The sequence below is a fragment of the Papaver somniferum genome, chromosome 1 (assembly GCF_003573695.1).
Source record: "Papaver somniferum cultivar HN1 chromosome 1, ASM357369v1, whole genome shotgun sequence".
Classification (NCBI taxonomy): domain Eukaryota; kingdom Viridiplantae; phylum Streptophyta; class Magnoliopsida; order Ranunculales; family Papaveraceae; genus Papaver; species Papaver somniferum.
Genome location: NC_039358.1, coordinates 12,774,084 through 12,846,172, shown reverse-complemented (window position 1 = coordinate 12,846,172; position 72,089 = coordinate 12,774,084). Strand labels below are relative to the sequence as shown.

The following is a 72,089-nucleotide window of genomic DNA, read 5'->3' as shown; positions in this document are numbered from 1 at the left end:
CCTCCTACTCTTTGAGACAAGAAGTCGTATGCTATATATATAGACTTGGATTATACACATTTGGTATTTCGAGCCGAGTATATCTCGCCTATATATATCTCGTAATATGTGTTGGTGAGATTTTCGCTTCAATCAAGTTTATCTTTACCTAGTGACGAAAGTCATGATATGTTTCAATCACTTTGAAAATTGTTTTGACGAGAAATGGTTTGTGAATAACAACTATATAACATCCTCTAAGAATGTTTCAATGATTGAAATGAGAGTTTAGATTACATAAACAATGGTGGACGTAAACATTATTGTGGAAACACATTTATGTATAAGTCATATTCCTTGAACCAAAGTTTGCGAACTTTGTTGATCAAGAGAAACCAGAAGAATGGATTTGCCAAGTCCGCGAACTGCCGAACTTCTCATCCCGAGAAATTCTGCTGGAGTTGACAAACTAGACTAGTCTTCGAACCCAGTCCACAAACCCAGTCCGCGAACCAGCGGAAGATCTTTGCCGAGATTTTCTGCTGGAGTTTGTAAACTCTACCGGTTGTTTAAGTCCGCGAACCTAGTCTGGGAACTTGATAAAGGTTATATATCTGAAGATGATATCTGAACTTAAACTTAAAAATACTAAGGAATGAAGTATGCAAACCGTGGCTATAATAGTTCATGAACCGATTCAAGTGAATCAAATCATCTTTGCTTCAATTGTGTCTTGTGTAGTACATGAGATTTCCTTGCAATTGAACAACTCTCTAACTAGTTCATTTGAAGTCATTCGAACTAGTTATAGTGAAGAAGAACATGGTTGATATGAAATGCTCATATGGCTAACCTTTTGGTTGACTATTATTGAACCAATAAGCGCATGCGTTTGGGTACGGTTAACAAACCTAGAAGTGTGCATTGTCAAGTGTGTGTAACAAGCTAAGTTTTCGATCTAACGGTTGAGAAATATTAGCTTGAATATAAATCAGGTTTTCATCTAACGGTGGATATTGTTTGCTTTATGAAGAAGGAAAAACCCTGATTTGAAAGACTATATAAAGGAGACATCTAGTATTATGCAAAACTAATCCCCACACCTTACGTGAGATACTAGTTTTCATACTAGAGTCGATTCTCCTTTAACCTCTGGTTTTCTTTTCTCAAACCGGGTTAACGACTTAAAGATTTCATTGGGATTGTGAAGCCAGACTGATACTACTTTTATCGTAGTTGTGTGATCTGATCTTGCATCTTCTATCGTACGAGTACAATCAGATTGATTGGCTTGAGATTGATATCTCCGATAGGCAAGATATAAAAAGTAATCACAAACGTCTTCGTCTCATCGTTTTTGATTTCGCAACATCTTGTTTCGCTACCATACGATTTAATATTGTTGTGAGGTGATTGATTAATCTAGGTTGTTCTTCGGGAATATAAGACCGGATTATCAATTGGTTCCTATTCACCTTGATTATTATCAAAAGACGGAATAAAACCTTTAGGGTTTATCTGTGGGAGACGTATTGATCCTTTGATAGCCTTGTCTGTGTGAGACAGATTTGTTTATTGTCAAAGCCTGCAATTTTGGGTCGTAGCAACTCTTAGTTGTGGGTGAGATCAGCTAAGGGAATCAAGTGCACAGTATCCTGCTGGGATCAGAGGTGTAGGAGCATAACTATACCTTGGATCAGTGGGAGATTGATTGGGGTTCAACTACAGTCCATTCCGAAGTTAGCTTGGAGTAGGCTAGTGTCTTTACCGGCTTAATACAGTGTGTGTTCAATCTGGACTAGGTCCCGGGGGTTTTCTGCATTTGCGGTTTCCTCGTTAACAAAATTTCTGGTCTCTGTGTTATTTCAATTTCTGCATTATATTGTTTTATCTTTATAATTGAAATGATACAGGTTGTGCGTTAGATCATCAATTAGAGTAATCCAACCTTTGGTTGTTGATTGTCATTGATTGATCCTTGGATATTGGTCTTTGGTACCATCCAAGTTATTCCTTGTATTTGATAAAGACTCGTTGATTGTTATTAGCTTGAGTAAAAATCAAATCAAGAGAGAGATATTAACTCCTCGATATACTTTAATCTAGATTGTGTCTGACTGTCTAGTTGATTCTCTAGCAAAGTATATTGGAGTTAGTTTATACAGATTGCTAAGCAAAATATTGGGTGGTGTTGTTAGACCCCCGCTTTTCCAGTTCTAACACTAAAGATTATAGAATGATCCACAACCCCAAAGTTATTTTGTGAATAAAGTTTACTTAAAAGTGTCTATGAGAGTTGTAGTAAAAGAGAATATAGTTATATAGAATAGTTCATGAACTTATAATAAACTGAAACTGCATAAGTTTTTCAAAGCTTTGGTAGTTCGCGAAGTCGGATAATATGAGTTTGCAAATCGGTTTAACAAACCTATGCCAGTTCGCGAAGTCATAGGGTAGGTTTGCAAAACGGGTTTGTAAACCTACCTTATTCTCGAACTCAAATGTATAGGGTTCGCAAACTGGGTTTGCGCACATATTTGAGCAGCCTTGACATCAGAAAACATAGTTTTCATGATGAATTTTGTGCAAACCTCATATTCCCAAATTAATATATTTAGGTTGCACACATTACTTCATCTAAATATATGGGGTGAGTTTGAGACTCACCACTAGTATCGCAAGTGGACACAACAAGGTCGTTTGTATTTTTATGATCATTAGGTACTTTCTTACATTTCCTGCTCTTTATTTTTCTTTTCTCATGATGTGCCTTAGAAGAACCTCTATTTGTAAAGTTCTTCAAGGATTGATTCATCCTATGCATGTCATTTGAGAGATTTACAATAACCTTCTTATTCCTTTTGAATCTCCCACACTTTTCTTGAACATGTCCATTGCTTGCATAATGAATAGTTCTTAGAGAGGTGATCTCCTTGAGGTTCGGCTCCTTTGTTATCACCATAATTTTTCTCATCAACCGTATTAGATCTTGCAAGAATGAAGGTATTAATTTTGGTGAGCGAGGTATTATTCTTAAACCCGGTACTAGTAGTGATTCCAAAGGACTTTTAACCACAACTGGAAATCTATTTAAAAGGTGAGATTGTTGCCGAGAAAATGTAAACTTGAGTTTTTATATCTCATACGTAATTGGCATGCCCAGTCTTACCTAGTAACAATGAGAAGATTTCCAACCCTATACTTGGGGAGTCAATATTGGAAGAGTGGAAAAATGATTTTAATAGATCACTTAAATCTTTGCCGATGAATAAAACTGATAAGCAGTAGGTGAGTGAAAACTCTTACTAAATAACCCTAGTGATGATAATACATGTTTGTTGCTTATATCATATACATCTTAAGCTATGTACGCCTGAATTAATATCTCCGTGCCTTGTTGCTGTTCTTGCGCACTTGCAAAGTGATGTAGTTTTGAAAGTGATAAGTGGAAGTTCATTCAAAGACTTGTGAAGGATTTTTTTAGACTTAAATTCAAAACTAAAATCAAAAACACAATAAAAATTATAGCAAACTCAAACAAAGATGATATCAATATTAAAAGAAACACTGAGGCTAAGATTCCACTATTTTCCAAGTTCAAAGTGATTAAACCAATACTTATATTTATGCAATTTTCTCATTTAATTTGATTCTAAAATATTGCAACAAGTAGATTTTCAAAAATAGTAATTGTAAATACCAAGTATGAAGCATCAAAAGTCTTAAAACTAAGCATACTCCATCAAAATAGATCACAATCACTCAAATAAAAATCATATTCAATAATAGTTCAAGGAAAATACTCATATAATTATTGCAAATAAAAAGATAAAATAGAATATACCACTTTTTGTTGGAAAAATAGCTTCCTCTATCGCCTCAGCAATGGGGTTTAGCTCCTCATATTAATCATGATCCCAAAATATTTGTTTATGGCTCAAAAGATGATTAAAAAGATGAAAAGTGATAATACATACGATTCGCAACAGTTTGTTGGTGTTGCAGAATCACTGTTACATGGCGAAATAGTAGCTAAAGACCTAATGCAACAGCTGTGATGAACGACACATAGGTTCTGTTGTGAAACAACGATAGTTTCTGCGACAGTTGCTTGTGCGTCAATGTTCTTCATGTTTTTCCTCTTCAGCAGCAGAAGAATAAGGTATTTTCCTGCAACTCGATCTCTTCTCTGAAAGGATTCGTAACCCTTATATGACTTATCCCCTCTCCTTTTATAGGCCACAGCTCGATTAAATCTCCCCAAAATCTTGGTTTATCTCCACAGCAAGTTTCGGAGTTTCTTTTCTGCCAAACTCTCTTCACGCGTATTTGACCTCTCCCAATACTTCCAAACTCTTTATTAGATAACTACGAATATTGGGGAAGCTTTTCTAGCCTTTAATCTCCCTGAATTGTCGAAAAAATATTCCAACAGCAACCCGTGACCACAACACCTCTGTTTCCTTCTCCCGGTCGATCTAACCCAATTCATTCGATCCAATCACATATACCAACCCTGTTATGCTCTAGGGAGTCCAGCCCAACAAAAATCAGCCATTGAATCTCGTTATTTCACGTCCAACAGCAGCAGCCAAATTCACACAGGTAATAACAGAGTTTCCTGCCAAAATTGTTTTTTGAACGATGAAGAAAAAGGGGTGCCCCCTATCCAGAGTAGCGGTGCCTTTATCAGCTGTCTTAAAGGGTGTCCTGGGAGTGCCCTTATCCAAATCGGGGGTCCGAATAGCAAGTGTCCTCCGGGTGCTTTCCGACAACTTTTTGAGCCAATTTTTTCCAAAAATGTTTATTGGCCAAAAATACCTACAAATAAATAAAACACCGTAATAAGTACAAAAATGAACCCTAACAATATATAGAATCGAGACAAATCGGACACAAAAATGTGTCTATCACAAAGTCATCATCATTATTTTACCTGCCAATGTATATAAATATCATTTTTTATTGTTGGATTTACAAACACGGCGCATCCTCCATTGTTGTGTGGGAGTGTGGGAATGATTTTTTTTGTTGGTTGAACTACAAAAATATGCCAGTGATATTTGATATGTTTTATTTTATTATTCATTGGTATGTGGTTTGCACTCTATTATGCGGTGGTTGTTAATTTGGAGATAATCTTTGAAGGGACCTAGTTTTGCCTCATCCATTCCTCTTTTTAGGATAACCTTGATCATTTTTCTTTGCTTTAGTACCCATAGATATGTTACACTTGTTGCTTTTAAATTCATCTTTTGTCGTGCTCCTTATGTCTCTTGAACCTCACAAGGCTTTATGCAATTTATTCCCTTAGCTGGCGTTCTTTACAACCTAATAACTGCTTTAACCCAAGTGCAGACTTTTGATACCAATTTACATGTAACAGATAAGCCTATTTGATTTCCCTTTAGATCATTTAAGTCAAGGCTTAGAAATATGTTCACACCAGACCAAGCTTGCAAACTTCATGAATCCGAAACACTTACACTTAGTTAGCCGAGAAAACTAGATTACTAACCACCTCCTAAGTAAAATCTAAGCCGATTAATAAAGAGTAGTTTTATATATCTATCTTAAGGAATCACAAACTTTAAGATGAAGATAACTTTGTGATTTCTATCTATTCTTGATCTAAGATTGAAGAAAACCTCAAAGATTAATAAGAACAAGATCATGATATACAAACTATCAGGTAAAAGATAGTCGGACCTGACTTCACAAATCCTTATACTTAATTATATTTCAGAGAGGAAACCTAGATTAGTAGAGGAAGACTCTATCTAACAACTAGGATACATAAGTGTTGTGAATTGAATTCCCAGTTGTTTGAGTCTCTTTATTTATAAATTTTCAAGGTTCTAGGTAGATTTGTATTCAATCTTAGATAATTTAACATTCAAGCAAATAATTTCCCAGGTTTGATGAAATTATTGTTAGGAATTCATGTAAACATGTGAGAAGTTCGCATTGAAACTACACAGAAGAATATACACTATGGTCAGGGGTTATGAAATCATATGCAATGATAGTTCTTGGCAAATAGGCCTTATGAACTTATAACCTTAATCGTGTTCAGTAACACTCAACACATAAATCATGATTTACAAATACAGAGTAATTTAGTGATCAAAATTGTCTTGGAAGTGCTTATTAGAGTTGTAGCAATGCTAAATATATTTTGAAAGTCGTTTATTAGCATCTTCTTAGTTTGACTGAGTAGGTATATATGTATAGAGGTAGGGATACCTATAGACTAGTCCGTGAACTCAGGATGCTAGGGTATGTGTATCCTTAGTTATTCACGAAATCGGGTCCTTAAGGTACGCGTACCTCTCCCCATTCACAAACTCAAAACCTCAGGGCATACGTGTTGAGTATGCATACCTCCCTAGTTCTAGAACTTAGATGTCTAGGGTACGTCAGTGGGTATGTACACCTATCCCGTGCCTAAAATCTCAGTAATTCTGAGACTCACTTTAAATAATTTGAAACATTCTCAATCGCCATAGATATGAAATATCTCTTGAAAGATAAATTGTTTTTAACTAAGATTGTAAAGTATCCATGAATATCCATTTATTGAATCATATTTCGAGAGATTTATCAAGATAAGCTTGACTCAAAATTTCTTCTTTACAATATGAAATCCACCAAATCATACGACGTGGTCTCATAAGATAGACTGGTAAATGACGTGCGTAAATAAGATGGTTCAGTCTTCACATACCTCTTTATTGATAAAGTTCTCCAAATTCTTCGTTTGATCTCCAGTCTTCAATCTTTGAGTATTATTAATGGTTCATCTGATACTCAATTACCATACTCTAGTCCGAGACTTGACTTTGATAGACTAGAATTCAATATATAATTCTATGCATATAACATTGATAACAAGCTTGAACAATAAAACTTACAGAATTTTTTTTGTTCCCGCAGTGCGGAAGCCTTTTTGAACTAGCAGTTTCATGGCCGCAGGATTTAAGAAGATATGACGTCACTTAACAACGAGATAACCCTAGCTATCTCACCCACTACTTAGTCAAACAGAGAGCTCTTCGTATTATGTGCACAGAATCAACGACCCTTAATCATAACAAAAATGTTTTTTTTTTCTCATCATCGACAAAGCAACCAACAAGAATCCTTTTATTTGCTTCCGTAGTTTTATTTGTGCAAAACATACTAATGTTTACATATCATAGTTGTTTTGCCGTTACCTACATCTTGATGATCTAGCTTATTTTATGAAATACAGGTTTATGTAGTTTTGTGAATTGAATATTCGGTTAATCAATAAATACTCATAAATCACGATCAACAACGGTAATTAACAACAATTAATGATTCATTATTTTTTAAAATTGTATGAAAATCCGAGTTTATTATCATCATGGACAGTGCTATTCAACTTGAATTTCTATGAAAACCTTTTTATCCACACAACAACATTCATCATCTCATACTTGGATAGTTCGATTTAACATGGGTGAGGTAGTCAAAGGTCTTCTATCATCTCATATACATCTTCATAGTCAATCTGATATTTACTTATAAACCTTACGATTATTATCGATCATCACCATTAACATCAACATCAATAAACATGCATCGTCTCCAGCTTTTCTATCTCTACTTCTGCTAGAGATTTTCACAGACAAATTTTCTAGTTTCCAAAAAAGTTAGTATATACAGTATGAAAAGACGAGGGTACCCAAATATACCTCAATCTAAAACTTTTCCATCTATAAGTCCTTTCTCCGAAAGCGATTGTCTATGGACCGAGTCGAGACTATACAACTAATCGGTTCACACTTCGTGTGATCGTCTATGGATACGAGATCGAGACAATACAACAACGAAGTATGTTTGCTTTATAAAAGGTTCGGACTTAACCAAGCATAATAGGATTGCTATCAAGTAAATAGTAATTAACGTTTGTGTAATTTACTTTAAATAATAATAACAAAAATTATAATTGCGGAAAATAAAAGTAAATGGCACAGCAAGATTTTGTTAACGAGGAAACCGCAAATGCAGAAAAACCCCGGGACCTTGTACAGAATTGAATACTCTCGGGATTAAGCCGCTATACAAAATCAAACCAACTTCGTATAGTTGAGACCAAGCAACTAAACCTATAGTTCACCTAGTTCCGTCTGTATCCCTGCGCCTCCAACTTGCAGTAAGTCACGCACTTGGAACAATTCCTTTGGTTCGTATTCCAAACAGTAAAGGAACAACAAATATGTTCGGTAACAACTCTTTTCAATCAAGTGATATGAGTTCGTCAAAAGGCTCTTCCGTTTATCCCAATAAACTCCTTTGTCAGGTCCTTAGATCTACCCAATAACAATTACCAAAGTAATTATCAAGATTTTTCAATCAATACTTTTAATCACAAAAAATTGTATTGATGCCGATCTACTCAACTAATCAATCCAATCTATCACAAAGATAAACCGATTATAGTTGGATCCTCTTTACCCGAAACAAGTATTGTGCACACCAAAGATTATAAACCCAAATCAGAAATCTTCTTCGTCTTCGAATCTTCTTAGATCTTCAATGAACACATACACACAATCAACTTGAATCTCTTGTGATCAATCACACAGAACGGAGTCTGTTAACAATGGATTATCACAATTTAGATCTACAAACATCCTAAAGATCCCCGTCGAAAATTCGATCTAGTTTGAGTGAATCTTATATCAGAAGAGAAGATTCTCAAGCATAAACAAACTAGGTGCAATCAAAGTTCAACAACTGTTAGTCAATCAAATCAATCGAAAACAAAAGATTAACTGCAATTATCTAGTTTTCCCACCAATGGTACTAATAGAGGTTCTCAATCCCAAATAAGTCTTTAAACTGAGCGGTCGTAAGAGATTTCGCCTAATTAGGTTACTTTCCTCTCCGAATAGGCGGCTTCACCAGTAACAACACAACTAGGTATTTTTGCTGGCTTTGAAGATTAGTTTGCTTGAAATGCAAACTTCAATATTTATAGACCAAGGAAGTTTTGACACCAAGGAATTTCCAAAATCGAAAATATTCTCAAGATATACAATAAATTACCAAATTTGGTTTCCATAATTCCTGGAAATGCACTGTCCAAATATTGACCGAAGTCTCTTAGAAAATATCCAATTAGTAAATGCACATTACTAATTTTTATTTTCTAAATATAAAATTAAAAACCTTAATTAAAAGATTATTAATTTATTTTCGATCTGGGATTCTCCTTTATCTATTAAGGAATATCTTTGAACAATAAAAGATAAGCGTTACTGCGCATGTTCAAAGTATGTCGACATCTTTACTTTGTAAGTCCTTTTTCATACTTACAATCTTGGAACCGATTTTCCACACTTCCAAACAAGTTTAGAATTGGTTTATCTGACTTCCAAGAACTACGTGATTGATTATCCTATCAAATTACCAAACATGGGTTTCACGGTTCTACCAAAACAAGTTTCGGTTCTACCTCCATATTGGTACTAGAATTCACACTAGTTACCAAAAATTGGTTGACTAGGTACTAGGATCGGTTCCCACATATATATGGTATCTAACTTGTATTTGGTGCACATGTCCATATGATCGGTTCCCAATGTCTAAATACGTGTTGCACATGTTCATAGGATCGTTCCCAATAACTAGAAACTTATTTCACCTCTTACAAGGATCGATTCACCTTTTGTGATTGGTTGCACCCTTACTAGGATCGGTTCCCCTTTGCCTAAAGTTGGTCATACCAACTACAACAAATCGATCATACCATCTCAGGTGATTACTTAAGATCGGTTTCACTAATAAAAGTCATACCAATACAAAATTCAGGCCTTGTAAATAGTTTTACCAAGAACATAAGCAAGTCATGAGCGGTTATACTAAACTAACATATTGGTAATTCAAAAGATTTGCAATGAATAACAATACCAATAAGCCTAGCGATTTCCCTTTCGATTCATAAAACAAGTTTATGAATTGTACTTCCTTTAAACGAATGTAAAAACATTGTTTCCTAGGACGAAATCTTCACCTCATACCCATACATAATCACAATAGAATTCATACAATTATGTCGATGTCTTATATATGAAGTTCAAAAGATAAGCGTTATACTTCATATAGTATTCCTTAATACTATGTCTAACTAGAGTGTAATCATTCACATCTTCGCAGTTATGTTTTCAATATGCACGACTTGAAAGATAGGTTAAGGAATGAAATAGTTCAAGTCAAATATTACTAACCTCGAGCGGAAGGATGATGTTGTCGTTGTAGCTCCGTACTTCTTCACAATCTTCAAGTCTTCACGTAATACTTGTAATGTCTCATATCCTAATACTTTCAAGCTAATCTATACAAAGTTGACTCTAGAACATAATCAAGTGACTCTTTAAATGAGTTTTGGTTCACTAAAATATGACAAATAAACTTGAAATACCAACGCTTGGTGGGTTCAACCGAGCTATGCTCTAACACAATTTATTGCAAAAGAAGGAAACGAAAGTTTCATTTAAAACACAACAGTTGGTCAAACATTCGTTGAAGAACAAAGGTTATCTCGTTGTTAGGTCACATCATATTTTCACAAATCCTACGACCATGAAAATGCTTGTTCAAAAAGGCGCGGAAGCAAAAAAATTTTGTATGTTTGACCGAGTAGTGCTCGAAGTCCAGTTCCTATGGGGGGTGGTTAACCCACACATATGCCATGCCAGCTGGCCTGGCAAACTGGTCGTGCCACTATGGGAGAAGAGTTAAGCGATCGAGTCTCTGCCGTTTGGTTTATTTTAAATCTCCAACGGCTCATTCTCGATCGTTATAAAAATGTGACATTCAAACACAAAATTTACACCAATTTTTTTACACATTTTTTTTTATCTTTTTATATTTTCTTACAAAATGGCAAAGTTTGGATCCCAACTTGACTTTGCTACCTAACCTGATTTTTTGGGAGTGGTGCTTGAAGCCGCTCTTAGTAAGATATGTGACAGTTATAAAGAAATACGTAAAAACCAAAGAAATCTATAAGTTTTGGATATTAACCAAATCAAACATCCAACTAAGAAAAGACAAGGAAAAGTTCAAGGCAAGGAAAATTTGAAAGCAAAGAAGAAGATAAACAAAGGAAACTCCGTTCGTGAGCGTATTGATTGGAAGTTTGGTGAAATGAAGAAGATAAACAAGATGAAGAACATTGTCCCAAATTTTTATTTTTAAAGTCTATATTGTAAGTTATGTCTAGTTTATATCTTATTATCTAGATTAATGAAAGAGGCATTAATGTAAATTAAAATTCAAAAATTAGATTATCAAACTTAATGAAAGATGCACTAGTTTATATTAATAATATCTTAAAAGTAAACTTTGGTAATAACTTTATCAAATGCATCATACATATGTTAATCTAAATGCATCATATTTGGGCAACACCTTCAAGATATAATAACAATTATCGAATTGAAAATCTTTTCCCACTATGTTGCGCCATTCAACCCAACACATTTGCTCCACATCAATTCATTTTGACCATTTACTCGGTTTCGACTGCATCCAATAAGCGAAACAACAAATAAGTTCACAACCTTGCTAAAATTACTCCGAAGCGATGACACAAAGAATTTGCATCTCGATTATTGAGGTTTAATGTTTCTTCTTAAAATATCTGAAATATGTTCCGTCGTATAGTAAGTTATTTTTGTGCACTGTAAACCATATCTTGTGTAACAAGAACATAATTCCTGCATATTGATTCATTTTCAGCTAAGCTAAATTTGCGACCTCAAACTGACATATTGGATTTGTGGAGTGAAAGAATGAAGATTGAATAAATGATGTGAGTTCAAATGAAATTGGATATTGTATTTATAGGATGATGAATTGATGACCTTAGGATGAAATGATGTAGGCGATCGGGTTTAAACCGCTGGCGGTCGACTTTTGACCTGTCGGTCCGAGCGATAGGAACTCGACACGGCCTGGTAAAGTGGCAAATTTACCACTTTTTCGGGCCTGTTTGCCACCTTGATATGCCCATATTGGTTGCAAAAGTGGAAAACTCATGACTTTTCCATGCCCATAGGAATCCTAACAATACCATTTCATTGATGTGGGCGTGCTTAGTATATTCTTTAGTTTTCTAACTTCTAACAAACAAAATTAGATTTGTGCCCTTGCTACGCATCATGCAACTTCTTTTTTTTAGTAACTTGGTGAGCGCGGGGCTTTTCCCTGCCCCGTGATGACACATTGTGATTTGGTGTGCGCGGAGCTTTACCCGACCCCATGGCGATGCATTTTTGATTTGGTGTGGCAATGTATTTTCTATTGAGATACATTAAATAGGTGGAGAAAAGATAAGAAATACGTGCGGATTTTATTAAATTTTTCCTTTTATTTTAGGAAATATTTAATTTTTTCCTTTTATTTTCGGGAAAAAAAAAAGTGAAATATGTGTTTTTTTTGTTTTTGTTTTTTGTATATATTTGAAATATTTGGAAAAAAAGGACCTAATATGAGAGTATAATAAACAAAGAAGACGTGAAAACAGAGAACATAAAGATGTTGCAGCAGTTCATGGTAAGCTATACACATCAGTTGTCCTACAAAAATATTCGAGCATATAACCTCCAGGGATTAGTACAATACCAAAGGAGGTGAAATGTCCAAACAATAGAAAGTTCGCTAGGAAATATTTATTACCATTGGAGTCAAGAAAGTGGGTAGTTTACACCCGTGTACGACATCCAATGCAAGAAATATTTTTACGACTGAATCCAACGAGTTGTATCCTTCATGACTTACGAACCATGTACGGCATTCTACCCAGCACATAAATTGATCATGTTAGATGAAAGATAAAAAAAAATCCTACGTAGAACTTAGACATGTTGCTGCAAGTCTTTGTAGCAATCCAGAATCATGCATGGTTCTCGATTGGGAATAACTGATATTTTTATTTCTTCGAAGTACTTTTTACATATAGACATTTTGGATGAAAAGATTGAAGATACATCGATTCGTATACAAAAATCTATCTAGGTGAAATTCTTTATACATATGGATCGGATTAAGGGAAGTGATAAATTGCATTTGTGATCAAAATATAGACAAAAAACACATCATTAATGGTGAACTAAACGTAAGGGCTTCGCGAAAGTATTTAACGAATGAGGAAGGTATCCACTACAATAGTTAAACTTGTACCACCCACCGCCCATGAGATCTATTTTTGTTCCTACATCTATCTTTGTTCTTCATGATTTAGCTGCAGTACTAAAAATATGGCTAAAGTTTATTGTTTCTGGTCTTACAAGAGGTTAAAAGAAAAAAAACTTACATGATATAAGATGCGTACCACGTCCTCCCTAATCTTTGAGCTCTAACCAAGTGAAATTATTTGAAAAGTCCTGTATTTGAAAAGCTCAGTAAAAAGGTGTACAATTTTATTGAATCTACGTAGTAAACAACACCATGATATCAATCAAAAGCGATTAAAATTATGTTCATAAGGATTAGTTGCCCTTATCTAAATTAGATTGTGAATTAAATCGTCTTTTATTTTACCTTAATGGAAGAAAACCAAATATTGTTCATATGTAAGACTACCTCTTGTGAGGCAAAGAAGGCTGAGAACACTTTGAATATGCATGCACCAGAAAACAATGGGAATCTAAATCAGTAGTCTCCACTAAGGAGAGGAAATAGACAGCTCGATTCGCTTCAGTGACCTAATTAATAAACATAGTAGTATTAAGAATATTATTATGATTAGTCTGTAATTAATAAACACAGTTAAATCAGGAGAGCATATTTTGAAAGTGACTAGATAACTTTAAGTAGGAACAATTACATACCACACATTGATTATGGAAAAGCACATTCAAACAAACTTAATGACAGACAAAAGTTTCTTATACAATTACACACGATTTCTTCGTAGTAGAAACCCAAAGAAATTTTTGTGTTGTAAACATGTCTGAGGCTTCTTATATACACGTGCACAAATTCATATTTTGCTCGTATTAGGAAATCTAGTTAACTTTGGTATATCTTTTAAATCGGGTACGTCCTGGCTATTCACGGAATAAACAAAAACAGACAAAACAGGAAACCGATGACAACCAATTATACGTTGCCAAGTGTCCTCACCAAAACGTTCGTTTCACAAAACTCAAAAAAAAAAATCTATTTCGGCCAATAAGAATTGAGGGTTTACTCAACGTTCAATATGAGAGATTTATTTGTCTAGGCCTTTAAGTTTAGTCATATTTCCTAATAATGTTCGAGTGTCGTTCCTCCTCTTCAATCCGGGTATGGGGTACCAGATAATTTTTCAATAACGTATTCGGTATAAAGAGCCTCTTGGATTTTTTTCGAAATACTTGTCCATATGGAATGATGAAGCAATAAGTTTTACTGCAAGTTTTTTCAGAAGCCACTAGATTTCTGCCCATGCTACACACCGGGCATTTTCTTTTCTTTTAGTAACTTGGTGTGCGTGTGCCTTTTCCTTGCCCCATGATGGCGCATTACTGATTTGGTGTGTGCGGGGCTTCGCCCTGCCCCGTGGCAATGTATTTTCTATTGAGATACATTAAATAGGTGGATAAAAGATAAGAAATATGTGCGTATTTTATTAATTTTTTCCTTTTATTTTAGGAAATATTTAATTTTTTCCTTTTATTTTTGGAAAAAAATATGTGTGAAACATGTGGTTTATCTTCTTCTTTTTTGTATATATTTAAAATATTTGGAAAAATAGTCCTAATATGAAAGTATAATAAACAAAGAAGACGTGAATGGAGAGAATATGAAGATGTTGCAGCAGTTCATGGTAAGCTAGACAGATCAGTCGTCCTACAAAAATATTCGAGCATATAACCTCTAAGCATTAGTAGAATAACAAAGAAGGTGAAATGTCCAAGCAATAGCAAGTGTGCGAGGTGTTAGAGCACTGCTCGGTCGAACTCGCATGCGTTGATATCTCAAGAATGTTTGTCAATGTTAGTGATTAAAACTATAAGTCTTGATTTCTAGTCTACTATAGCTAAGTCTCGGACTAGGATAAAAAGTGTAGTTGAGCTCAAGAACTCCATGGCGATCATCATACAAGACGAAGAACTACTCAAGGAACTGGTGGAACTTCATCGACTAAAAGGTATGTGGAGACTTGAACTTATCTATCACACAAAAGTCTATCTAATCTATCTCCTATCTTGAGACAAAAGTCGTTTTTCTATATAGACTTTGATTATACACATTTGCTATTTCGAGCCGAGTTTATCTCGCCTATATATTTCTCGAGATGTGTTGGTAAGCTTTTTTTTTGGCCAAGTTCATCTTTAGCTAGTGACAAAAGTCATGTTATGTTTCAATCACTTTGAAAATGGCTTTGACGAAAAATGGTTTGTGAATAACAATTATATAACGTCCTCTAAGAATTTTTCAATGATTGAAATGAGAGTTTAGAATATATAACCAATGTTGGATATATGACAACACATATATGTATAAGTCCTTATTCCTTGAACCAAAGTATGCGTATTTTGTTGATCAGGAAAACAGGAACAAGAGCCGTGAACTCATTCAGCGAACCCAGTCCGCAAACTCGCGGAAGTTCTCATCCCGAGAAAATCTATTCCGCATTATATTTTGTTATATAATTGAAATATCACTGGTTGTGCGTCAGTTGAATCAATTATAATATCTGACCTTTGGTTGTTTATTTACATTGATTGACACTTGTATATTGGTCTTTGGTACCATCCTAGTTATCTATCTAGTATTTAATTAGACTCGCAGATTTCTATTTGCTTGAGTAAGAATTAAATCGAGAGATCGAGATAATATAACTCTTTGATATACTCTATTAAGATTGAGTCTAGTTGATTCTCTTGAAAGTATATTGGAGTTAGTCCATACATATTGCTAATCGAAATATTGGGTGTGGTTGTTGTACCCCCGCCTTTTCAATTGGTATCAGAGCAGCCAAACACGTTCAAAGGCCTTACAAGTCTGTGTTTGTAGCGATCTGACTTTATGGACAAGAGTATTATCTCTGATAAACGCGTTATCGGAAATAAAAGTTCTGTCTCGTCTATTTCTATTAAAGAAAAAGATTATTCAATCTCAAATATAGACGAACCTTGTGTTCAATCTAGACAGACAGGCTCCGACATGTGTTATTCTGATTACCCTTCAAAAGAGTCTATCTCTCTAAATGAATGGGAAACAACTGAAGAGAGTGAATTGATTCTAAATCTTGTTAGAATCCAAGCTGATAGATTTAATCAGTTGAAACATCATGTTGATGTTCTCCTTGGTATAGTAAGGGACTGCAATTTCAAAGAAAATACTGAAGATCACTATTCACTTATGCTTCTCGAGGCAAGCCTTAAAAAGGATGCTTTGGAAATTGAACATCGCTTGAGTAAACTCTCAATTCAAGTATGCTCTAAGCAGTCTAATATACCAAGTACTTCTGCTACAACTGATAAGTAAAATCAGAATCCCTTCCTATCAGAAAAGATGTGTTAGTCACCTCCTCCAATCAAGGATGTTCCACATCACATGGAAGGAAGAAATCTCCAAGCAAGGCGATTAAGACTGCACTTTCTAATCACTCTTGTGATCAAAAAGTATGTCTCTTTTGTGAGGAAAAAGGTTCTGTTAAACAAAAGGGAAACTCTAGGTTGAATAAAAATTCCCTTGTTAGACTTCAACACACCTTAGACTTAATTCTCAAAGGTATAACTGACATTAGTATGTCTAAACCAATTGATTTTTGTACTTACACTGTGTATGCTACCAGGAAAGTCAGTTTTATGAGTTCCTCAAACGTTCAGAAGCAGAACATACGCCTTAACAAAAATCGCCTAAGAAAAGATCAAGTCTTTTCTTCCGTTAAAATAGGAGATAACAATACCTTTGATGTGAACAAAATTCCAGGAGAAATGGGAAAAAATGATGATGTGAGAGACAACCTGAAGGAGATAATCAAAGGTTATAAAGAAATTTTCAACAGACTGCCTCCTCAAGTAAAAATTCTTCTGGTAAGAACTCAAAATATGTCTCGTATTTTGATGACAATAAGTTTTATGATAATTTCTCACATCAAAAGGGATTCCTTCCTATATATGAAAGGAAAAAGAGACTTGATCGTAAACACAATTCTTTTAATGAGCTCAGAGCTCATACTTGTGCTGATTAATCACACGGGTTAAAGAACTTACTCAAAAAATCCTGTTGAGTAAAATGTGTTAATAATCAGGTATACTTTTGGAAAAATTGCTTTTGTTTAGTTGAGATATTTTCCTATCATCCATAGCTAAACTATTGTTCGCAGACAAGTTTTGCTTAAGTATTGTTTGTGTCTAAAGTTGTTCTCTTGTTTTTAAGAAGTTATCTTTGCAACTATGTTTCCTTCTACAGTTGTGCTCTAAATTTCTTCTCAGAAGTTATGAAATTTATTGAGCCATTTTGAATTATCATGTAGCAAAAGTTTTTAGTTTTAATTTTTTTTTGGGTCAAGTTGTACTCACACGGATACCCGTGTTCTGGTACGAGTCGACTGTTTGAAAACCCTAATAACTTCCTTCCCTAGAAAACCTTTTAAATACCAATCCCTTGAGTAGTGTACGCATCCACTGGTGTTATTTTCTTGTTGTCAAGAATGTCATCCTCTCCACCTTCACGTTCCTGTGGGTTTGCAAGAGGGTTTATTGATAAAGGTATAGGTTTCGATTCAAAGGGGAGGAAGAAAATAACCCTTGTAGAAGATGATCATACCAATGCCTCATGTTACTATGCCTATACTCATGAGGATGTTGAGAAGGAAGATATGGTTTCGGCTGAAGTGGTTCATGATTTTCTTAAATACTTTGAGGAATCAAAACTGCAGCTCGTTGATACTTTGAAAAATCGTGATGTGTTAAAAACTGAGTTGAAAAAGGTTACCTCTAACCTTGGTCTCATAAAATCTCACATCAATGATCTTCTCAAAGAGAATTTCTTCTCTGAAGATGCAAAGGATGCTGTCAATCACAAGCTCAAAGACCTCAAGACTCATGAGGATCCCGAACCGTCTTTTTGACCTAAGTTCATGTTCGACTTTGCCATAGAAGTCCGCTTTAGCTTTTCTCCTTTTTTTTTATTTGCCTAGTAAATCTTCTTTTCTTGTTTTTATTTAGAAGAATAACTAGAGCTTGGATTAGCCATTATTGTGGTTACACATAGCTATGTCCAACGTTTTCATCTTCATGTTTTTAGGTTTATTTGTTAAATTATAAAAAATTGTTTGGAAGATGATTTTTGCAGTATTAATCTTTACGGTTTTATATATTGCAATTTGTTGTGGGATATGCGTGTTTGCGTCTGTGAACTATGATTGTCCCATACCTTGTCAAAAGTCAAGTCTTTCGTAAGTCGATATGTATGTATTGATAAAAGAATGAATGGACTTTTGACATTACAAAAGTTAAGCATATTATGTCATTTATTGATGGAAGATAGGTTAAAGTCTTTTTTTTTTGAGGATTATGTCTATTGTATGTCATTGTGCAAATAGTGATGGAAAATAGAATGAATCCTTGTCTATTTCGCAGTATTGATCTTCCCTGATCCATATTTTTTTATGTATATACTGTGAGGCTCTGTAAGTTCTCTTATGTCGAGCATGACCAATTAAATTTATCACTTTTTGTGGTTAATTTGGTTATATATTTCCGATTAGATTAATTATGGGTTCTCATGTGGTTAATCTAATTGAGTTTTTTTGGATTCAAATTTGTATTCTTATATGATTTGTTATGTCCAAACAAATCCTTCTTTTCTTTTGAAATTAAGGTCGCTCTTGTTGTTCTTTCGGGAATTACATTTTATGGGGGAGAGTTATTAATTGAACTTGTGCTTAATTACCAAATATTTGTGGGGAGTGCGGCTGTGGAATATTATAGGGGTTATCTTGTATCTTTGTAAACTCCTTGATGAAAGCATTTAGCTTCAGCTATATGATTGCATTTAAATAAGTTGATATGTGCTTACTTTTGGTCATGAAATGTCTTTATGGAAATTTTCATTAGAATCCCGTTCTTGTACCTTTGCCAATTTTATTGACAAAAAGGGGAAGAATTAATATGTAGTTCACACTACAAATACATATGGTTTTCAGATCATTACATAAGGGGGAGTGGTTTCCATGTGAGATGGAGTATTGACTAAGGGGGAGTGATACATATCACCATAGTATTGTTGTCGAAGTTGTGATACAATTGAACTTTGATGTTGCATAATGATACTATGAAACTGTATAACAATGATCGAGAATTTTGTTTTCTCATTGTTATAGATACGGATTTTCAACAACGATGATGCTAAACTTACAACCTTTGGAATCATTGGAGTACTTGGAAGTGACGAAGATTTCGAGTAATGTTGAAGATTAGGCATGTGGAATAGGAGCTATAAAAGTTTATTTGTTTATTTTGTATTCCATATGTATTAATAGTTTTGCCACTAATATTGACAAAGGGGGAGATTGTTAGAGCACTGCTCGGTCGAACTCGCATGCATTGCTATCTCAATCATATTTGTCAATGTTAGTGATCAAAACTATAAGTCTTGATTTCTAGTCTACTATAGCTAAGTCTCGGACTAGGATAGAAAGTGTAGTTAAGCTCAAGAACTCCATGGCGATCATCATACAAGACGAAGAACTACTCAAGGAACTGGTGGAACTTCATTGACTAAAAGGTATTGATAGACTCATTTATGTGTCTATTTTCATCTCTATTGTGTATATTGTTAGTACCCATTTTTGTACTTATTTCGGTATTTTATCTCTTTGTAGGTGTTTTTGGAGAAATAAACTTTTGCGGCGAAATTGGCTCGAAAAGTTGTTAAAGGCACCTGGGAGGACATTTTTTATTCGGACTCTCGCTTTGGATAAGGGGTAACCCATTTCTAGGCATGTGCTAAAGGGACACCGGAACTGGATAGGGGGACACCCTTCTTCTTCACGTTTAAAACGGTTTTTGGCGGGAAAAATGCATGCAGACGCTGTGATTTTGGATTGAAGATTTGAACGAGTTTCAGGGTGATTCAACACTGGAAATCGATTGGGATGGACTTGATAGAGCAAAACAGGTTTAATAAATGCCTTTGGATCGATTGAATTGGGCTGGAATTGCAGGAAAAAGGAAACAGAGTAAAAAAGGAAACACGGCCCCTGTCGAGTTTGTTTTTGGACATTCAGAGAGATTAAAGGCAAGAAATTCGTTCCAAAAATACATATTCTATCTAAGGAGGAGTTTGATATAATTGGGAGAGCTCAGAAACGCGTGAAACGAATTAGGGAAGAGATTATTGCCGTGACTGCCAAGGAAGGAAAGAAGAGATTTCGAAGCGATTTGGGAGAGATTTAATCGTCCTTTGATGTATAAATAGGTTGCTTAGGGTACCAAGAAGGGGACGAAGAGTTTGGAGTAGTTTAGAGCACTACAGAGCTGAGAAGATCGAGTTGCAGGAAGTTACGTGTTTCTGCTGCTGCTGAAGAACAAGCGTTGCATAACGAAGAACAACGTCTCAAATTCGCAACACTGCTACAGTGTTCTCTCTGTAACAGCTGAACAACCACATTTATCTTCAGTTAACCACACCTCCTGTAACAGTGAACTCTGTAACGCCACTACATCGTTGCATATTCACTGAATCATATCATCTCTTTAATAAAAACAACTTTTGAGCCATGATTTATTCTTTTGAACCTGTTTTTGATATGAGAAGCTAAACCCTAACACTGGGATGACGGAGGAAGCCCTATTTCACGCATGTGGTAATTCTAATAATTCTTTTATGACTATTTGCATTGATTTTTAATCGATTTATGATTTTTATTGAATGGGTGTGATTTCGTTTGATGGTGTATGCTTGGTCTATGTATTTTTGATACATCATGCTTTTGATTTACAGTCATTTCTTTTCAAAAATCTACTTTTTTGGCAAAGAACAAGAGTCCATATTTTTAATATTTGATCTATAATTGATTGGAATTATTATTTGAGTCGCATGAATGGAATTTGGTGGAATCCTGAGTCTTAGTATCTCTCGAAATTGTGACAACTTTATTGTATATATTTTATTAAGTCTGAAATCGAATCTTACAAGTCCGAGTTTGAACGATACTTTACTTACCACTTTCAAAAACTACATCAGGTATGTGGAGACTTAAACCTATCTATCACTCAAAAGTCTATCTACTTTATCTCCTATCTTGAGACAAAATTCGTTTTGCTATGTAGACTTTGATTATACACATTTTCTATTTCGAGCCAAGTTTATCTCGCCTATCTATTTCTCGAAATATGTGTTGGTAAGATTTTGCTTTGGCCAAGTTCATCTTTACCTAGTGAATAAAGTCATGTTATGTTTCAATCACTTTGAAAGTGGCTTTGACGAAAAATGGTTTGTGAATAACAACTATATAACGTCCTCTAAGAATGTTTCAATGATTGAAATAAGAGTTTAGAATATATAACCAATGTTGGATACAAGCATTGTGTAGAAACACATATATGTATAAGTCCTTATTCCTTGAACCAAAGTATGCGTACTTTGTTGATCAGGAAAACCGGAAAAAGAGCCGTGAACTCATTCCGCGAACCCAGTCCGCGAACTGGCAGAAGTTCTCATCCCGAGAAAATCTGCTGGAGTTTGTGAACTCCTTCCGGGAACTTAAGTCCACGAACCTAGTTAGCGTACTTGAGTTTGTTATTTCTAAAGACGATTATTTATGAACTTATACTTATATAAACTAAGGAATGCAAGTTTGCAAATCGTGGCTATAAATTTCATGAATCGATTCAAGTGAATCAAATCGTTTTTGCTTCAATTATGTCTTGTATACTTCTATAAGATCTAAGCAATTGAAAAACTATCTAACTAGTTCATTTGAGTCATTTGAACTAGTTATGGTGAAGAAAAATATGGTTGATATGAAAGTGCCCATATGGCTAACCATCTGGTTAACTATTGTTGAACCAACAAATGTACATGTTTGGGTACGGTTACACAAACCTAAAATCGTGCATTTCATTTGTGTGTAACAAGCTAAGTTTTCGATCCAACGGTTTAAAAATATTAGCTTGAATCTGATCAGGTTTTCATCTAACGGTGAATATTGAATGCTTTGTTACTAAGCTAACATTGATTGCAAACCCTGATTTGAAAGACTATATAAGGGAGAACTCTAGCAACTGGGAAACCTAATCCCCACACCTCCCGTGTGACACTAGTTTTATTAGCTAGAGTCGATTCTACTTTAACATTAGGTTTCTTCTTGAAAACCAGGTTAACGACTTAAAGACTTCATTGGGATTGTGAAGCCATACCGATACTACTTTCTCGTAGTTGTATGATATGATCTTGCTGTTTCCATCGTACGAGTACAATCGCAAATATTTTCTTGAGATTGATATCTCCGATAGGCAAGATATAAAAGTAATCACAAACATCTTCGTCTCATCGTTTGTGATTCCAAAATATCTTCTTTCCTCGTGTCGATTAAGATTATTGTGAGGTGATTGATAATAATGAGTTGTTCTTCGGGAATATAAGTCTGGTTTATCAATTGGTTCATGTTCACCTTGATTTATCAAAAGACGAAACAAAACTCGTAGGTATTTCTGTGGGAGACAGATTTATTTATTATCGCAGAATTTTCTGTGTGATACAGATTTGTTTATTAAAGTCTTCGACTTTGGGTCGTAGCAACTCTTAGTTGTGGGTGAGACCAACTAAGGGAATCAAGTGTGTAGTATCCTGCTGTGATCAGAGACGTAAGGAGAATAACTATACCTTGGATCAGTGTGAGATTGATTGGGTTTCAACTACAGTCCAGACCGAAGTTAGTTTGTAGTAGTCTAGTGTCTGTAGCGGCTTAATACAGTGTGTGTTCAATCTGGACTAGGTCCCTGGGTTTTTCAGCATTTGCGGTTTCCTCGTTAACAAAATTCTAGTGTCTGTGTTATTTCTATTCCGCATTATATTTTGTTATATAATTGAAATATCACAGGTTGTGCGTTAGTTCAATCAATTAAAATATCCGACCTTTGGTTGTTTATTTACATTGACTGACACTTGGATATTGGTCTTTGGTACCATCCAAGTTATCTCTCTAGTATTTAATTAGACTCGCATATTTCTATTTTCTTGAGTAAGAATTCAATCGAGAGATCGAGTTAATATAACTCTTTGATATACTTTATTAAGATCGAGTCTAGTTGATTCTCTTGAAAGTATATTGGAGTTAGTCCATACAGATTGGTAATCAAAATATTGGGTGTGGTTGTTGTACCCCCGCTTTTTCTCTAGGAATTATTTGTTACCATTGGAGCCAGCAAAGTGGGTAGTTTACACCCATATATGACATCCTATGCAAGAAATATTTGTTACGACTGAATCCAACAAGCTGCATCCTGCATGGTTTACGACCCATGTACGACATTCTACGCAGCACATAAATTGATCATGTTAGATGAAAGATAAAAACAAAATCCGACGTAGAACTTAGGCATGATGCTGCAAATCTTTGTAGCAATCCAGAATCATGCATGGTTCTCCATTGGGGAATAACTGATATTTTTATTTCTTCTAAGTACTTACTATATATATACATTTTGGAATGAAAAGAGTGAAGATACATTGATTCGTACACAAAATGCTATGTAGGTTAAATCCTTTCTACATATGGATTAAGGGAAGTGGTAAATTTCATTTGTGAACAAAATATAGACAAAAAACACATTATTAATGGTGAACTGAACGTAAGGGATTGGCGAAAGTGTCTAACGAATGCGGAAGGTGTCCACTACAATATATAGTCAAACTTGTACCGCTCACTGCCCATGAGATCTATTTTTGTTCCTACATCTATTTTTGTTCTTCATGCTTCAGATGCAGTACTAAAAATATGGCTAAAGTTTAAATTGTTTCTGGTCTTACAAGAGGTTAAAAGAAAAAAAACTTACCTGATTTAAGATGCGTACCATGTGCTCCCTAATCTTTGATCTCTAACCAAGTGACATTATTGGAAAAGTCCTGTATTTTAGTAAAAAGGTGTAAAATTTCATTGAATATGTATAGTAAACAACAACATGATATCAATCAAAAGCGATTAAAATTAGATTCATAAGGATAAGTTGCCCTTATATAAATCAGATTGGGAATTAAATCGTTTTTTATTGTACCTTAATGGAAGAAAATCCAATATTGTTCATATGTAAGACTACCTCTTGTGAGGCAAAGAAGGATGAGAACACTTTGAATATGCATGCACCGGACAACAATGGGTATCTAAATCAGTAGTCTCCGCTAAGAGAGGAAAGAGACAACTCGATTCACTTCAATGACCTAATTAAGAAACATAGTAGTATTAAGAATATTGTTATGATTAGTCTGCAATTAGAAACACGGTTAAATCAGGAGAGCAGATTTTGAAAGTGACTAGATAAATTTAAATAGGAACAATCACGCACCACATATTGATTATGGAAAAACACATTCAAACAAACTTAAGGACAGACAAAGGTTTCTTATACAATTACATACGATTTCTTCGTAGTAGAAACCCAAAGCAATGTTTGTGTTGTAAACATGGCTGAGGCTTTTTATATAGACGTGTATAAATTCATGTTTTGCTCGTATTAGGAAATCTAGTTACTTTGGTATATCTTTTAAACCGGGTACGTCCTGGCTATTCATGGAATAAACAAAAACAGTCAAAATAGGAAACTGATGATAACTAATTATATGTTTCCAAGTATTCTCACCAAAACGATCGTTTCATAAAACTCAAAAAAAATAAACCTATTTCGGCCAATAAAAAGCGAGGATTTCCTCACCGTTCAATACGAGAGCTTTATTTGTGTAGGCCTTTTAAGTCTTTAGAGTAATTCCTATGGAATGAACAAACTTCAAGTTTGTTCATTTTGATCCCACTATGGCCTCAACAAACATGAAAAATGGATGTTCAAACCAACAAATTTGTTGGTTTGTTCATTGAGTTGGAGGATGTAGCGAGCGTTTGATGATAAGCCGGGAGATCTTCACTCCAGCGCTGGCGTTGGAGACAAAACCGTTGGCGCTTTCCTGGGCAACGCACGTTCTTTGCTTAATCGCCAGAGATTGTCCTTCCAGCGCGCGTTTGTCATAGAAGCGCCAACGGCTGAATCTGGACGGCTGGAAACTCTTGTGATCTAGCGGCTACAATTTTTAAGTTCTATAAATACTCCTCATTTCAACTCCAAATTCACACATTCTTCACTCTCAAATCATCTACAAAAATGCCTCCCAGAGTTCGTGGTGTTAGATTCACTAAACAAGAGGATTTAGCTATTTGTAGAGCCTTTGTTTTTCACACACAAGGTGAGTAATGTAGCCGATTAAACGTTGACTTTCTGGGAGAAAGTTTACAGAATGTTCACCGCTAAAACTGGGAACATCTATGAGCATGATTCTCACGGACTGCAACATCATTTTAGTGTAATTAGTATGAATGTACTGGAGTTCGTCGCCCAACTAATGGAGAATCACCAAAATAAGCTCAACGGTGAAGCCGAACATGAAGTGTTTCCTAGAACTCTAGCGATGTGGCAAACATCTCACTGCGGTCTTCCTTTCGACTTCCATGCTTGTTTCAACATTCTTAGGGTGCTCAACAGATACGATCCCTACATCTCCCTAGGAATTCCATCACCTTCCGAGAATTGACGCCTGTGTAGTAGTTGTTTTAATTTAATGTATTTCTTTTATTCTCATGTATGATGTGGTTGTTCAATGCAATATGTTTTTATTTATGAAATTGATGGTGCAATGTTTAATCGAGGATATTTTTTAATTACTTATGATATTTAAACAACAAATTAAATAACATAATACCATAGGGAATCGATTTGTCCTTCAACTTTAATTAGCCCGCTCCACTAAAAAACACTTAGGACATTCCCAGAAATGCCTTCCATATGCGTATTATTCATAAGAAGTTCGCAAATGCATAAAAGTCTTGCAATCGGGCTTTGAGCATCAACTGATTCTCTGTGGACAATGTTTTTATTCGTGATCTCCATATCCACAATGCTTGCATTTTAATAACTCCTTCTTCATTTTGGCTTTAAGTTTGAAGTTTTTGCAGAGTGTTGCAATCTTTTCTTCTTCTTCCTTTTTAATCTTCATAGCATCATCTAGCATATGTGGTTCCTCTGGACAGTTGGGATCTTGACATCGCAAATACCTCAGCTTTTTCGGTTGTGATTCAATCACCATTCTGATGCATGAACAACCTTCCCGCAGACACTTTGAATACATCCAAGGGCATTGCATAAGACTGGTTATCCATGAAACTTAATGGAAAAACCTCTTTTGCTTCGACACATAATATTTGCTTCGCCTTTGTTTTAGAAAACATGGTTGAGGTTGAGAAATAAATCTGTTGGTTTGGTTGAGAAGCCACCCCTAGTGTTGTATTTATATAAATAGGCGTTGGTAATTCAAACGGTCAGTTTTACTACAAATGCCAACTCATATGGTAATTCAAACGGGCGCTTAACAGAAAGTCGCGTGGTTTTACTGCCAACGACTACATTTCCAACGCCAACGGCTACATTTCCAATGGCTCGATTTTCTTTTTCGACATATAAATTCCATTCTTCCCATCTCCAAAATCACATCTTCTTCTTCTTTTATAAAACTCTTAATCACTCTCACTCTGCAGAAATGTCTGTTAGAAATCGTGGTCCCAAGTTTACTGAAGAAGAGGATATAACTATATGCAAAGCATATTTTTTTCATAGGGCAATCACTGGTGTTATTTTTCATGACGGTTCTTTTTGGGAGAACGTTTTTTCAATGTTCGTCTCACTGACGGGAAACCCAGGAAACCGAGATGCTCGTCGATTGCGTGCTCGTTTTCAATTTATTAGGCTTGTAGTCCATCCATTTCTTGCTCTGATAATGGAAATTGATCGAGAAAAGTTCAGGGGTGTAACTGAAGATGAAGTGATCCAAACAACTCTTGATAATTGGGAGGAAGCTCACGGTAAACCTTTTCGTTACGAAACGTGTTTCAGAATTCTAAAAGATGGTCCATCTCAAGCACATCGTTACTGCACTCGAATGCCACTCCCGGTCTTTACAATGGAAGAAGATGTTACTCTTGTTCGATGTTGGATACACCATTTGATGATACCAATGAACAATGACTATTTATGGGAAAGAGTATTGGGACATTTTTTACCATCCCGGACCGAAACCATAAGAATCAGTAAGAGCCTATAACTAAGAATTGCATTCATCACTAAGGAACTCAAACATTATACGGAAGTTTTGTGGATGGTTCAACGTAGCTATTCTGGATTATACAACGAAGAACTAGTGAGTATCTTACCTTTTTCCTCACTTATCAAGTGCATCATAAATTCTGAACTTCTTGTTTATCTGTTTTACAAAAAACCATCGCTCAGATCAAGTTTACTGAAGAAAGCGGAAGAGAGTTTAAGCATTTTGAATGTTATGAACTCTACAAAGAGAATGTCGTTGGATTTGATGTAATTTGATGTTTTTGTTGTGGTTTATTAAAATGTAGTTTGATGTTATTTACAAGTTTAAATTGTAATAAATTTCGCTTAATCTGAACTGGAAACCTCTATTTTAAAATCTAAATATTTTCATTCATTGACGCCATTTCTTTTACAAGATATAAACTTAGGCAATAATAAAACATACTAAACAACTTCAATAAAAATCGAGTACAAGTTTTGGTCTCCTGTTTATCTTCATTTGACGTATCTTCCATTCAACGCGCTCTTTGACAGTTTCACCTTTGTTGATTCCCATAGGAATTGCTGTTAGATTCTCCGTTTGCTCTCAAAGAACCGAATCTAATGATTCACACTAGAGTTGCCCACACCACACTCGCCTGGAATTCTGTTCCGCATCCATATCGGAAAACCATAAGAAACCGCAACCCCATAAGACTTCTTGTGCCAAAAGGTGTCGAGCATTCTAAGCTCTCTGTTGTTTAACTCTCACCGTATTTTCCCACCTCATTCAAAGACTCCTCCACAGTGATCTCTCTCACGCCCTTTTCCTTTCGAAACCTGAATCTGTTCTTACCCAAAACCCTAAATAGGGTTTTACAACATCTGAATTTTCTTATGTTCCATTAAAATCAACTTCTTATTTATCTTCAGAGAAACCTAATTAGGGTTTGTAACGCATAAATCAATAATGGATGATACCGAAGGAGGTTTAAGTTTTGATTTTGAAGGAGGTTTAGAGACAACCGCTACTGCAAATCCATCAGCTTCTATAAATTTGAATACGCATGATTCTATTAATGTTTCTGGTCTTAATCAAACAACTGGTCCTTCTGCAAATACTGCAGCTGAATCTCTTGGTGCTGGTGGTGGTGTTCATAATGGGAGAAGAAGTTTTAGACAGACTGTTTGTAGACATTGGCTTAGAAGTTTGTGTATGAAAGGTGATGCTTGTGGGTTTTTACATCAGTATGATAAATCTAGAATGCCGGTTTGTCGATTCTTTCGCTTGTATGGTGAATGTCGAGAACAGGATTGTGTTTATAAACACACTAATGAGGATATTAAAGAATGCAATATGTAAGGTTTCTAACTTTCAATTGTTTTTTTTTTCTAATTTATAAGTTGAATTTTAAGTGTTTCTAGCTAGGAATGGAATTTGATGGTTAAATTAGGGTTATATAGATAGGCAAATGGTTACTGGTGAATTCACATGACTTCAATTAGTACTTGGTTAACTCTTATCGATTATCCTATGCTAATGCAGAAGATTAAAAATGGGTCAGTTATTGTATGTGACTTGCACGATAAACTCATATTCTTATTGAATGTCATACTGCGTCAAAACAGTGTTGTTCTTAGTTCTCTTAATGGATGCCGCGTACGTGGAAATTGATCTCCTAATTCAAGTGTTTGACAGTTCATAAAAGGGCTAGGAAAATTAGTACTATCAATTAATGAGTTTTTTGGAGTTCAGTATTCTAAACTGTAAAGACGTTTGAATTGTATGTTTCTTATGGGTTCCTTTTGGTGTTTTGCAGGTACAAGTTAGGTTTTTGTCCGAATGGACCTGACTGTCGATATAGACATGCAAAACTGCCTGGACCTCCACCTCCTGTTGAAGAAGTATTTCAGAAGATTCAACATTTGAGTAACTTTAACTATAATTCTTCAAACAGGTTTTTTCAAAATAGGAATTCAAATTATAACCAACAAACAGAGAGGCCACCATTTCCACCAGGTTCAAACCCTGCTAATCCAGCTCTAGTAGCAAAGCAACCTACAACTGCCGATTCCCCCAATATACAACAACATTCGCAAGCTCCACAACCTCAGCAACAACAGGTTAACCAGGCTCAGCCACAAACCATACAGGATGGTTTGTCAAATCAAGACAGCAAATCGGTACCGCTCCCCCAAGGATTAACTCGGTGTGTGCAGAGCTTTTAGATTTTTATTTAGGCTATGTAAGCATAATATTGTAGTATATACTCTTTGACATTGCTTTTATAAGTATTATTTTCTAAAAGTATTTCGCTGTGATTTTCGTTCCACGTCTAATGTATTTATTGTGGATTTACTTTCTTCAAGTAATTTTACAGGTTTTTGTTTTCCTCATGGAATAATTTTCGCTCAGAGGGCGCAGTCACAAGTGATTCTGTTAATTTTCAACATATTAATATTGAGACCTTTGGTGATTTATATTGCAAATAGATTGTCAGTGAGGATTTTGTGTTTTGAGTTTTGAATGTTTTCTATTAGTGATCAAGTTATGTCCTTGCTAATCTCTTGAACAAGCTGTAGAACCTGTGATCTTTACATTGTTTAGATTGCCCGAAAACGAAAACTCTGATCCAACTGTTCAGTTCACATCAATTGTATAACTGGTTGACCCAGGACTGATCATTAAACGATTGAAGATGTAGTAGGAAATGTAATCCAATTGCCTGGTAGAAACATTTTATTAGTCTTATACTATATGACAACACCAGGATATTAAATCATCATGTTCAACTGATAGTCATCTTACAGATGAATTTCTTTCTGCTTTTATCTATCGGTGATCCTATTGTTGTATTAAGTGCTGCCCGTTTTTATTCTGGTCATTCTCATCTGTTAACTACGTCCCCCTGAACTTTTTCTTAATTACCTTGTCCGCTATTTGCTAACATTATTCTACTCCTGTATCCATTGTGAACTGTTTTGCTTGGTGATCTGTGAATCCCAAATTTGTCTATTTATATTCTTGTTATGCATGTATAGTGCACGTACAACATCCCTTCTTGAGTGCCAGTCTTTTTTACCTGGTATTGGATCTATAGGCGTTACAGTAAAATATTGCAGCACTTGTTTCATGCGAAATCAGCATGTTGAATCTTTGGAATCAATCCTGGCATGTTCCATTTTCTATCTCCTGATCGTAATTGTTATGTAACCTGGCACACCACACCTATCAAACGTGTTTAGATTCTGCATGTTTTTCTCCAGTGTGCGTCTAATTATGTTTTGTTGGTATATGTATCAGGTACTTTATTGTAAAAAGTTGCAATCGTGAGAACTTGGAGTTATCCGTACAACAAGGAGTCTGGGCAACTCAAAGAAGTAACGAGGCTAAACTTAATGAAGCTTTTGACTCTGCTGAGAACGTGGTTTTGATCTTTTCAGTGAATCGAACCCGACACTTCCAGGTAGATTTGGTGATCATATATTCTAAGAACTTCAAGTCTAAGAACTTCAATACTTATATCAAATAAGGGGATTAAGGAGAGCTTTTAGCTGCTTTCTGTTCAAAACGTAAGGGTACATAATGCTGTTATCGGTTCTGCAACGCATCTTATGGTTACTTGCTGTCTGATTGCTAGGGATGCGCAAAAATGATGTCTAAAATTGGTGGATATGTTGGGGGAGGAAACTGGAAATATGCGCATGGAACTGCACATTATGGACGCAATTTCTCTGTTAAATGGTTAAAGGTACATATTCTTGGACCCTATATTGACATCCTTGTTGTTGCCATGAGCTGCAAGCCTGGAATTATTTTAGTAATCTGATTGTACTGCATGAAAATCTCAACCTATATAGAATATGATTCTTTGAGGTAAATCTTTGTGTTTTTCATGTTCAAAAAGTTCTTCCTAGTGTTTCTAATGTTATCAGATAGGATGTTTTCCTAATCTTCTTTTTTTTTCTTTTTTTTTTCTTTTCTTCCCTTTTTTTTTTTATTTTTTTTGCTGTGCTAAAGCATAATAATCCAAAAGAGTATCATTTCCCCCAACACGTTATTATGTCAGACTCCCTTTCTCTTCCATACAAAACTTGGAAGGAGAAAGTTGGTCAGGGAGTAACCCGGTGTCATTATGAATCTGAAGTAAGAATTAAGAACTTGACAATGTAATTGGATTACACCACCTTAATTAAGATTCTTAGAACTGAGAAGCACATCAAGTATCAGAATTGTAATTGATGGAAAGTTTGAAATTGAGATGATCTATTGACTTTGCAGAATCTTTATGCATGAAGTTGCAGTTTCCGTTCACCTTGTGGTCCTTGTCAACTGCTGATTAGTTTAACCTTAAACTGTCGCAATGCTAAAGAATAGGCTTGCTAAGATTACTATTATCTTCTTAAGTTATAGATACAAAAGAAGTGCCTTCATGAATTTGTGAATGTCATCTAATGTTTCCAAAGCTGATACCTAGCATGGCCTTAACATCAATTTTGTGAATGTCTTTATGGATGTATACCCCTTGCACAGTTGTGACAACTATGAATTGTTTTTTATCATTAGTCTTCTTAACCTGATCTGCTGTTAAGAAGATTTGACCTCATATGTTCGTATCGTGAACCTTACGGTGAGCTTTGTATGTTTTGTTACTGCAGCTATGTGAGTTGTCCTTCCATAAAACTCGTCATTTGAGGAATCCGTACAATGAGAACTTGCCAGTGAAGGTATGTATTAACAGATCTTTTGCCTTCATCTCTTTTTATCTTTTTTCTCGGCGAAGAATGTAGCCCTATGCTACTGGGTCTTAAATCAGGGAATCTGTCTCTATGATTTACCCAAATGGTTCCCTCTTGATTTACCCAAATGGTTCTCAGAAAAGCCTAGCATTTTCTGGTGTTAGTGGTTATAATCTCTGGGGTGCGGCATTAGTATTTGCTTGGCTTCCTGGTTGAAGTCTAGGTACTGATAGAAAATCCGTGCTTTCTCATGATGTTTACAGACACAGTGATCAATCTCAACCTCTTGAATAGCAAAATCTTAACAGTCTTGCTTTTTGATTTGTTTCTCTTGCAAGCTTTTTCTTCTTTGCACACTTGTTATGCCAGTACTATTGAAATCTATGTTCACGGATCAACAATGTGATCTTTATCACATGTATTATGCCATTTACTGAGTAGAATGCCATTTATCTTGGTTTTTCATTAATCTCGTGCCAGTTCATATTTTGAAATGTCTTGCTTGTACCTCTAAATCTCCAGACTCAAATTTCTATCTTTCTTATTGTTTCTTGTTTGGGGATACTGCAGATTAGTCGAGACTGCCAAGAGCTAGAGTCTTCTGTCGGTGAGCAGCTAGCATCCTTGCTTTATCTTGAACCAGATAGTGAATTAATGGTATGTCATGTAATTTCAGCTTATGTATATGACGGGAAAACAGTTTACGTCCATGTTGTCTAAATATATGCCCATGATGATAATTTGTGTATTTTGACTTTGTTTCTGCTATGTAAAGTATGGAAATCAATAGGAAGGTGATAATAAACTTGTGACAATTGACCATACTTCACGTTAGTTATCTCGCTAATGAATCCTTTTTTGGATTATGTTGGCACTCCTACGATTTTGGATTATGTTGGCACTCCTACGATTTTAACTGTTACTCTCTTTTGTAACCCAACTCGAACGTGGACCCCATATATATCGTGTAAGAGTGTCAAAAAGTAGTTATCGGAAAGAAAAAAAACAAACGGAGTAGTGTGAATTCTATATTAGTATATTTGCTTTGCGCTTCAAAAATATTTTGGATGTGCTAAATCAAATCTGAATTGATATTTTGTTTTTGCTTCAGGCAATATCTGTTGCTGCAGAAATAAAACGAGAGGAGGAGAAAGCAAAGGGAGTCAACCCAGATGAAGGGGCAGAGAACCCTGACATTGTTCCTTTCGAGGATAATGAAGAAGAAGAAGAGGAAGAAAGTGAGGAAGAAGATGAGGGCTACAACCAGGCTCTTGCAGCAGGTATAGGTAGAGGAAGGGGAAGAGGGATGATGTGGCCCCCACAAATGCTAGGTCGTGGAGCAAGACCGTTACCAGGGGTTCGCGGCTTCCCTCCTGTCATGATGGGTCCTGATGGTTTTCCTTATGGGGGCGTCACACCTGATGGTTTCCCAGTACCAGACATGTTCAGGGTAGCTCCTCGTATGTTTCCTCCATTTGGTCCTAGGTTTCCCGGTGACTTTTCTGGCATGGGTCCAAATCCAGGAATGGGCTTCAATCCTATGGATGGGAACGGACCCGCAGCAGGCATGGGTTTTCATGGTAGGCCTCAACAACCTGGGAATGCATTTCCTGGGATGATGATGGGCCCTGGGAGGGGTCCCTTCATGGGAGGAATGGGTGTGCCTCCAGGCGCACAGGTTCGAGGTAATCGGCCGATGGGTATGCAGCAGTTCCGCCAACCACCTCCTCAATCTGCACAGAACCCCAATTGGGTAGTGAAGAGAGATCAAAGGCGACCAGGAAGTGATAGATATAGTGCAGGTTCAGATCAAAGTAAGGGACAGGAAATGGCTGGCAGTGGACCAGATGAGGAGGCTAAGTATCAGCAAGGCAGACCCCAAAGTGAAGACTCATATGGTGGTGTTGGAGGTGGAAGCAGCTTTAGAAATGATGACAGTGAAAGTGAGGACGAGGCACCGAGACGATCAAGGCATGGAGAGGGGAAGAAACGGTGAGCCATCGTCCCTCACCGACAGCGGAGAAACCCAGCTATTTCTTCCCATTTTGTTTACTCTGTACTTTGTCTTTCTTTTTAGTTTCTGATTTCTTAGTTTGTGTGAGATTTCTTGTTTAGTTAATCCCACATCTTTGAAGCTCACTGCTATGTAATTGTGACTAATACATGAAGAACATGTCTAAGCCAAAAGTATTTTGGTGGTGTATCCCCACCATTTTTGATTTACTAGGTTTTTTAAGCAGGCAGGGAAACAAGTACAATCCTTGTGAAATAGAGAAATGTGTAAAACCAACTGGATGAGTGAATTCATCCATATGTTAGTGTATGTATACTATGAACTGTGAATTTCTTACCCTCCCAATGAAGAAAATGGTCACTTTAAATGAATTTCCTTTCTTACATAGAAGTTATCTCAAATTCATTTTTTTTCTGCATATCTGATATTAATGTTATTGATAACAGCAGTAATTATAATGAGGTTTGGATGATGGAGAACTGACGATTCATGTTCTCTGAAAATTGGTGTAAATTGAGGTTTGGATAATAACAGCTTTGCAGGGTTTCTTCCTTCATTCATGTTGTCTGAAAATTTCTTTCTCAACCTTAATCTATCCATCACCATTAAATCTTTCATTCTCCTTGTTATTCTCATTAGCAGTTGCTTGACATTCAAATCCATGTTATTCTCAACCACAATTTCTTATAAACAGTCAGGATTAAACATAGTTGTTTCTAATATTAAGAACTGCAACTACCTTACAGAGTTGCCTGACATAAATTGCATGCACTGCCACAATTTCAACATTAAAAGTTTCCAGCATTTCATCAAACATTACTTTAAATCAAGTTTTTCAATCACTGAAAGTTCAACATACCAAAGTACCAAAAAAACATCCAGATACCAACATTCAAGACCCATGTACTACAAATTCACAAAACATTCGTAGAAACCCCTGCAACCCTCCTAGCTATACACCAACAAAAATCAACACCCCCCTTAACATCAACAATTTCTTACTTCATAAACTTAAAACAACCAGAGATAAATCTGACCGAACTTCAAAACGACAAGAGAAGAAGATTACCATCACCAACAGCAGATTCAAAAAGGATGGCATAAAGAAGAGTTACCAGAAATACCGTTTTGTAAAAAACTTTTTAACAGTATTCAAGCTTTATGCGCAGCCTGAAAACTTGGTCTCTTCTGGTAACTCCGAAGTGATTACCACCAATCATCTTCATCAGTATCCCACCCCTCTTCCTCATAACGTTCATTGTCATCACTGTCAGACGGAGCAGGTGAATTTCCACTGGAAGAACATGCATCATCACTTCCCTCACCATCTCCTTCCTCCCTGTCCTTCATTTCCTCATCATCTGAACTGTCAAGATTCATACTTACCTTTATTCTGCTTGGCTCACCCTCATTCATGGTACGTGCAAAGATCTTGGGATTGGCAAGTTCATACTCGAATCGGCTCTTTAACTTCTCTCCATGATAAACTCTCATCTTGCGTTTATCCTCTGCTGCATCAGAATCAAGGTCACTGGTATCCACCTCCTCCAAATAATACTCAAACCCTTCTGAAGCCTCAGAATCACTCTCTTCTGCACTTCCATACTTTGGGGCTTTGGCATGCTTCTCTTCCCATTCTTCATCCTTCCATTCTCTCCTTTCCAAATACTTTGGTACCCATGCAGAATAGAGATCCTTGAGTTTCCTCTTTCTTCGTTCTTGAGCTGCTTCTTCTGCTTCTCTCTGCAGTATTCTCTCTCGAACATGATGATCTATTTCAGACTGAACATCTATCCTCTGTTTCTGTAAATCACTCAAATTCAGAGAAGGAAGAAGAGATTTGGCTTGTGAATATCCTGGTGTTTATGGTGGTGCATTGAGAAGATTTCCATCGGAGTTGGGTGAATTCTGGACAGGATTATCAGCCATCTTCTTCTATTAGCCTTCTTAACCTAAAATTTTCCTCTTCTAGTAACCAGTTAGGAAAAAAACACTTAAAGAATGACAACATTTTGGTTAATCACCCCTTAAAAACCCATTTGTGTCTCATCAATTCCATTTTTGGCGCTTAGTTAACCGTCAAGTCACTTTGTTAACTACGCCCATTCAAATCCATGCATATCCCCTTCACTCTAATGACCATCGTTACCCTATCAAGACCTATTTTCAACACCTAATCTTTACCCTTACTATTACTCCCTTTGGAACTGTCATTAAGGGAGGCTTTAGTGGGTCACCAAACTTTGAAATTTCTTTTTGGGGTCTAATTAAAATTTTATGTTTTATGCAGACTAGAAAAAGGCAGCATCAGTTGGGAGGCACCATTGCATTCTGGGGTTTGTCTGGAAGATGCATTACTAGCCCTTCCACCAAACCAGAAAACACTATGAACGTTCTCATACCACCCCAATTCCATCCACCCCAACAAAAATTCTCCCTCCTTTTTCCTACCATTATTACATTTGGCAGTTTACTTCATCACATATACGTCATCCCGAGAAATGACAAATCTGATAAATATTCAACAACCCAAACCTACGTCATGCATCTTCATTCCAACTTTTATCAGAAGCTCCAACAATGTATTATTGGGTCTGTCCATATGTGGTTTTCACTCCACAACACTCACGTAAACACCTCAAATCAAAATATGCCCATAAAGCTCGGACATGAGAGTGACACCCCATATGCTCACCTTTCCCCCCGAAGCAATCTTTGCAGCACAACTACAGCTACTCTACACCAATTTTATCCTGAAACTTTCTGAATTCATAGTCAACAACTTTCTCATTCCTTTTTTAAGGTTCAAATTCATATACAAACAAAACCCCCTCATCTTTCCCTTAGTATCCTAGTCTGTAACCTATATCAAAACAGTACCAACAAAAGATTCTTTTCTCTTCATCTGCACTTTTTATTAATAACTTGGGAATCTATCTTCATCAATCCATATTCATTTATACCCAATTATCTTTCATAATGGAAACTTCACACCTCTCAGAGAAAACCCAAAAATTGAACCAAGAAATTCAAACCCCTTCTGCTCAAATGACTGAGAAACTTACTCTACCATCTACACTTTCTAAACCAATTTTCATAGACAAAAAAGTTGTCCTAGCTGAAGCTGATACCAATTGGAAATGGTGTATGGTGGGGTATGCTTATTGCGAAACTTTGATCCCAACCTCTTCTATCAGATTTTATATCTGCAATAAGTGGCCTTTAGCTCAACACCCAACCATTACTACCTTCAATGGTCAGCGAAACAAAGTTCTTATCCGTTAGTTATCTGAAGAAGATTTCAACAGAATCAGTTCTCAGAAACCTTGGTTTGTCTGTGGTTATCTAATGGTGTTAAAAGTGGTTCTTGTTGAAGGCTGGCCTCCAAACCATCAACTCTTTTTTGATGAAGAAATCATGTGGTTCATATTATGCAACATTCCAAATGAATGTACTGAGTTCGAGGATCTCCAGAAACTCACCCTCAGTATGGGGGAACTTATTGAAGCCCAAAATTCTTTTGGTAAACATCCTGTTATGAAGAATGTCAAAGTGTGCATTAGAATCCCAGTTCAAAAAGCCTTGCCAACAGGTATCCCTATCTTTACAAGTGGTAGAAGTGAACCTTTACTGATTGAATGTAGACACATCAAAGTCCCAAGATATTTCTGCACCTCTTGTCGCATCCTTGATCATAAAGATCAAAACTGCCCTGCTTGGAAACTAAAAGAGAAAAAAATCAAAGAAATTGATGATCGTTATAGCAACTATACCCTCCCAGCTGTCTCAAGGTTAATGATTCCTCCTGCAGTCAAGCAAATTGATTCCTCCTCTACTATCATCACTGATACTATTATGCAGCAAACTGAGATTATACCAGAAACACAGATTGAATCAACTGCTATTGAAGCGTGCAATAAAGGAAAAGCAGAAGTTATTAATCAAAGGATGGAAAATAGTATTCAGAGCTTATCAAATACTTTCCAAATGGGCCCCTTCGTGAACAGATCCACCACTCTGAAGATCTTTGATGTCGGTCCTGTTCAGAAACATGTGACCCAGTTAGAGAATGGTCTACCAATTGTTCTAAAGAAAGTTACTACTCAAAATGTTATTGTTGCTTCTTCTATCTCTGGTTCCGAGTCAACTTCTAGTGGTCCGATTCGTACCATCAATTCTTCAAGAAGATTCAAAACTGCTGTTATCCCAAATACCAGCCCAATCATCACTAGAGGAACTGCTAATTCTGCTGAACAAGATGCTCTAGCAAACCTCAAAAGAAAGATTAATCCCAGGGCTGATTTACGGAAACGTACCAGAGCTAATTCTAGTTTTACTAGTATAGAAACTATCCCTGAAGAACAAACCTCCACTGAACCTTATTATGCTCAGTTGTGTCCTCCAAGTACCAAACTGGGGGAACAGCCAGAAATTGACCTCTCTACTTGTTCTCTCAACACTCAACCAATCCTTAACTCTTTTGGGAGCTATAATGTACCTGTTGACAATTCCTCAAGCAACAATGTTGTCCGCAATAATTCCCTTCTCAATGCTACCGGTCCTAGTCTCGATTCCTCCCAAATGGCTTCTCAAAGTGGTGATGGTACCAATGCTTCTCTTGGTGGTGGATATGACTCTCCCACTCAGGTAAATTACCCTCACCTACCCCTTCTATTGATACTGCTCAAAATACCATAAATCTTTTCCCTGTCATTAATGTCAATCTGATTGCCTGGAATCTTCGTGGCTTTGGTAAAAAATCTGCTAATAAGGAGCTTAGCTTACTCTGTAAGAATGTCAACCCTGACATTATTTTCCTGTCTGAGACTAAAATGAACAAAGACATGGCTGCTAGAAAATTAAGAAACATGGGATTTCCTTGTACTTTTAATGTGCCATGTGTCGGTAGAAGTGGTGGTCTTTCTCTTGCTTGGAAGAAGGAGGTTCACCTAAACGTTATTTCGTCCAGTCTGAGGGGAATCTATGTTACTTCTACTGATATCATCCATTCCAAGACTTGTCATATTCACTTTATATATGGTGAACCCAATAGTAGTTTAAGGCAAGACTTTTGGGAACAACAATGTCAACAGACTATTGCCCCTTTAGATGAACCAATTTTCTTTATAGGAGATTTCAATGCTCTATTAGGAACTGAAGACAAAAATGGTGGTTTAGAAGTAGATGATCCTGATTTCAAAAACCTTAGGAATTTTTGTACTGTTTTTAATCTGCATGATCCTGGTTTTTATGGTACTAGGTTTACTTGGTCTAATATGCAACAAGGCCATGACTTAATCCTGGAAAGATTAGATAGATGTCTGATTAACCAAACTGCTGAAGATCTTTTTCCTAAACTTTGTGTTAACAATATTCCTAGGGATTCCTCTGACCACTGTCCTATGCATATAGGATTTAACTATGAGGATAATTGTATGCCTAGACCCTTCCATTTTATGGCCATGTGGATAGAGGATCCTACTTATAGAGACATTATATTTAATTCTTGGTCTGTTAATGTGTTAGGCTCCCCAGCCTACAAACTTAAAGTTAAGCTTTTAAGTACTAAGAAAGGATTAAGAGATTGGAATAAATCTTCCTCTGGTAATATTCAAACTAATATATCTACCATTAGGAAAGAGCTGACTGATATCCAAGTCTCTAATCCTACTGATACTATTAATACTTCTAGACTTAAAGCTAGACTTGAATATCTGTATAACTTGGAGGAATTATATTGGAAGGACAAATCTAGAGAAGTCTGGATCTTGGAAGGTGACAGAAACTCACCATATTTCCATAGAGTAACTCTCTTTAGAAGAAAAAGAAATGTTATTAGCTGGATAAATAACTCCTTGAATATTATTCTAACTGATAGAGATAGTATTGTAACTTTTTTCATAGATTATTTTAAAGGCTTATATTCCTCCCATCCTCAGCAATTTCAATATGAAATCCTTGCTGACCTCCCTGTTAAGTTCTCTGATGAAGACAATGCATCCTTAAATACTCCTCTGTCCCCGGAGAAAATAAAGAATGCTGTCTTCTAAATGGGGGAAAAAAGGCTCCAGGTCGTGATGGTTTTACAGCTTGTTTTATCAAAAACATTGGGATATAGTGGGAGATGCTGTTGTTGATATGACTCAAACCTGCTTCAGGACATGTAACATTTCTAAGGTTTTTAATCATACCAACATAGCTCTCATCCCTAAAGTCCGTCTTCCTGAATTGGTAACCCAGTATAGGCCAATTGGCCTTTGTAATTTCATTTACAAAATTCTTTCAAAAAATCTGGCTAATAGATTGAAACCTTTTATGAACAATATTATTTCTCAAAATCAAAGTGTTTTCATCCCTAAGAGGAGCATTTCTGATAATATCTTGCTAGCTAATGAGACCATTTATGCTGTCAATCATAATGACAAAGTTGAGGGTATAAATGCTATTAAACTTGATATGTCTAAGGCCTATGATAAGCTTGAATGGGAATTTTTGGAAAAAGTTTTAACTAAAATGGGTCTTTCCAATCACTGGGTTAAACTGATAAACCAGTGTGTCTCTACTGTGTCTTATTCCGTCCTTCTTAATGGTACCCCCACTGGTTTTTTCCAACCTGAAAGAGGGCTAAGGGAGGGGGGCCCTCTCTCTCCCTACCTTTACATCATTTGCTCTGAAGCCCTTTCTTTTTATATTGATAGTCTGTAAAAAAAAGTGTCTTAGAAGGTATAAAAGTTTGTAAAGAGGCCCCTGAAATGACTCACCTTTTGTTTGCTGATGATTCCCTCCTGTTTTCAAAAGCTACTACAAAAAAAAAAACCAAGTTACTAAAGATTATCTTCAAAAGTATTGTCTTGCTTCTGGGCAAGAAATCAATTTTGAAAAATCTGGCATTTTATTTAGCAGGAAAATCCCTGAACATAGGAAAGCTCTTTTGGATAATATTCTAGATATTGAAAGCAGAGATTTAGGAGAAAAATATCTTGGCACTCCCACTGTGTTCCAAGCTTCTAAATTTCAGACCCATATGGGTATTCTCCAAGCCATTGATGCCAGAATTTCTATCTGGATTCATAAGCTATTATCTCAAGCTGCTAGAACTACCCTTATCAAGCATATTGGTCAATCCGTTACTCTTTTTCAAATGGGGGATTTTATAATTCCTAAAAGCCTTTGTAAACAAATGAATTCTCACCTCTGCAAATTCTGGTGGGGTGAAACTTTAGATCCTAAAGATAGAAAGCTTCACCTCCTTGGATGGGATGTCTTATGTTCCCCTAAAGCTGAGGGAGGTCTGGGATTTAGAAAGGCTGAATTAAACAATCTAGCAATGCTTGCTAGGAATTCCTGGAGAATCTTATAAAATCCAAATTGTTTACTGGCCACTATTCTTAAGGCTAAGTATTTTCCTAAAACTGTTTTTTTAAATGCTAAATGCACTTTCAAATGCTCTTGGACTTGGAAGTGTTTGCATGCCATAAAGGAACTCATAAAACCCCTTATTTCTTGGATTGTTGGGGATGGTCAATTTATTGACCCATGGTGTGATAAATGGATTCCTTCTCCAGGATCTGCTACACCCAACCCTCTTGTTCCTCCTGATCCTAGTATTAAAGTTGCTTATTTTATTGATTCCCATACTAGGAGTTGGGATGTGTCTAGAATTAACACCCATTTTGATAGTGCTTATGTTCAGAAGATTATCTCCATTCCCTTAAGCCAGCTTTGCACTCCTGATAGGAGCACTTGGGATCTTTCAAAGAATGGAAAATTTTCCTCTAAATCTTTCTACTTGGGGCTCAGAGGCCTTAGGCCTTCCCCTTGTAAAAAACTTTGGAAGCGTATTTGTAAAGTTAGAATTCCTTACAGAATTCAGGTTTTTCTTTGGAAAGCAGCTAGAAATGCTTTTCCCTTCAGAACTGTTCTTCACACTAGAATGCCTATGCATAGTGTGGATTGTCCTAGGTGTTCTGATCCTCATGAGACTATTATGCATGCTTTGGTCACTTGCCCCTTTGCAAGTAGAGTCTGGTTTATCTCTGATTTTAACATCAACACTCAATTTTTCAGAACAAATCTTTTACTGATTGGCTTCTGTTCTGGTTAATTGACTCTCAGTCTAAATTATCTGAGGATGATCCATGTCTCTTTGTGGATATCCTTTGGTCTCTCTGGACCAGTAGAAACAATTACATCTTCCAAAACATTAAGGAAACCTTTACTGTTGTCCTAGCTAGAGCTAGAGATATGCTCCTCACCGGAAAATCTTGGAATCCTAGTAGTTCTATCCATTCTACCTTGCATGTTAACATTTGTGATACATGGATGCCCCCAAATTTTGGTTGGATTAAATGTAATACCGATGGTGCCTTTGATGATATCACTGGAGCAAATGGTGCAGAGTATGTGATGCGAGATTTCTCAAAAAAAAAAAGCAACCTTTTGTGCTTCTTTAGTCTTTGATGTTCACTCTGCTGAAGAACCTGAAGCAAGAGCCATCTGGGCCGTTCTGAAGAAAGCTGTGGAACAACACTTAACTCATATCATCATTGAACGCGATGCAAAAGCTCTCACTGATTAATTTGCTATTGGCAATTTTGATGGGGATTCGTGGACAAATGCTATCTTTAAAGATATTCTTTTTTTTTTCCTCTAAGTTATCTGCATGTATTTTTAGTTTTCAACCTAGAAGTTGTAATTCAGTAGCTCATGAACTTGCCGAATGGGCAAAACAAAACAATCCTACCATGTACTAGTCTAAACTCCCTGTCTGGATTATTCCAACAATTGGGGAGGACTATTAGCCTTTTTGAAGGCCTTTGATTATAAAAAAAATGATAATGATAATGGATGTTTAGATCCCTGAATCACAACTACAAAAGGAATTTCTTTCTTTTACTGTCAGAACATATCCAAATGAATTGTGAATCTTCTGATCCATAATGAATCCCATAGTCAACATTTAATCAACATTTTTAATGGAAAAACACTAACACCATTTTGTACCAAAACTAGAAAAGAATAATTATTATTACGGAAATGCTATTTACCTCCCCACAATCTAAGTAAGCCACACATCTATATCGGGATCCGCATTCAGGTTCACCATTCCGTAATTATTAACTGCTTCCTACGATAGACCTGTAATAAATTCATCTTGACAATAGTGTCTGGTTTTCTTGTATAAAAGACTACTAATTCTTGTTATTTCACAATAAAAATTGAAGATTTCTTGGTTTATGGCATTTAGAACCTAGATCAAAGTCATATGCCAAAACAAAAAGAATTTTATGAGATAATGGTAGAAAATTTGTGTGAATACGCATTTTTCTTTTAATGCTTAATGGCTGACAAAATCCATCACCGGAATGGTTGCCTTTTATGTTGGAAGACTACATGGGGCGATATCGTCGATTGTATCAATATCCACAAGCGATCATCCTTCTTTGAAGAATCACAAAATCCATGTACAGGTATTTCCTTTCCAATGAACACATCTGCATAAGTATGCACATTTAATGTAACATATTTTTTGAAATGACGAAACAACTTGTTTTGGTAATATATTTTTACAGATGAGACCATCTTTTTATCCAAAAGAGAGAACTACAAAATTCGATGACCGAGTTGAACTTTTAAATTTGAAAAGTGATGGTATCAACTGCCCAGAAGGTACAGTGCCAAATAGAAGGACAACAAAGAAGAGCTAATAAGAGCCAAATCTTTATCTAAGAAAAACAAATCTCCCAATTCTACTAAACCAGGCTTATTCACTGTAAGTAGCTTTTTTTCGTATGACCATTCCAAAGATGCTTTGATGCATTTACTAATTAGGATTCATCGATCTTGGTCGTTACCGCAGTTCCTACGGCAATGGGTAAAAAAATATATTTACCAAACCACGTGGATGGTTATATACGATTATCCATAGTGGAAAACCTCTTCTAAAATGGACCATATGGGACCCACTATTTGTTTCTTATCAATATAATACAATAAAAGATATTTGTTTTTAAAGTAAAGTTCAAATATAAAATATTAGATTAGGTAAGCATAGGATAAAGTAAATAAAATATAATAAACTATTTATTGGGAAACGAAAAGTGTACTGGCCAGTTAATCGTGGACGGCTGAAGTTAATCCGTTGGCGGTTGAAGAAGACCCAGCGGCACACGTGGAGACGCGCGGCTGATCAAGAACCCCAGTAGGCTATAAATTTGCCCGTTTGCTCAACCATTTTTCATTTTTGTTGAGTCCATAATGGTATCAAAAAACCATTTTTTCTTTTTGTTATACTTTTATTTCTTTTTTTTATTTTATTAGTAATAAAAAAAAATTTCACAAAAAGGCAAATTGAATTAAAAAAATTGGTGTCACAAAAGGTGAACAAACACTGAGACAGTACGAGAACCCGAAAGAAGAAAATTACAGACTCTTTATCACAGGTTCCCAGTTGGAAATTAAGGTTGATATAGCATAACCACTAAACAACTTGTTAGCTGAGACCAATTAAAGGGTTACTTTTCTTTTTTTAAACTAGGAATATAAGGAATGTGAGATTATTATTATCCTTTATACTCATTGCATGGTTAAAAATGGTTTATGTATCAGGGGTTTGCTCGGATTCTCGTGAAACATCCAGACAACGAAACATTATTTCACGGGGTCAGTGCTAATATGTTTATCTATAACCCGCTTGTTGGAGAAAATCAGTATAGTTCAACTCAATTTTGGATTGAAAATGGTTCTCTGTATCAGGAAAACACTACTAATAGTCTACATGCTACATGGATAGTAAGTATTTATTTTTATGATTTATAAGGGGGATACCAGTCATACTAAGTGCCGGTACCATTTTATTGATCCAACAGCCAGGATCGGTGGGATCTTTTTATCTTGAATGATGATATCATTTGGGTATTGAACTGTAAGTTCAACTGATTATTACTAATAAAATAAATTTGTTAATCGGGTAAAAAGAAATTATAATTCCAAATATATTATTAATTGATTTATTTATCCAAAATTATATGCAGAGTGATGGCTTCAATAATACGGGTTGCTACAATACTTTGTGTGGTGGCTCTGTTCAAATTCATGGGAGTTACTATTTAGGTATTCCGATTGATGTTGTTTCTACTCCACAGGTTCAACGTTATATGTAGGGGTGAACATGCCCTACCCATATCCGCCATTTCTACCCTATCCGTTCATGTTCTACCCGTATTCTACCCTGCCCGCTGTTTGATGGGTAGGGTGACGGGTAAAAAATTTCTTACCCACCGTCAAACGGTTAGGGTGACGGGTAAAGCTCGAAATTAACCTACACTACCAGTCTACCCGTTAATTACGAAATGATTTAATTATCCTTGCGTTGTTTTTTTTTGTATTTTTTCGTTATTTCGAAACATATTAGGGGTAATAAATGAAGTTGTTTATTTTCGCTCTTCCTCGTCTGTTTTCTCTTCTTTCTTCTTCTCCCCAAACCATATCTAAGTTCGAACAGAGAATAGCCTTCTTCCCAAATCAAACTCATCCCCAAATCTAGAAGTGGAAAACTAATTCAGTTGGATCTTTTGAAGAAACCCTTTCTACTGTTCTTGCTCCATCTCCGTCTAAAGAGTAATTTCAAAAGGTAAATTCAGGTTTGATTATGTTGTGAGGATTTTGATTGATTTCATCCTCTGCATGTTTGATTTTAGAAAAGGAAGACAAACTAGTCTGAATCATCAAGTCGCTCTCATGATTTTACTCTTTGTGCTATGAAATCAAACCCTAATTCCTAAATAAATGAGATTTTATGAAAACTTAACATGCATGTTAACTGATTGATGAAAATTCTCAAAGGAATTTAGTTTTTCATATTATTGTTGTAAATGTTGAGGGATGGTTTTCTGGATTTTATTTTGTTAAATGTAATGAAAAGCAATTAACAACTGGGTCAAGCAATATGAAAAAAAAAGAGAGAGGCTTAAATCTGTTGTTGGTGTTGAATTGTACTTCATGATGCTTCTCCATGTTAAACCACTAGCTTCAAGGTAACTACTTCTATCAGTGATGGCTTATAGTGAGAAAATAAATATTTGTTGTTAGGGGTGTTTTCTATTATTTGGGTTTCAATTGAATTGCAAATTGTGCAATTTTAATTAGGATGGTTTGTTTGAAGTATTCTAGTAAGTGGGTTTCAATTGAATTGCAAATTATTCATCTTTGAATTGCCATGTAGTCGATTAGGATGTATTTATTTGGTGTTCTCAAAAATGGGATTCAATTGAATTGCAAGTTATTCACTCTTTATCAATAGCTATGCTACAGTACTTTGTTTGATTGTTTTAAGCAGTGTTGTTCGCAGCTTAGCAAAATAAGTACTTGGGGATATTTATTGGTATCAATGGTATGCAAAGTGTGTTGTATTGTGTTACTAGTAATTAACTTTGTAATTTATTTGATGATGTAGTATTTGATGCAGAGATGAAGATACAAAGTGTTATTGTAAATGTTGAAGAAAAATTGCCATGTCAAATGATGAATTTAGATGAAGATGGTGATATTGTTCTACCTAGACGTACCAGTAAGTCCTTTTAAGGTTTTCCATGGATTTTCGTATGTATATGTATCTCCTACATTGTTTGATCCCTAAACAGTGAATCGGCATATTGCTAAAGCTCTAGTTTTAGTGCACGACTGTCAAATTACTTGGAATGGTATTGATCTTTTCTTTAAAATAAATTTCTTATACGGTACAGTGTGTGCAGGACAGTCAAATATTATTAGAATGACTATCCAAGATAGTATCACATCATAAATTCCAAGTATTGGACTGCAGGTAATGCATGAGTTACACTGATTCTTTGTAGTTGATTAATGCCTTAATTCTCTCACATATTTCTTCCTCTTAGGTGTGGAAAGCAGAACTTGTATTGGCTGATTTCTTGTTGCATAGTATGTTCTCTTCATCTGACTTTGACGGAGTTATTGCTGTAGAACTTGGTGCTGGAAATTATTTCTTGTTGCATAGTAATTTAATCAATAATGGACAAAACACTGATTAGTAGATGATAATCATTGAAATTATTTCGTTGGACTACCATGTGATACATCTGACGGAGCATATTTAATAAGAATCAGTTGTTATTGTTCTATATTTTTTTAGGTGCTGTAAGTGAGCGCAAGTCGAATGACTCTCTGCTTATTGCAACCAGTGGAGGACTAAACCAACAAAGAGCGGAGGTAATTAAAGTTTTTCTATAATCGTGGATGACGAATGAAGACCAAGTTTACATGAAGAACATGGAATTATGCTGGGATTCGTCATAGCGTCAAGCCCTTGCGGAGAGCTTTAAATCTTTGGAGATTTTTTTGTGTTGTTAGTTGGGTTCTGCTTTACCCCCTACAGATTTTGAAAAGAATGGAACTTTTGTTTCTTGAGAATACAAATGGATTTGTTCCTACCAGGATGCTTTTGTTCATTTTTACTTAGATCGGCAGTACCGTTGGGTACTTTATGTAGATATACTAGTTTTTGTTTTTATGTGTATTTGAAAGATTTTGTATGTAAAGTATACAAGGTAGAAACTAGAATATCAAAAAAAGGAAGAAAAAAAAAACAAAAAAAAAACGGTTATACCCGCCACCATATCCTACCCGACCTGCCATTTGTTGGGTCGGGCAGGGTTTTACCCGTTTAATGGTGAGTAGGGTGGCGGGTAAAAAATTTCTTACCCGCCAGTCAGTGCGTAGGGTGGCGAACTTAGGGCTGCACAACGGGTAGGGTGGGTAGGATATGGAATTATACTCATCTTTTTATTTCACAACAATCCCAGTCCCCACAACTCCAGGATAACGTTTGCACTCTCCTAACATATGTCCAATTGATTTACAATAACTGCAAATGATAGGTATGTTCCGTATGTAAAGTAGGTCGTGAATACAAAACAATCTCTCTCCACGACGACTTCTCCAAAATATCAATTTCCACAGGAACTCTTGCAAAAGTGACCATTTGCTCGATTGAAATATAGAGTATTGTCATCTTCATTTCAATCTAAGAGATTTGCTATTTCGGATAGGATTTTTTTAACGTTAATATTCCAAGATAACGCCATATATACGAGCCTGCACTTGAACTATAAGTTGTCTATGATAATCAGGACTAAAATCCTTAGTGCGCAATGTAGGTGCGTCATACAAGGTTTCAAAGAAATTGCAACAATACCACCAAAACAACATCAACTATTATAAGTCAAACATGCCTAGTTGTTTTCCCGGGTATTAAATTAATACCCAAAATATTATTACATGGGTGACGCGTCGTTAGAGACAGTACATCTGTCTATATAGTCATATTGCTACAAATACAGACTTACGAGGTCTTAGCGTGTTTACCTTCTCTGATACCAATTGAAAACGCGAGGGTACAACAACCACAACCAACTATTTCGTTCGGCAATCTGTATGGACTAAGCTCCAATATGATTCCGAGAGTAACAACTTAATGAAACTCACACAAGAAAAATATCAAAGAGCTTCATCTCTTTCTCAACACAATTAGTAAATCAAACAGATAAAAATCCGTCAATCTGACTGTTATGAGAATAACTCAGATGGTACCAAATATCAATGTCCGAGTTTCAATCAAGTTCTATCCAGCAAAGAAAGTTCGGATCTATCAACTGAACGACGCACAACCTGTGATAGTTCAATTATATAACGAAAATACATTGGAAAATAAATAACACAGACACCAGAAATTTTGTTAACGAGGAAACCGCAAATATAAAAAAAAAAAACTGGACCTAATCCAGACTTGAATACCACACTGTATTAAGCCGCTACAGAATCTAGCCTACTACAAGTTAACTTTGGACTGGAATGTAGTTAAGCCCTAACCAAGTCTCACACTGATTAAGGTACAGTCGCGTTACTTATGCCTCTTGAATTCTAGCAGGACTATGTGTAATTGATTCCCCTAGATGAAGCCCTTTACAGCCTAAAAGTTTCTACGACTCAAAGTCGAAAAATTATAAACAAAACTGTCCCCCACTGATAAGTCTATTCTATTTGTTGTTTTTGTATTAAGATAAAGATCAAGGTGAACAGGAAACTCAACTAATAATTCAGTCTTATACTCCCGAAGAGCAAGCATCCTAGAAATATTAGTCACCTCATAATAACCTAATTCATTAATATAAGAAGTTATCGGAATCACAAGAGTCTGATACGAAGAAACTATTGTGGTTACTTTTTATATCTTACCTATCGGATATAGAACTCGAGCATATCTTAGAGAAGATTAAACTCAATATGAAAGAATAGTAAGATCATGATACACAACTACAGGGAAAATAGTTGGACATGGCTTCACGAATCCCAAGCGAAGTCTTTAAGTCGTTAAACCTAATAATGGTTTTCAGAAGAACTGGAAACCTAGATTAATGGAGAATCGTCTCTAGTTTGCAACTAGGACACACTGAAGTGTTGAGGTTTCCTAGATGCTAGAGTTCCTCCTTATATAGTATTTGAAATCAGGGTTGCTTACAATCAAAGCTAAGATAGCTTTTTAACAAAGTAATTAATATTCACCGTTAGATGAAAACTTGATTTAAGATTCAAGCTAAGTTTTCTTGCATCTAAATGTGTTTTAAGAGAGTTATTCAAATGCTCACTAACTCATAAAAATATCCATGAAGCATTTGAAACAAAATCGACTTGGTTTGTATGTGTACAAAGTACTTATACAAGAACCAATTCATGAACCTAACGTCATGGTTTGTAAAGCAAGTTCGCTTACCTTAAAGACATTGAAATTCAGGCACTTTAGTTCGCAAACAGAGTTCGAAAACGAAGCTGAGTTCATGTATATAGAAAAATTGTTTGCATACAAAGTATGTGAACAACTTGTGTTAACTGCCGATTTAGACCCTAACCACTGAGCTCGCAAATACTGTTCGCAAACAACAGTTCCGGACCTTGCCTAGTCTAGCTGTTCGCAAACACAGTTCGCAAACAATAGTTTCGGACCCAACATGTAAATTTGTTCGCAAACAAGAGCTCCGGACCTGAACTAGTACTTCACAGTTCGCATACACGGTACGCATACCGTGCCATATCCATATTTTGATAGTAGTTCTAAAACTCTCAATAATCGATTTGAAACATCCTTAGAAGACGACAATGGTAATCTTACACATACCACTAGCTTCAAGTAATTTTCAAATGATTATTTGATCAATACCAAACATCCCAAGTTAACGTCAAATGATTGTCTCATAAAAATCATGTAAAATGTTCAAGGTAATTTTCACATGATCATCTTGACTTAATATTTCGTTATGAACAAATGAATTTTTCATAACCAAAGTTGTCAAGTAGATGATGAAGCATTCTAAGAGATAAACTCGACTCGAAATTTCAAATGTGTATAACACGATGTCTATATATAGCTATACGACTTAGTCTCATTAGAAGATAGAATTGAATATAATTCTATGTGATAGATAAGTTTTAGTCTCCACATACCTTTTGTCACCAAAGTTCCTCCAAAGTATTCAGTATATCTTCTACTTCAATTGGTGAACTCCATGAAGTCTAATTTTCAACTACACAGTTTTTTCCTAATCCAAGACATGGTTATAAGTAGACTAGAAATCAAGATATAGTTTTGATCAACAAAACTTGACAAACAAGCTTGAGATAGAAACGCTTGCGAGTTCGACCGAGCAGTACTTTAATATACACCACCAACTTTTTCTTAGGTAATCTTTATGGACAAATTCAATATTGAATTCCGAGAGTTCAACTTAATGAATCTCAATTATGAAATAATATCTAGAATTGTTAGAGCATTGCTTGGTTGAACCCACCAAGCGTTGGTATGTCAAGTTTGGTTGTCATATTTTAGTGAATCAAAACTTATGTTAAGAGTCGCTTGATTATGTACTAGAGTTAAACTTCGTATAGGTTAGCTTGAAAGCATTAGGATATGAGATATTACAAGTATTCCGAAGTCTTGAAGAAGTGAAGAAGCAAGGAGATACAACGACAACAATCATCCTTCCACTTGAGATTAACGATATTTGACTTGAACTGTTTCATTCCCTAACGTATCTTTCAAGTCATGCATATTGAAAACATAACTGCGAAGCATATATGAATTCTAGATAGACATAGTATTAAGGAATACAATACGAGGTTTATTGCTTAACCATTAAACTTTATATATAATACATCGCCATAATCATTTGAATGCAATTGTGATTATGTATGGGTATGAGGTGAGGATTTCATCCTAGGGAACAATGTTTACATGTGTTCTAAGGAAGTAAGTTCATAAACTTGTTTGTGGACCGAAAAGGAAATTGCCAGGAGTTATTGTTTTTTTTATTCATGGCATATATTATGAACAACCAATATGCGTGATAGAGTATAACCGCTCACAACTTGTTGTGTTCTTGGTAGAACTATTCACAAAGTCCTGACTTTTGTATTGGTATAACTTTTATTAGTAAAATCAATCTTAAGTAATCACCTGTGGTATGATCGGATTATGTCTGCCTTGGGGAAATGGAACCGATCCTAGTAAGGGAAAGGGAACCGATCCTTGTAAGGGGTGTATTACATCAAAGGGAACCGATTCTTGTATGGGTGCAGCAAGGTTTACAGCAGAAAGGGGAATCAATCATATGGACATGTGGAACACATATAAGTTAGATACCATATATATGTGGGGAACCGATCCTAGTACCTAGTCAATCGAATATTTGGGAAGCTAGTGTGACTATGCGTAGTACTCACATGGAGGTAGAACCGAAACTTGTTTTCGTAGAAACGTAAACCCATGATTGTGATTGAATGTTGGTTTGATCAATCACATAGTTCTTGAAAGTCATATGAACCAATTCTAAACTTGTTTGGAAGTGTGGAAAATCGGTTTCAAGGTTGTAAGTGTGAAAGAGAACTTACAAAGTAAAGATGTCGACAAACTTTGAACACGTGCTGTGAATGTTTATTTCTATAATTGTTCAAAGATATTCCTTAACGGCTAAGGGAAGAGAATCCCAGGATCTAAAAATAAGTAAGTTAAGAATCTTTTAATTAAGGTTATTAATTTCACTTTGTAGGGAAATTACAGAATTAGTAATGTGCATTTACTGATTAGATTTTCCGAGAGATTTCGATTGTTATTTTTGGACAGAGCATTTTTCAGGAATTATGGAAACCGAATTTGTGCTTTAATGAATATCTTGAGAATATTTTCGGTTTTGAAAATTCCTTGGTGCCAAACTTCATTGTCTAAAAATACATGAAGTTTTCCTTTCTAGCAAACTAATCCTTCGTAACAACAGACTTCCTCTTTTGTATTTGGTACTGGTGTAGCCGCCTATCGGAGAGGAAATAATCTAATTAGGTAAAATCTCTTACGTCCGCTCGTTTTAAAGTCTTCTTTGGGATTGAGAAGCTCTAGCACGACCCGTTGGTGGGAAACTAGATAATTGCGGTTTATCTTTGTTTTCGATTGATTTGATTGACTAACGGTGGTTGAAATCTGATTGCACCTAGTTTGTTTATTCTTGAGAATCTTCTCTTGATATAAGATTTACTCAAACTAGTTTAGAGTTTCGACAGGGATCTTTAGACTGTTGTTAGTTCTAAAGACGATCTTGTGATAATCCATTGTTAACAGACTCCGTTCTGTGCGTGATTGATCAAAAGAGATTCAAGTGATTGTGTGCAGGTTTTTATTGAAGATTTAAGAAGATTTGAAGACAAAGAAGATATTGAAGATATGATTTGGGTTTTATAATCTTTGGTGTGCACAATACTTGTTTGGGTAAAAGAGGATCCGATAATCGGTTTATCCTTGTGGTAGATTGGATTGATTAATTTAGTAGATCGGCATCAACACGGTTCTTCGGATTAAAGGTGTTGTTGGCTTAATCTTAATCGATTACCTTTGGGTGATTGAACATAAGATAGATCTAGACCCGACGAAGGAGTTTATGTTAAGATAAACGGAAGAGCCTTTGTCCGACTCATATCACTTGGTTGAATAGAGTTGATACCAAACAGATTTCTTGTTCCTTTACCATTTGGAATATGAACCAAAAGGATTGTTCCAAGTACGTGACTTATTCATAAGTCGGAGGCGTGGGAATACAGACGAAACTAGGTGAACTATAGGGTTAATTACTTGGTCTCAACTATACGAAGTTAAGTGTAATTTTGTGTAGCGGATTAATCCTGAGAGTATTCAATTCTGGACTAGGTCCCGGGGTTTTTCTGCATTTGCGGTTTCATCGTTAATAAAATCTTGCTGTGTCATTTACTTTTATTTTCCTCATTATAATTGTTTTATTATAATTAAAGTAAATTACACAAACTTTAATTCCTATTTACTTGATAAGCATGTTTGGTTAAGTCCGAACCTTTGTATCTAGTAAACATACTTCGTTGTTGTATTGTCTCGATCTTGTATCCATAGACGATCACACGAAGTGTGAACCGATTAGTTGTATTCTCTCGACTCAGTCCATAGATAATCACTTTCGGAGAAAGGACTTATAGGTAGGAAAAGTTTTAGCTTGAGGTATATTTGGGTACCCTCGCCTTCTCAATTGGTATTAGAGCAGGAAAACACGAAAAGATCTAACAATATGTGTTTGGTGCAATCCAACCTATACGAATTGAATCTAATGAATGATTCAGTTAACGTAAAGAAAGACATTAAGAGTTCTGAATTAACACTTGATGATGGCCTCTACGATTTAATATCTGAAGAAATCATCTCTAGAGATTCTACGAGACAAGTTAATCTTGTTAATAATGTAGAAACCGATGACGACTGGAAAATACGTCTACAATAAATGTTAGATGAAATTTCCGATGATGATGACTCAGATTTTGAACAATAAATAGAAGAGCATATCTCAGAATACTCTAAACTGCTAGAACCGTTGAAAAATGAAAAGCTGAGAACTTCGAATTTTCTTGGTTTTATAACTCCTCTTTGTCGTGAGAACAAGAAATTGAAGAGGGTTTTTCAAGGATATTATATTGGTTACCAAAACAGTGATTATCTTCTTAAAGATCGTATAAAAGATCTAAATTCTAAGAAATTAGAATGTGAAAATCTTCGAAGAGAACTGTTTTTGTCGGAAAAGAAACGTGCTGAATCGGAAGCAATGTTTAATTCTTGACAAGTATAGTGTCTTGAAGAAAAAGCCAGTGCTAGTCTTTCTCAAACAAAATTGTTAGAGAAAGAGCGTAATGTTGCTCTTGAAAAAAAATCCACTTGTTGGAAGAGAAACTTGTTGAATCTGATGCAAGTATTAACTCTCAACAAAAGAGTTTTGAAGACAAAGAAGGTGTATATCTCTCACGAGAAAAACGCCTTGAGGCTGATCTAGCAGGTACTCTTGATAAAATCAAGATGTTGGAAGAAGAAAATTTGGAACTGAAAAAATCCAATGAAAGCTCAAACAAGTTAACCTCAATGTTAGAAGCAAGTAGAAATCATCATGATACACGAGGATTGGGCTATAAGGGAATAAATGCTTCAAATATTAGCAAAGAGGTAAAATTTGTTAGAGCTACAAATTCTTCTCAATCAGAGGCTTCCACTGATGACAACGATGCTCTTATTTCTTGCTGCTGGTTGAACATTATTCTTAGGCTTGACAGACTTTTCTTCTTTAGAAAGCAACAACGTTGAACAAGGATCATAAGAAGAAGAAGAAAACTCGTTGTGCTTCAATGCAAGAGGATCCATAAAGAGGTAACATTAAAACTGATACTTCATATATTTATACTAAGCATTGTTTTTATTGTGGTCATAAAGGACACTTGCAATGGGGATGCAAAGTTTGTAAGATGAAAGATGCACTTTCTAGTGTATCAGAAGAATTGGCTAAGTTTTCTCCTTCTAAGAACTCAGATTGGAATTTTCCTAAGTTTACGCAAAAAAATTATTATAATGATAGTTCAAATTTTACATATCACTCGACAAGGTCATTTCATAAAAGGCTAAATTATAGAAAGAGAGATGAATTTTTAAATGCAAAAGAAGATCTGATGTTCCAAATTGGAGAAAGAGTGATTCGCAAAATGTTCAAAAGGACAATTATCCTAATGGTATGAAGGAGAAAGCTGCTCCTGCGAAACCCAACTCTAAATGGGTCCCTAAGTCCTCCATATCCAAGAAGGGACCAAAAGTTAGTCACAAGAATGACTTTTAGCTGTTAATTGTTGGTGACAATAATTATAAGAGTCTTCTTGAAAGACTAAAGAAAAACATTATGTCTGAAATCTCTTGTACTAGTAAAGGTTGTGATAATGACACTCTTCATCACAAGTCAAAGAAGAAAAACAAGAGATGGAACAAGAGAAAAAAAATCAAGCAAGAGGTCAAGAATGATGAGTCAATGTTAGTCACTTGTGACGAACAAGACTCAACTTAACACAAACTAGTTGTGTTAGAATGTGCATTCTCACCTTAGTGCTCAATATTTTTAAAGGTGAGGAAGCACATGAAAAACTGAGCACATGATCTCTCGATTATTATATGACTAATTAACATCTTTAGGGAGATTTATCTTCTATACTCGTACCTTATCTATCTATATTTGAGATTTTGATAGAAACGGTAATTTTGAGTTGATTATGTTGATATCTACTGACCATATATGTGTATCTCTTGCTTTTGTGGTCAAAACGAGCCAAAAATCACTGAATTCGGACATCGTGTGCAAAAGTTATGTCGAAAACAGTGTAGTGTTGTGATATGTCACAAGTAACTCATGGGAACCGATCCTAGTACCCTGTTATGATGAGGGAACCGATCCTAGTACCATGTCATGGAAGGGAACCGATCCTAGTGACAGGTCCCCTTACGAAGAAGTGTAAAACTGTTTTGCCCATAACTTCTTCCTCCGAACTCGGATTGACCTCATTCTTTTTCCGTTGTTTTCGCAATTAAATTTCCTACAAGATTGAGTTAATTGCAATACTTGATTTTATATTGAATATTTATGGTGTATTGCAAATTGATTTATGGGATGTTTGATTTCGGTTTTCCTACCTTAATATTCGATCTCATATATTGTGAACCCTCATGGTTTGGGTGAATTTTTGATTTAGCGGGATTAAGTTCTATCCCTAGTAGGTAGGCTTTATCAAAGGATTATGAGGGGTTCTAATAGAAACAGTATGTAAAAAAGTCACAATATGTTGAATCGGTTTTGGTTTAGCATAAAAGCATATGTGTTTCGAAGATTTTCAACTTTTGCTTGCAATTGTTAAAACTGGTTTTCAACCTTTCTCTGGTAAAGGTTGAGGTGTGTTGTTATTCTTTTGTTTATGCATAAGGATGACAACGTGGTGATATTTCGATATCAATTCTCCCTGGACGAAGATGCTATCATATTGGAGAAGTGGATGCGAAATTTGAGGTAACAATCTTGTTAGTTAATTGTTTTCCTGTTTAACAAAAGCCTGAGTTTATATTATATATATTTGTTGCTTTTGCTTAACAAAATTTAGGTTCAATTGATATTTATTCCATGATGTGTGTGTGGATGTGTGTTTCAATTGGTTCCTGTTAAGAAAAACTATTGTTATCTTGCTTTATTGTGTGGTATCAATCGTTTAGGCTTACAAAATTTCGATACAATTGATGTGTGTGTGATTCAATTGGTTCCGGTTAAGAAAAACTATTGTTATCTTGCTTTTGTATAGTTTCAATGGTTTAGGCTTACAAAATTACGGTGCAATTGCGGTGCTTTTAATATCTATGTTGTTTCAATTGCTTCCGGTTGAGGTGAATAATTATGCAAGTTGATTTATGTTGGTTTGTATGAATTATTTATGGCTTAACGAAATAATTTGTGTACGGGATGAGTTGTTTAGTCCAATTCGATTCCAGATAAGAAACTAAATTAATTCTGATCTTAGTTTGTCTTATCGAAGTGAGGTTTTGGTTATTCAAGTCTAATCGAATGCATAAACAAGGAAATGCTAGTTACGAACAACCAATATGTGTGACAGAGTGTAACCGCTCACAACTTGTTGTGTTCTTGGTAGAACTATTCACAAAGTCCTAACTTTTGTATTGGTATAACTTTTATTAGTAAAACCAATCTTAAGTAATCACCTGTGGTATGATCGGATTATGTCTGCCTTGGGGAAAGGGAACCGATCCTAGTAAGGGAAAGGGAACCGATCCTTGTAAGGGGTGCAGTACATCAAAGGGAACCGATCCTTGTATGGTGCAACAAGGTTTATAGCAGAAAGGGGAACCGATCCTATGGACATGTGCAACATATATAATTTAGATACCATATATATGTGGGGAACCGATCCTAGTACCTAGTCAACCGAATCTTTGGGAAGCTAGTGTGACTATGCGTAGTACTCACATGGAGGTAGAACCGAAACTTGTTTTGGTAGAACCGTAAACCCAAGATTGTGATTGAATTTTGGTTTGATCAATCACATAGTTCTTGAAAGCCATATGAACCAATTCTAAACTTGTTTGGAAGTGTGGCAAATCGGTTTCAAGGTTGTAAGTGTGAAAGAAAACTTACAAAGTAAAGATATCGAAAAACTTTGAACACGTGCTGTGAATGTTTATTTCTATAATTGTTCAAAGATATTCCTTAACGGCTAAGGGAAGAGAATCCCGGGATCTAAAAATAAGTAAGTTAAGAATCTTTTAATTAAGGTTATTAATTTCACTTTGTAGGGAAATTACATAATTAGTAATGTGCATTTACTGATTAGATTTTCCGAGAGATTTCGATTGTTATTTTTGGACAGAGCATTTCCAGGAATTATGGAAACCGAATTTGTGCTTTAATGAATATCTTGAGAATATTTTCGGTTTTGGAAATTCCTTAGTGTCCAAACTTCCTTGTCTATAAATACACGAAGTTTTCCTTTCTAGAAAACTAATCCTTCGTAACAACAAACTTCCTCTTTTGTCTTTGTTACTGGTGTAGCCGCCTATCGGAGAGGAGAGTAATCTAATTAGGTGAAATCTCTTACGGCCCCTCGTTTTAAAGTCTTCTTTGGTATTAAGAAGATCTAGCACGAACCGTTGGTGGGAAACTAGATAATTGCAGTTTATCTTTGTTTTCGATTGATTTGATTGACTAAGGGTGGTTGAAATATGATTGCACCTAGTTTGTTTATTCTTGAGAACCTTCTATTCTGATATAAGATTCACTCAAACTAGTTCAGAGTTTCGACAGGAATCTTTAGACTGTTGTTAGTTCTAAAGACGATCTTGTGATATCCATTGTTAACAGACTCTGTTCTGTGCGTGATTGATCACAAGAGATTCAAGTGATTTTGTATTAAAGATTTAAGAAGATTTGAAGACAAAGAAGATATTTAAGATCTGACTTTGGTTTTGTAATCTTTGGTGTGCACAATACTTGTTTGGGTAAAAGAGGATCCAATTAATAATCGGTATATCCTTGTGGTAGATTGGATTGATTAATAGAGTAGATCGGCATCAAAAAGGTTCTTCGGATTAAAGGTGTTGTTGGATTAATCTTAATCGATTACCTTTGGGTGATTGAACATAAGATAGGTCTAGACCCGACGAAGGAGTTTATGTTAAGATAAACGGAAGAGCCTTTGTTCGACTCATATCACTTGGTTGAATAGAGTTGATACCAAACAGATTTCTTGTTCCTTTACTGTTTGGAATACGAACCAAAGGGATTATTCCAAGTACGTGACTTATTCATAAGCCGAAGGCATGGGAATACAGACGGAACTAGGTGAACTATTGGGTTAGTTACTTGGTCTCAACTATACGAAGTTAAGTGTAATTTTGTGTAGCGGCTTAATCCTGAGAGTACTCAATTCTAGACTAGGTCCCAGGGTTTTTCTGCTTTTGCGGTTTCCTCGTTAACAAAATCTTGCTGTGTCATTTAATTTTATTTTCCACATTATAATTGTTTTATTATAATTAAAGTATATTACACAAACGTTAGATCCTATTTACTTGATAAGCAATCGTATTGTGTTTGGTTAAGTCCGAACCTTTCATTTTCCGTTGTTATATTGTCTCGATCTTGTATCCATAGACGATCACAAGAAGTGTGAACCGATTAGTTGTATTGTCTCGACTCAGTCTATAGACAATCACTTTCGGAGAAAGGACTTATAGTTAGGAAAAGTTTTAGCTTGAGGTATATTTGGGTACCCTCGACTTTTCAAGAGTTATATCTATAACTCTCAAATTAGAACGTTTATCAGCACAAGTCCGTAAACCTGATTTCCGAGTGAGAGTAGTTGGGTGATTCCAAAGATCAATTTCCCAAGTAATCAATCAAGTCGTATCCAACAAACACGGTCGGATGTGTCTACTATGATTGATAAATGTACAACATGTGATATTTCAATTATAAGGATAAAAAATATAATGCAGAAAAGAAATAACACAGACACCAGAAGTTTTGTTAACGAGGAAAACGCAAATGCAGAAAAAAACCCCGGACCTAAATCAGATTGAACACCAAACTATATTAATCCGCTACTGTTTGAAGGTGAAAAAAGTTTCTGCTGGTTTCGGTAATTTCGTGTGATGTGGGTGAGAAACAAATCTAAACCCTAAACAATGTACTGCAAGGGAGTACTTTAGATTCGAGAGATCAATCTGTACAAGTCCGGCCTAAACCAAGAAATGGTCGTTCCAGACTTTCTTCGGTCACAAAGTGGAGGAGAAGGGTTGATTTGGGGAGGGAAGCGAAGAGAGTGTTGAGACCAAAATAGTTGATTCTGAAAGAGTAGTTGTTTTGTGACTTGTATCAGAAAGTGGGAATATAACATATGGGAAAGCTAGAAAACATTTTCTGAGTGTTGTATGATCCTGACCAGAATTTGTTGTTCGGTGGAAATAGGTAATGCCTATTTATACAAGTCGAAGTGAAACGTACTCTGGTCTCATTAAGAAATGGAAAACGGGTGAGTAAATGGGAGGAGGTGGTAACCGGTAACGCTTGGAATTGATGTTCCATAAAAGAAAGTGTTTCACCATTATTCCCTGTATTTACTAACCGCCTTATCCTTATGACACTTTCTTATAACGGGCGTAGTGTACGCCGCACGCTGTAAACAGCCAAACCAATACCCAATGAGCATCCCCCAGTTTGTGACATGCGTTGATGTCTCGAGTGTAGTCGTGGAAAACATGTAGCACGTTGTTGTTGTCTGGAAAGTTGAGCCTGGGAGACTTGCCGGCTCGGTGGTGACCTTCGACGGTCGATATTTTGCATCTTAAGAGGAAAGGTACCCGTTGATTATTGCAACCCTTCGTTTGGTAGACAGTGGCATGAAAGCATGATCAATATGGATTTAATATGGCCTAATTTAGTTGCGGCCAAAAGTTAGGGCCAAAGGATGCCATGCGTTAGCTGGTAACCTTGGACGGCTAAGATCTGCACCTTAGATGAAAAAGTGGTTGTTGATTGTTGCAGGCCTTCGTTTTGGTAGCCGCATAGGGAAGGCCGGCATGGTATGGCGCGTCAAGGTGGTTGGCATGCCATTGGCACATGTGGCATGGCATGCCTTGGCGCGGTTCGGCGTGGCCAAAACTAGGGTTTTGGGCAAAAGGTTACCATGCGTTGTCTGGCGACCTTGGACGGCTAGGATTTGCATCTAGGATTGAAGGGTGGACGTTGATCGTCGCACGCCTTCATTTTTTTAGCCGCATAGGGAAGGCCGACATGGTATGGCGCGGCAAGGTGTTTGGCATACCGTTGGCACATGTGGCATGGCATGCCTTGGCGCGGTTTGGCGTGGCCAAAACTAGGGTTTTGGGCCAAAGGTTACCATGCGTTGTCTGGCGACCTTGGACGGCTAGGATTTGCATCTAGGATTGAAGGGTGGTCGTTGATCGTCACACGCCTTCGTTTTGGTAGCCGCATAGGGAAGGCCGGCATGGTATGGCGCGACAAAATGGTTGGCATGCCATTGGCTCATGTGGCATGGCATGCCTTGGCGCGGTTTGGCGTGGCCAAAACTAGGGTTTTGGGCCAAAGGTTACCATGCGTTATCTGGCGACCTTGGACGACTAGGATTAGCATCTAGGATTGAAGGGTGATCGTTGATCGTCGCACGCCTTCGTTTTGGTAGCCGCATAGGAAAGGTCTGCATAGTATGGCGCGACAAGGTGGTTGGCATGCCATTGGCACATGTGGCATGGCATGCCTAGGCGCCGTTTGGCATGGCCAAAATTAGGGTTTTGGGCCAAAGGTTACCATGCGTTGTCTTGCGACCTTGGACGGCTAGGATTTGCGTCTAGGATTGAAGGGTGGCCATTGATCGTCGCACGCCTTCGTTTTGGTATCCGCATAGGGAAGGCCGACATGGTATAGCGCGACAAGGTGGTTGGCATGCCATTGTCACATGTGGCATGGCATGCCTTGGCGCGGTTTGGCATGGCAAAAACTAGGATTTTTGGCCAAAGGTTACCATGCGTTGTTTGGCGACCTTGTACGGCTAGGATTTGCATCCAGGATGGAAGGGTGGTCGTTGATTGTCGCCCGCCTTCGTTTTGGTAGCCGCATGGGAAAGGACGGCATGGTAGGGCCAAGATCAATAGCGTGGATGGCTTGGCATAGTGGGGCAAAGGGTTTGGTGCGGACGGCTTGGCATGTTGGGGCTAAGGCAAGGTGTGGTTGGCTTGGCATGGTGAGGCCAAGGGTTTGGCATGCCATTGGTGCATGGTGCGGCTAGCATGGTTGTGGACAAGGCAAGGCGTGGTTGGCTTGGCATGCCATTGGCGCATGGTGCGGCTAGCATGGTTGGGGCCAAGGCAAGGTGCGGTTGGCTTGGCATGGTGGGGACAAGGGTTTGGAATGCCATTGGCGCATGGTGCGGATAACATGGTTGGCATGCCTTGGCGCGGTACACGTGGCTGGCATGGTTTGCCATTGGCACAGTGATGCGACTGGCATGGTTGGCATGCCTTGGCACCGAGATGTGGCTGGCATGGTTTGCCATTGGCATAGTGGTGCGGCTGGAATGGTCGGCATGCCTTGGCGCGGAGATGTGAATAGCATGGTTTGCCATTGGCATAGTGGTGCGGCTGGCATGGTTGGCATGCCTTTGCGCGGAGATGTGGCTGGCATGGTTGGCATGCCTTGGCGCGGATATGTGGCTGGCATGGTTGGCATGCCTTGGCGCGGAGATGTGGTCGGCATGGTTTTCCATTGGCACATTGGTGCGGCTGGCATGGTTGGCATGCCTTGGCGCGGAGATGTGGCTGAAATGGTTTGCCATTGGCACAGTAGTGCGGCTGGCATGGTTGGCATGCCTTGACACGGAGATGTTGCTGGCATGGTTTGCCATTGGCATAGTGGTACGGCTGGCATGGTTGGCATGCCTTGGCGCGGTTGCATGAGAATTAGGGTTTGTCATAGATGATGTCTGTCAATGTTAAGGTTTCTGCCGTGGAACATGACACATAAAAAAAGGTACCCTGGTAATTCTTACATAGGCATGCTGATCGATTCAATAAATATGCTAATGGTCATAGTGACGTCATGTCAGATGTGCGGTTTTACGATTTTAACCCTAAGCTAAAAACCATCATCAACATTAAGTCCCATGCTTAGCTCGGAACGGTAGCATCGTTGCGAGGTAATCATAAGATGGTGATAGGATATGACGAAAATCGAAACAACAAGTCGTGAAAAGATGGTCAGGAAGGTCCGACTAACCTTTTTCGAGAGGCAAAGAGAGTTTGTGCTTCCCGTGTTGGCGGCCTTGCATAAATTGTACTGGTGGTGCAGAACGTGGAGTGGTGAGATAAAAATCGTCGGCTTAGTCTGGACATGCATCACCTTGGATGGGTTAGGAAACGCGGAGGCGCTTGATTAGCGAGTTGTCGGTGTTGGTGCGGCTTGAGTGGAGATGATGGAGTTGGTCGGCTTAGAATGGGAGCCGCAGGCATTGGTCGGCTTGGAATGGGAGCCGTAGGCGTTAGTCGGCTTGGAATGGGAGCCGTCAACATTGGTCGTCTTGAAATGGAGCTGCTTGCGTTGCTCGTCTTGGAGTGGAGCTAGCTTGAGTTCCTTGGAAGGATGACGACTGGCTTCAGTTCCGTGGAAGGATGACGACCGGCTTCAGTTTCATGGGATGATGGCAACTTTGTCTGAATTAGGGTTTGGCACCGAAACCCTAATTAGCGACCTTTACTAGAATCACTGTAGAATTCTCGTACGAACTCGGATTTTGACGGTCCGCACATCCATTCTGAACGGAAAAGAATTTCCTATCTTCCCACGCGAGAATATTTAAGTTTTGAGCTTGATCGGGAGGTGAAAACAGCTCGACAGTAAAATCCAAGAAGAATTGCGGGCCCGTGGAATGATGGCAGCTTGCTTTAGTTCCGTGGTAAGATGATGACTTGCTTTGGGAAGATAAAAACTTGCTTCAGATCCCTGGGAATGTCACGAATGGCTTCGGGAAGATAAAAACTTGCTTCAGTTCCCTGAGAAGGTGACAACAGGCTTCGGGAAGGCAACAACTTGCTTCAGTTCCCTGGGAAGGCGACGACTGGCTTCAAGAAGATAACCACTTGCTTCAGTTCCTTGGGAAGGTGGCGACTGGCTTCGGGAAGGTAACAATTTTCTTCAGATTTTAGCATGTTGCAACCCTAATCAGCGCCCCTTACTAGAATAGCTGTAGAATTCTCGTACGAAATCGGATTTTGAAGGTCCGCCCCTCCATTCTGAACGGAAAAGAATTTTCTATCTCCGCGCGGGAATATTTAGGTTTTGAGCTCGATCGGGATGCGAAAACAGCTCGACAGTAAAATTCAGGAAGAACTCAGGAGGGATGTTGCGGGCCCGAGGTGGCATAGTCGCGCCCAGTCATCCGTTTCATGGAGCAAGAAGGAATCTTTATTTTGTTCAAACTCTAGAAACTCTGTCCGCATGAAAAGAGATATTGACCTTCTTCTGTTTTCTGTTGCTCGTCCGGATCCGTGCTACAGTTTGCAGTGTCTCTCCAGTGGATTCCAAAATTTATCAAACTCCATTGCATTCTTGGGATGGATGGATGTGGTTGCGTTTTCGGTCCATCCTTGATTTTAGGTTGTTCAGTGCCTGGACCCTCTGATCACGATGACAATATGTTGTGGATACTTTTATTGGTCGAAATCTTCCGGAGACACTGGATGAAATAGATGAGTTGGGAGACGTTTCGTTGGCGATGTGATACTATCAAGTCTTCAAGGACTTGGTTCCAAGTGGCATCCTTCGAACCATCTTCCGAATCTTGGACTATCGTGTGGAATGGGATGTGGTGAGCAGTCCCCAGTTATGCTTCTGTTAGATCCGATGGCTTGGCCGAATATGTGAATGTATCTTTGTGGCGTGCATTTGGAGTCTTCGATGCACATGTACGGCTTCATGTTGAGAAATTCCTGCGGCTCGTAAAACCTCGACAGTGATGATGTTGAAATCAGAAATAACCTGGTTGAGGGGAGTGAAAGCGTCCCATGTTGGTAGTATACTTTCATTGCATCGCTTTGAATCCACATCCATGGGATTTTATATAAGCTTATCATACTCTTCTGGACGTGACGCTGGGGTGATCAGAATATCACATGATGAAATATCCTGGATAGTGAAGTGGTAGGAATGAGAGAGTTATATTGTTTATCATGGCTCCCTCTGTTTCTTCAAGAAAATGTTTCAGCCGCGTCTCTGGAGTTATCTCATGAGTCTTTGATGGTCGTCGGGATGGACTGCGATGAGCAGTCCCCAGTCGCATTTTTCTTCAATTTCTGAAGTTATTTTCCTCTGAGCAGGCTTGGGATCCTCCGAGGCCTTGTAAAGTATTAAAGGCGTCTTCTGGACAGATAGGTGATGATTTTCTTGCGCTACACCCTTGAAGAGTAGATGACCTTGTTGTATCTATGACCTTTTGGTTGAACTGTCTTCTGAGCTTTGACAGTGAAGGGATTCCGTGTATATCCTCAGTCCCCAAGTATGGTTTACATGTTTCCATCTTGTATGGTCAGTGGGTTGACCATGATAAAGACATCAACATCGTGCGTTCATACTGGTGATTTTGTTACTTCTTTCACGTGGAACTTAAAATATGGAGGAGTACAAGTTACTTTTGTAGTGATTACTGCTGTGGTGAAGCTCTGGATGGTATCAACAAATGAGCGGAAATAGTTCTTGGTAGCAGATGTAATCAGAAGAGACTACATTGTCGTGGTAACAAAGTAGGTTGGCTAGAATTGTATGGGCATCCATGGAAGTAAAAGGATTGGCTGGACGCGTAAGCGAGCAAACTGTCCACGATCACGAGTTTTGGCGAGATGGATCAAAAGGCGGTCATGACTACGAAGGTTGGCTGGCTGTGATCATGATCCCTGACATGGGGAGCGTGGTGGTACGACCCTTTGCAGGAAGAAACGGTGTTGAAGTAGCTTCGGCTCTTGGAAAGGATGTTGAAACTTAAGGAGCAAAACGCTGAAGCTTCGGCTTCGGATTCTGGAGCAGCTTATGGAGAGAACGCTGAAGCAAAGCGGCTGCTTGAGCGAGCGTTGAAGCGGAGCGTCTGTCGGAGCAAACGTTGAAGCGGAGCCGCTGCTGGAGGACGTTGAAGTGAAGCGGTTATTAGAGCGAACACTGAAGCGGAGCGGCTACGTTAATAAGTTTGCTGTCAAACTGGACACCCTTCAAGCGAACAATGGTTAGGAGTCCCCAGTTCCATCTATCAATCGTGTTTTCCAGGAGAGGTTGGGGTTTGGGAACGGATTCTCTGGTTGGAAACAGCTTCCTCCCTGATGCAATGCGGTTGAGGGTTGCGAATATGTCTTGAAGCTGCGCCTACAGAATCTCACATAAGTGTTTCATCATAGACTGCACGATTTTGTGGGCGAAGTCCCCGGAAATCATGCAGCTCCTGAAAGGAAGAGAGTCTTTGTGAACTCAGGGGGGTTGCTGATTTTCTTTGCTTCGATTTTGGAGAAGTCGTTCCTGATCTTTACGTATGATGAAATTAGATTGTTGATTCCCTTCTAATGGGTGTTCAAAGGGAAACGCTGGAAGGATGCAAGCTGCTGGCTCTGGAAAGATGCAAGTTGTTAGCGCTGAAAGGATGCAAGCTTCTGGCGCTGGAAAGATGCAAGTTATTAGCGTTGGAAGGATGCAAGCTGCTGGCGCTGGAAAGATGCAAGCTGTTAGCGCTGGATCGGCTTGGAATGGGCACTGGCTTGGCGTGGACGCTGGCTTGGATTTGGTATGGTGCAGACTGTTGGTTGGGCATGGCGTGGACTGTTGGCTTGACACGGCGTTGGCTTGGCACGGCGCTGGCTTGGCGTGGCGCAGACTTTTTCTTGTGGGCCAGTTTCCTCTTTCCATACGTAGCTCAAATAGGAAATCATTTCCTTATTCAAATTCCAAAAGTGTTATGCGTATGAAAGGGGTTGGCTCTCCTTTTTATCTCGTATCTTTGTTCTCACATCCTGGTGTTTAGCGGTAGCGCGGTAGCAATAAAGTGGGCAAGCGTATTCCAGCTATGTACTCCAGCGTTTCTCTTTCAATTTGTTTTCTTGTTTTGGGGCAAATCCTAGCCATAGGTATGCCTTCCATGAATCTGTAGAAATATTGTTCTTCTCTTCAGATATCACTGTAGTAGCGTCGGCTACCTCATGAATAGTGACTGGTAATCGTTATTATACAAAGTAGGTACATACGGGTAGGTGACTGATTCCACGAGGAACTGGGCGTTAGGGTTTCTCTGAGATCCAAAAGTTGCAGGCCAAGGTGACTGAAGGTCCTTCTGCGGACGTGGTCAAACAAAAAGAAGCGGAGGTCGAAAGGTTGTCCAAAGAGTTGGAGCTGAAACAGGCGGTCCTCCAAACAACGAAGGACGTCTTCTTCGAGAAGAGCAAAACACCGTTGAATGACTTCCTTTGAATGAACTTCTGTCTTCTGAAATTCTTCTGTTTCGTTTTTTTTTTTTTTTTGAAAGGCAAATGAAACACCTGGCTTTATGGTTTTGATTTTCTGGACTTTTGGGTTGATAGACAAGTGTTACCTATAAGTATTTTGGATTATTATTCGGGATGAACTGCTTTAGGATAATGCCGTTTTTGGTTATGATTGTAAGTGACACAAACATCCCTGGGAAGATATGGAACCGTGAACGTTGTTTGTCGGTAGATGACATGGGATGAAACATAACATGGCTATCGGTTTTATCATTCCCGTGAAAACTTGAAATAGTAAACCATGTATTTTGTCTAGGAAAGACTTACTCAGTTTTTTGGATCTGCTAACGAAAAACGAGTCAGGTGCAAGTCCGAGTTTTGTGAGAAGCACCTCAATCGTGGAAAGTCCCCAGTCGTCCCTGAGTCATTTGATAATCAAGTCATCAATCCCTGGGCGGATCGTTTGTTTTTAACCTCTGGGAAGTCCCCAGTCTCCCATTGTCGTGTCATGACTGGTAATCGGGTCGTTTGGTAACTGAGTCGTCGATCCCTGAGTGGATCGTATCGGGTCGTCGGTAGCTGAGTCGTCGATCCTTGAGCGGATCGATTGCCTCTACCGTCCTGACGTCTGGGTCGAAGTATGAGATCGAGGATTGAAAATTGAGATTGCAACCGAAAGACCAATCTCCCACTATGGTCGCCAATTGTTTGAAGGTGAAAAAAGTTTCTGCTGGTTTCGGTAATTTCGTGTGATGTGGATGAGAAACAAATATAAACCCTAAACAATGTACTGCAAGGGAGTACTTTAGATTCGAGAGATCAATCTGTACAAGTACGGCGTAAACCAAGAAATGGTCGTTCCAGACTTGCTTCGGTCACAAAGTGGAGGAGAAGGGTTGGTTTTGGGGAGGAAAGAGAAGAGAGTGCTGAGACAAGAATAGTTGATTCTGGAAGAGTAGTTATTTTGTGACTTGTATCAGAAAGCGGGAATCTAACAGATGGGAAAGCTAGTAAATGTTTTCTGAGTGTTGTATGCTCCTGACCAGAACTTGTTGTTTGGTGGAAATAGGTAACTCCTATTTATACAAATCGAAGTGAAACATACTCTGGTCTCATTAAAAAATGGAAAGCGGGTGAGTAAATGGGAGGAGGTGGTAACCGGTAACGCTTGGAATTGATGTTCCATAAAAGAAAGCATTTCACCATTACTCCCTGTATTTACTAACCGCCTCATCCTTATGACACTTTCTTATAACGGGCGTAGTGTACGCCGCACGCTGTAAACCGCCAAACCAGTACCCAATGAGCCTCCCCCAGTTTGTGACATGCGTTGATGTCTCGAGTGTTTTCGTGGAAAACATGTAGCACGTTGTTGTTGTCTACAAATTGATCTTGGGAGACTTGCCGGCTCGGTGGTGACCTTCGACGGTCGAGATTTTGCATCTTAAGAGGAAAGGTAGCCGTTAATTATTGCAACCCTCGTTTGGTAGCCAGTGGCATGAAAGCATGATCAGTATGGCTTTAATATGGCCTATTTTAGGCGCGGCCAAAAGTTAGGGCCAAAGGTTTCCATGCGTTAGCTGGTAACCTTGGACGGCTAAAATCTGCACCTTAGATGAAAAAGTGGTCGTTGATTGTTGCAGGCCTTCGTTTTGGTAGCCGCATAGGGAAGGCCGACATGGTATGGCGCGGAAATGTGGTTGGCATGCCATTGGCACATGCGGCATGGCATGCCTTGGCGCGGTTCGGCATGGCCAAAACTAGGGTTTTGGGCCAAAGATTACCCTGCGTTGTCTCGCAACCTTGGACGACTAGTATTTTCATCTAGGATTGAAGGGTGGCTGTTGATCGTCGCACGCCTTCGTTTTGGTATCCACATAGGGAAGGCCGGCATGGTATGGCGCGGAAAGGTGGTTGGCATTCCATTGGCACATGTGGCATGGCCTGCCTTGGCGCGGTTTGGCATAGACAAAACTAGGGTTTTGGGCCACAGGTTACCATGCGTTGTCTGGTGACCTTGGACGGCTAGGATTTGCTTCTAGGATTGAAGGGTGGCCGTTGATCGTCGCACGCCTTCGTTTTGGTAGCCGCATAGGGAAGGCCGGCATGGTATGGCGCGGAAAGGTGGTTGGCATGCCATTGGCGCGGTTTGGCGTGGCCAAAACTAGGGTTTTGGGCCAAAGGTTACCATGCGTTATCTGGCGACCTTGGACGACTAGGATTAGCATCTAGGATTGAAGGGTGATCGTTGATCGTCGCACGCCTTCGTTTTGGTAGCCGCATAGGGAAGGTCGGCATGGCATGGCTCGGAAAGGTGGTTGGCATGCCATTGGCACATGTGGCATGGCATGCCTTGGCGCGGTTTGGCGTGGCCAAAACTAGGGTTTTGGGCCAAAGGTTACCATGCGCTTTCTGGCGACCTTGGACGGCTAGGATTTGCATCGAGGATTGAAGGGTGGCCGTTGATCGTCGCACGCCTTCGTTTTGGTAGAAGCATAGGGAAGGCCGGCATGGTATGGCGCGGAAATGTGGTTGGCATGCCATTGGCACATGTGGCATGGCATGCCTTGGCGCGGTTTGGCGTGGCCAAAACTAGGGTTTTGGGCCAAAGGTTACCATGCATTGTTTGGTGACCTTGGACGGCTAGGATTTGCATCCACGATGGAAGGGTTTGGCATGCCATTGGCGCATGGTGCGGCTAGCATGGTTGGGGCCAAGGAAAGGCATGGTTGGCTTGTCATGGTGGGGCCAAGGGTTTGGCATGCCATTAGATCATGGTGCGGCTGGCATGGTTGGGGCCAAGGCAAGGTGCGGTTGGCTTGGCATGGTGGGGACAAGGGTTTGGCATGGTACGGCTAGCATGGTTGGCATGCCTTGGCGCGGTAGATGTGGCTGGCATGGTTTGTCATTGGCACAGTGATGCGGCTGGCATGGTTGGCATGCCATGGCGCGGAGATGTGGCTGGCATGCCTTGGCGCGGAGATGTGGCTGGCATGGTTTTCCATTGGCATAATGGTGCAGATAGCATGGTTGGCATGACTTTGCGCGGAGATGTGGATGGCATGGTTTGCCATTGGCACAGTGGTGCGGCTGGCATGGTTGGCATGCCTTGGCGCGGAGATGTGGCCGTCATGGTTTGCCATTGGCATAGTGGTGAGGATGGCATGGTTGGCATGCCTTGGCGCGGAGATGTAGATGACATGGTTTGCCATTGGCACAGTGGTGCGAATGGTATGGTTGGCATGCATTGGCGCGAAGATGTGGCTGGCATGGTTGGCATGCCTTGGCGCGGAGATGTGACTGGCATGGTTTGCCATTGGCACAGTGGTGCGGGTGGCATGGTTGGCATGCCTTGGCGCGGAGATGTGGCTGGCATGGTTTTCCATTGGCATAGTGGTGCGTCTGGCATAGTTGGCATGCCTTGGCGCGGTAGCATGAGAATTAGGGTTTGGCATAGATGATGTCGGTCAATGTTAAGGGTTCAGCCGTGGAACATGTCACATAGAAAAGGTATCCTGGTAATTCTTACATAGGCATACTGATCGATTCAATAAATGTGCTAATGGTCATAGTGACGTCATGTCATATGTACGGTTTTACGATTTTAACCCTAAGCTAAAAACCATCATCAACAGCTACATACACTAGCCTACTACCAATTAACTTTGGACTGGAATGTGGTTGAGACCGAATTAAACCCTCCCAAAAATTCAGTTACAGTCGCGTTCCTTACTCCTCTTGAATCCTAGCAGGACTCCTCGCAATTGATTCCCTTAGCTGACGTCACACAACTAAGGGCACTTCAACTCAATTGAAGACTTTAGACCAATCTTCCTCCCACAGATTAAGCGTATATGTGATTTCCTTTTGGATCAAAAATATTTTGATCAAGGTGATTTGAAATCGGTAGCAATAGACAAGTCTAGATAACCTCAAAATCCGGACTTATGCAACTTGAAGTGCATCATAGCTTATTATTCACCTCACAAGTATAAAACTTGTGGAATCAACAAAGTCTGAGACGAAGAAAACTTTGATGATTAGTACCCATATTGTTCAAGTGAACATCTCAATAATCGAACAAGATCAGGATACTTAAATTACCAAGATAAATAATAGAATGACCTGGCTTCATGAATCCCACTGAAGTCTTTGTAGTCGCTGAAACCCTAAAAGGGTTTTAGGAAGAGTATGACTCTAGTTACAACTAGGACGCACCAAGAAAAGTAGTCTCGGGATTCAAAAATCCTAGTTGCTTGAGATTCCTATTTTTATAAACTTTCAAGAATAAGTTGCTTAATTTAGGTTTAAGCTAAGATAGCTTTGGAACCAATCAATCAATGATCACTGTTAGATGAATCTTTGAAATATTTTTTACATAAACAAGATATACACTCTGGTTAGGTGAACCGTAACCGAGTTGTGTATAAAGACTATGTTCAAGGTGGTTAGCCGAAACTAGATGATTTGAACTTATAAGCCTAATACTCATTTTAATAAACACTTAATCCTAAACTCGAAGCACAATCAAGTGGTCAAATATGTCTAATGTGTTTATAAAGATTATTCAAATGCAGATTATCTCAGAGAAATAGTTTATGTGCATAATAATTTAATCGACATGGCAAGTAGGTCTACAAAATACAAATGCAGAAGCTGTTCGTGAGTTTCTTAAGTCACAGTATGTATACCAGTTTGTGTACTATTAAACAAAACCAAGTTATGAAGTTCACATAGCTATTTAGGTAGTACATATTTATGTACACTTTACACTCTTATCACATGTCTTTTTTTGTTATCAGTGCTAGGATTGTGCCTTTGATAGCTAGATTGACATCTCCATTTTGCTGTGAGCTTAAACTGTCTTGCACATGTCACATTTGATGGAATATGAGCTTATATTTTGACCTAGAACTTTGTAGGTACGTTCTAAGCAAACCTTCACGAGACTTCACTCGTCCACTAGGGACACTTAGTGGTTTAAAGGCTTAGTGCATACGCTAAATGCATTCGAGAGACCAGCGACAGTGGTATAGGTAGGATTTCCTTAGTTTTGTTTTACTTGAGGACA

General features: G+C 37.7%; 2 protein-coding genes across 2 annotated transcripts; both read left to right on the top strand.

The window, feature by feature from the left end:
- The first annotated feature begins 27,943 nt into the window (after window positions 1-27,943).
- LOC113279351 (30-kDa cleavage and polyadenylation specificity factor 30-like) lies at window positions 27,944-34,427 on the top strand. The gene is made up of 7 exons (XM_026528047.1): window positions 27,944-28,661; window positions 29,123-29,512; window positions 30,607-30,769; window positions 30,944-31,054; window positions 31,962-32,030; window positions 32,613-32,699; window positions 33,154-34,427. Exons 1-7 carry the CDS (start codon window positions 28,273-28,275, stop codon window positions 34,036-34,038), a joined length of 2,094 nt encoding a protein of 697 aa, XP_026383832.1. The 5' UTR covers window positions 27,944-28,272; the 3' UTR covers window positions 34,039-34,427.
- A 4,473-nt stretch (window positions 34,428-38,900) lies between these two features.
- On the top strand, window positions 38,901-40,106 carry LOC113349978. Its single transcript, XM_026594056.1, has one exon. The coding sequence runs from the start codon at window positions 38,901-38,903 to the stop codon at window positions 40,104-40,106; it is 1,206 nt and encodes a 401-aa protein (XP_026449841.1).
- Window positions 40,107-72,089: the final 31,983 nt, after the last annotated feature.

What these genes read in the sequence shown, in the direction of transcription:
- LOC113349978 (XM_026594056.1), top strand. Translation starts at nt 38,901, where the DNA reads ATGGCTGCTAGAAAATTAAGAAACATGGGATTTCCTTGTACTTTTAAT.
- LOC113279351 (XM_026528047.1), top strand. Translation starts at nt 28,273, where the DNA reads ATGGATGATACCGAAGGAGGTTTAAGTTTTGATTTTGAAGGAGGTTTA. An exon ending in CTCCCCCAAGGATTAACTCG is followed by an intron (nt 29,513 to 30,606) that starts GTGTGTGCAGAG and finishes TATATGTATCAG; the next exon opens with GTACTTTATTGTAAAAAGTT. An exon ending in AACCAGATAGTGAATTAATG is followed by an intron (nt 32,700 to 33,153) that starts GTATGTCATGTA and finishes TTTTTGCTTCAG; the next exon opens with GCAATATCTGTTGCTGCAGA.